This window comes from Patagioenas fasciata, chromosome 3, assembly GCF_037038585.1.
Source record: "Patagioenas fasciata isolate bPatFas1 chromosome 3, bPatFas1.hap1, whole genome shotgun sequence".
Classification (NCBI taxonomy): domain Eukaryota; kingdom Metazoa; phylum Chordata; class Aves; order Columbiformes; family Columbidae; genus Patagioenas; species Patagioenas fasciata.
The window spans coordinates 34,544,272-34,616,360 of NC_092522.1; the positions used below are offsets into that span (position 1 = coordinate 34,544,272).

The 72,089-nt window shown below is 41.5% G+C and overlaps 1 protein-coding gene across 3 annotated transcripts; it reads left to right on the top strand.

Annotated features, from left to right (window-relative positions):
- The first annotated feature begins 584 nt into the window (after positions 1–584).
- SOCS5 (suppressor of cytokine signaling 5) lies at positions 585–36,267 on the top strand. 3 transcript variants are annotated; one of them, XM_065833854.2, is made up of 2 exons: positions 585–1,027; positions 28,085–36,267. In XM_065833854.2, the coding sequence occupies exon 2, from the start codon at positions 28,097–28,099 to the stop codon at positions 29,705–29,707; it is 1,611 nt and encodes a 536-aa protein (XP_065689926.1). In that variant the 5' UTR covers positions 585–1,027; positions 28,085–28,096; the 3' UTR covers positions 29,708–36,267. The 3 variants fall into 3 exon arrangements, with proteins under 3 accessions (XP_065689926.1, XP_071662207.1, XP_071662206.1); XM_071806106.1 differs by lacking the exon at positions 585–1,027 and adding an exon at positions 14,604–14,621; XM_071806105.1 differs by lacking the exon at positions 585–1,027 and adding an exon at positions 25,483–25,580.
- The last annotated feature ends 35,822 nt before the right edge of the window (positions 36,268–72,089 follow it).

Consider the following 72,089-nt stretch of genomic DNA (forward strand, 5'->3'; position numbering starts at 1 on the left):
TGTTATTCCCTTCCAACAGTTTGTCTTCCAAGAGTCTCAATTTCTAAGCATCTAGCGTCCCTTCCGCTTACAAGGAACCGTTTCACTTCTCCAAATAGAATGCCAGGGCAGCAGCTGCAGGGGGCACCTACACGAGCAGGTCTGTCCCCCGGGCAGCCCTCTCTTCAGAGAGGACAAATCCCGGACTCAGACACGCTGGGGAGCAGCTCCGAGCCCCTCTGGACACCTGCTGAGCGGCGGGTGGGAGCAGAGTCGGGCCCGGGCTGGCTGGCATTCCGGAGGCCGGGCTCGGCCCTGTCTCCCTGCGGCTGTCCCTCCCGCAAGGCCAGGGCAGCCGCGCACGTCTGCACCGGCTCCCGCGGGGCGTCCCTCCACCTCCGCTGCACTGAGAAGCGCCGGGAACGGCCACCGCTGCTCCTGCTCTGACGCCAAGTGTCACGGCTGAACGTCGACCCGGCCTCTGCGTGCCGCCGGCAGCCCCAGCGAGGCGGGGTCGGTCCGAACGGAGCCCCCGCCCCCCGGCCCGGCCCAGCCCGGCCCAGCGGCCGCCGCTCTCCGCCGCTTCCTCCCGTCGGCCCCCGCCACGTGACCCAGCCCCGGCCCGGCGCCCCTCGCCCGAACCCAAAATGGCCGCCGGAGAGCCCCTTCCCAGATTGGGCATCGTGCCCGACTCCAAGATGGTCGTCAATGGACTCCAGTCGGAGACATCCTAGCGGGGCAGTGGGAACGCGGCGGGCCGGTAGGCTGGGAGATGCCCCGCCTCAGCCAGCCTGCCGCTCCCATTGGCGCTGCGGGGGGCCAGCCCTGCTCTCATTGGCCAGCGAGGTGTCGCTCGCGCTTTCTCCGTTCCAGGGCCCGGGGAACTATTTTCCATTCGGCGGAGGGGGGCCGGGGAGGGGGCTCCGCTGGTCGCTCCGTCCGCGCCGAGCGGCAGGCGGCGGGCCCGCGCGGGGCGGCGGAGGATGCTGCGGCCGGTGGGGCCGCCGGGACGGCGCTGAGGGGTCGCTGTCCCCGCCGCGGCGCAGCGGTAGGTGCCTCCCGGTCGGGGCTCGGGGTTGGCGGACGGGACCTAAGCCGCTCGCCCCCCGCCGCGGTCCCAGCCTCGCTGCTGCCCGCCGAGGCCGCGGCTCCGTGAGGGAGGCGGGGAGCTGCCGCAGGCAACTAGCGCCTGAGGGAGCTGGGGAAAGGGCCCGGCGAGCGGGCGGGGGAGGGCTCGGCCGGGCCGGGGCGCGGCGGGGTGCCCGCGGGGGAGAAGGCCGCCCCGGGGCGGGGGAGGGGGCCAGCGGGGGAGCAGCTCCGCTGGGTCCGGCCACCCTCCTGAGAGAGGCGGGGGAGCCAGGACTGGGTTAGCAGCGAAGCCCAGGGCTGGGGGTTGAAACTGCGTCGGCCCGGATCCGGTGTCAGCACCCGCAGGCAGCTGGTCGGGGCTACCCCGCGCCGGGTGCTGCGCCCTGGGGCTGCCGGAGGGGTCGTGCAGCCGGTGCGGGAGCGCGGGAGGTCGGCCGGCGGTCTCCGGGAGCGGAGTTCGCACGCGTATTTGTCCGTGTGGAAATCACCTTTGCAAAATTGCCATTAAACAACCTGCAGTTAACCCCTTCCGTGGAGGGTGCGTTGAACCCCAGACTGTGTCCCTCCTGAGCACTCATGAAAGTTTGGAAGCCCTCTCTATTTGCGTCTGGCTCAAAGTTATGAATGGTTTCTTGGAATTGTAGAAGCAGTAAATCGTGTTATTTCTGCCGTTGTTAACTTTGTAATTCTATACTTGCACTGTATCACAATAGCTTAATCCTGTAGAATACATTTCTGTCTCTGATATGTTTGTTTCATCAGGTTTGTATCATCTGATCATGTATTCTTATGAACACAGCATATACAATAGGTATGCTTTCATTCCCTGAATGCTTACAGAATACTACTCTTCTTTTTTTTTTTTTTTTTTTTTTTTTCCCCTCCTGTCCCCTCCAAAGCTTGTTGAAGCTTTCTGCAATATTTCTATGGCTGTAAGGTATACATTTTAGGCTAACCAGATAATCATCATATGGGGTACAGTATCCCATCATGTGAGGTGTGATCCCTGACCATGCCATGCAAATACTCTCTTACAACAAACAGCACTTTTCCACTGAAGCTAATTCCAGTGTGGTTTATGAGTTTGGTAAAGGTATGGCTTTTCTCACGTAAATTGCAACACCTTCAGGAGTGCTTTTGTGGGTGCAGTATACTCCTATAACAAAATATTTTGGGGATAGATGTGGCCCAAGTCAACTGTTTGCAGGGAGATTATATGAATGGAAAGTACTGCTAAAGTCTGCATTTTTATAGGCTTATTTAAAAATAAATGTTTCATAATTTGCACAAAGGTTGACTGGACTTAATTTTAAGTTGATCTGTCTCCTTTAGAAGACAGGTGAAATAATTATGTGCATTGGATATCAAGATGAGAGTGAAAATGTTAAGAGTTTTTTTCTGTCTCTAAAACATTGTGCAGAACTGTGTTTTTGTGGCTACATAAATACTTCAAATGATTCAAATACATTTGGGTGTTCTGTTTTCTGGAGTTTTTACTGTATTTTAATATCTTTTGTGTAATTATTTTTTAAACTTAAAATTCTATTAGAGATGAGCAGTTACACTATTTTTTTTTCCTTTTGGGTGAATGGCAAAAAAGACCCTTCTGTGGTTGCAAGTACTGGAGTAATATTTTACTAGGCTTCAAGTGTGTTAGAATGTAGCTTTAGAGTAGCTTCACTTTAGTAATCCTGTTAATACCGTATGAGTTAGGACCTAGTACTGGAAGGAGGATGTTCAGTTGCTGTAAATGTCTTTACAGAATTGGTGCCTTAATAAGCCTTTATAGAAGTGCTTTTATTTTTATTATGGGATTATACAATAAAGGTGTAATTTCTAATTGCCTTTTGTGTAAACCTGGTTAGCTTCAGTTTAGAGATGTTATGGCAAGATATGCTACTCTTACAAAAGAGACTTTTTAGTCTCATTCCTCTCCACAAAGTGTATTTGTGCAATATTGACATAGTAATTTATGGGTGCCAGAAGTTTTGAGTGTGATGAATTATTGAGGATGGAATGTCCTTTTGTAAGTCCATTTCAGGAAGGGAAGTTGGGGTTGTGTCACTAAGGTAGTGATCATGGAGCCATTTGTCTTACTTAGATCTCATAACTTTTGAGTTCAAATCCCTAATGGGCCATTGTGCACACAGATGACGTTAGGGCAATTTTGTAGTTAAATTGTGCTGCATCCATAGAAATCTTCAGGTGTGGTTCACATACCTCAGGAGGTCACTTTGTAAAGGTTTGTGCCATTAAAGGCTTCCTGCTGAAGATGACCTGCAGCCCTCAGTCTGAACATGACCCCCAATTACCTTAAATATCCCCAGCTGGTTGATGAGATTGCTACAGTGAGATACTGAAAGAAGGCGAGTTTCCAAGTTAACAACGTCCTAATACATTTCGGTTGTCAGTCTGTAAACCAAGATATTCAAATGGGCCTGGTATCAAAGGTACCTTAGAAGTAGGGTCTCTGTCAGACCAGATATAATTTTTGTGGGTTTTGTACACTATGGTAGAGGGAATTAGCTACACTCTTAGGGTGCACTCTTTGTCAGTCCAAAAGCAAATGACAAAAAAAGGGAAAACAAAACAATATTGAGACTAGGTGGACTGAGCTGCTCAAATCTGTTCTGATTTTCCAATTGATCTAAATGTCTCGCATCTACTCTGGTTTCAGAATTGCGTGGGCCATACAACCAGCAAGTGAACTCAGACAGCTGGGCAGCATGCAATAGCTTGACATGGCTTCATATGTCTAAGAGCAATGGAAAAATGGCTGGTCAGTCCTTGGAGGAATATCTAGACTTTCTCTTATGCTGGTCTTTTAATGATGGCAGATATATCTAAGAAAGAGAGAGCACATGGAAGGAATAAGAAATCACCTGTGTTCTATTAGAATGAGGTTTTTTTGGTTGATTTGTTTTAAGTCTTTGAAATATGTGAAACCTGTCACTCTGTGGCAAGGCTCTAGAGAGGTTAGTGTACGTCAAATTTGATGTGGCGATTCACGTGTTTCCCTAATGGACTAACAACCCAAGATGGTATAACATGCATTTTTTTGGTCTCATTCATCATGTTTAATGTTAAGTAAGAGAAATATTTTAGTCTAATCAAAGGATAGTGGTGATTGCTGTTAATAATTGCAAATTATCTTGTCCTGTGATAGCCTGTGCTGAATAGCTTGATTTTTATGGTAGACACTTCATGTAGATTCAGATGACTTCATGTAACTTTCATACGGTCATTTTATTTATTCTTAAGATTTATTTAAAGTGGTGATGTTTCATTTACTGCTACAACTAGGGAAAACAAATGTAATTTTCATGGAAATGTAGAATGAAAGCAAGAACTTTTGATGTAAAAACTTCACCATAATCTCCTAAAATATTGATTCCTATTCCAAAATATTAGAATAGGCTGGCTAGTTAAGTAATTCTTGAGTAGCTGTCTGTTTTCTGCTGATTGCCTTACCTCTTGTTTTCCCAAGAGATATGCTGGGTAGTTTCTTCAACCTGAAGGGGAAATTAGCACTTAGTGTTTATGTTGTGGTATTTATGCCTCAAGGCTTCATTAAGGCCACAAGGCTGGGTTGTGTTGAGCAATGTGTGGTTCCTCCCCTCCATCTGATCATGGCCTGCACTGTGTTGAGATGCCTGCTGTCTTCTGAAGGTGTCTACCTAGTTTAAAAAAGATGGATTTTGACTTACAGGGTTTGGGATTATCAGTTTTTCTTATACTATTACCCTATGCATTAGTTTGAAACAAGCATGCAATTGCTTCATTGAATAAGTGCTCTGAAACAATATGTATTTGTGTGGTTTGGTTGTTGGACAGCTTCTTTTAATCTTTGAGCTGTATCTAGTTAAAATGCTGTATTTAAAGTTTAGTAAATGTATGCTATACCTTCTGGAGCCCTTATACTTTGTCAGCTCTATAAATTATCTCTGACACACTGAATATTTTTCACCAGCTAACGTAGCTGTTAGTTAAGTTAAATAAAGGAGAAAAGCCCACATGCTCTCTCCGTGCATACAGCTGGACATCTCTGTTAAATTTTTCAACAAAAATGAAATTTTGATTGCTTTTTAAAGCTTCATGAATACACTAATTGGTGAATCATCTAATGTGCAGTTTAGTTTCAGGAAATATGAAATGGCTCACTAACTTCATGGTTATAAGATTATGCAGACCTTCTGAAAATCTCAGTAAGAAAATGTGTGCAGTGGTGGTGGTTGATATTTTTGGCTGTGAGAGAGGTTGGCTAAAGCTCAATGTAGTTAGACATAGTCTGCACTAGTTTATATGGTAGAAACTCATTTGAAGAATTATCTGAAAAGGAGAAAGAGTAATTTTATAAGTTTATTTGCTCTTGTAACCTTATCCAGGTTTTGTTAAAGATGTTGGAAGTCAGGAACCTCTTCAAGGTCTGTACATGGTCCTGAATTCCTGGGTAATGTGGTAGTTAATTTTCACCTGTGCTTTTACACAGCCACTGTTGTTGAATTTTTCAGCCTTAGTGTTGGACAGCTGCAAAACATTTAAAGCCTATCTTTGAAAGATTGGGATAAGAAGGAGGGGGAGATGGAGGCTGCCCAGATAAGTAATACTTCTTGAGGAGCCCGAAGAATTTTCTTTATGTAGCCATATACGGTGTGTTCCTGGTTGACTGTGTACTACTTGATTATGTACTGTGTTGTCAGCTGAAGTATCTTAACCAGTAGTCCTTTCTTGTGAAAGTTTAAGTCTCTACAGTAGTTGAAGAATCAAAGAGGTCAGGAATTTGCTTTTCGCCTTGGTGCAGCAGAATAAGAACAAATTCAGTGAGTGTATTAAATTCTCTTTGTAAACTCAAGGTTTTTATAGTAAATATTCTCCTTATTGTTGAAGATGCATGAAGCATTCTTACAATATCGTTGTATTGCAATACATGTTGCAATGCTTACGATGAACACCAGTTTCTTATAAGCAGCAGCTTTTCCAGTGTTTGGAAGTTTTTCAGCGATTTCTCGTTGGCGTATATTTACAGAGGTGGATTGTTTAAAATTTTTAGTACAGTAGAAGCAACCAAAAATAGTTTTCCGGCAATACTAAATCTGATAACATTTTTGCTCCTCCTCAGCAGAATGAATTTTAACAGTAATTCAAAAGTCAGCCTAGCACCCAGATGAAATAATTTGGGCCTCATTGCACAAGACCCAAGTGTCAATCGTAGGATTAAGAATTGTGATTCTGGGATAAAAAGCTCTGGCACTTGGCACTTTTTGCATATTTCCATGAAGCTAGTAGAGACTCAGGGACTGCAGTTGCATTAATTATGCTTGATCAAGACTGTGATAAAACTGATGAAGATAATATCTTAGAATATTTGGCCTTTAATAGCAGAAACTTAGGTTGTAGTGATTACTTATGCCAGTTTCTAGTTTGATGTAATTTTCTTTATGGAACTTTACTAGCTAAGGACGTACATGTTGAACAGGGCAGTCCTGCAAGTACCCTGTTTCTTGAAGAGAACTTGGACACCAGACTTCCATCTCCAAGATGTCTCTAACTTCTCATACCTTGAATTCTGTCTGCTAAGATACATCTGCTTTTATGTGTAACTATGTACTTGCCTCTGTTTTTTTGTTTTGCAGTGAGACTTGTGAAGCAGAGTCTAATTTATTGACTGTCTTGCTTAAGGAAAAAGTACCCATTACTAAAATTTGGTTTTGGAGAGCTTTTTTGTTTGGCCTTTGTGAAGAAGGAAGTATTTTAATCATTCCACTAGTGCAGTAAGAGGTCTCTTATTCTTTTGAAGTAGCGTATGGATAAAGTGAATGAATTTTAGACTACAAATTATCTTTAATCTTCAGTTGACTGGAGTCTTTGTGTGATAGTTTTGGTTAAACACTTATACTGCTTAGTTGATGCTTTGTTTTCTTAGATCTTGAATTTTCACATTTCTGTTGGGGAATGGTGAATTCCACACTTTTTTAAAAAACATATGTTAAACCTCACTTGGATAGCAAGTAGAATTCAAATATAAAATAACATTATAAAATCGGTTTGTAGTTTATTGCCTCAGATAAGCTGTATGAGTAGTAAACCCAGCATTTTTATCAAAAAACTTTTTTTTTTAATTTAAAATTTGCTCAATAAGTTAAAATTTCTATACACTTGTCTTGCAGTCTTTTAGACTTGGTAGATCTCATTTCTAATTCATAAGTCTTGTTCATGGCTTTGGAGAGGAAAATAACCATGTATTTTTAAGCTGCTAAACAGTTTGGTGGTAAAATTATTAATACTGAAGATTGAGATGTTTGGTTAAGAGGTTATCTTCATGAAAAGAACATTCCTTTCAACTAAAAGCTGGTGGTCTGTGATTGTTTCCAACTCTCCACTTTTGAGCTAGGATAACGTAATAGCAGGTGGTTGTGCCACTCCTATGGGCTCCACCAAGAGACATCTCTCCGTGCTGTCATGTTATTTTCTTCTTGGTCCTTTTTAGAATTGTGGCTGTTAGCAAGAGACTTCAGGAGTTGATCCCTCCCAGGGATGGGTACCTGGCTTTGTCAACATTTAAATTATTGCTTTTCATCACCTCTTTCTCAAATAGCGTTAATATATAGGCTGGGACTCTGATCACTTGGCAGAGAACCAGGAGATGTTCTGTCATTGTGATCCTAGTTAATAAAGCTTCTGTCTGACCTGTCCTAGATTGTACCTGTGATATTACGTACTTGGAGTCCTGGGATTCTCTGACACAGTTTCTCAATCTTTATTCATCCAGTTCATTTAATTGATGATGCTGCTTTGACCAAAGGGAGTTATTCATGCTCCTTTCTTTTTCTGGTTAGTTGGTGGTAGCTTGTTGTGGGAGGCCAACTCTGAGTGCTGGCTGGCCTGGGAGGGTGGTCTGGGGTGGGTAAGGGGGTGCAGGGGCACTATGGTGTTGTGTTGTCCATTTGACATTCTTTAAAACTTTGGCAACAAGCATGATCTGCTTTAATTTTGACTTATTTTTATTTATTTATTTATTGTAAGTCAAGGCATTAATGTGGATTGTCACAGTGCTGGGTAAATTTGGATATAAACTGAGTTTTAAGTTTCAATATCAGATCAGCTTTATCTTTAAAAGCATATATAGTTTTGTCTGCTAAATACGTTCCTTTTAATAATAATTGTCCGAAAGATCTGGTTGCCTTATTTATGGGAGCAAAAATTTGACAAGACCACCTCTGGTTCTTACCAATGTAAGACAAATTATACATAATAATTTAGATTGAGATTAAAATTTCTCTTAATGTAATTTTAGTGAATGCACAGGTACTAACTACTTCTGGGTTTAAGACCCTGAACTGCAAAGTACTGACACTGGGGGAGGATATCAGGTGTGTGTTCGTGTGTTCTTTGCTGAGCAGCACGTATTGGGTTGATGGGTTTTTTACTAGGTGTACTTTTTGATGGTCTGGGCTATTCTTGTGTTATATCCCATTACCATATTTCAGGAGTGCAACACTTGCCTGTTAGTATTTGCTGACTTTATTAGTTTGGTTTGGCTATTAGCAAAATTCTGTCCCTTCTTGGATTACGGTATTATGGTTGTTGGTTTCTTTTGATGACCTGGTTATCTTTAGAAGAGAATGTTTGAGATGGACTTTTGGAGAAAATCTACATTTATTTTTCGAAACTTAATTTATTGTGCCCTGGCGAAATCGCTAGAAATACTGAGTTTCTAGTTCCTATTCACTTTGAGGATGATTTTGTTGTTGTTGTTGTTCTTTATTACAAAGATAACCTAGCAATTAGTCCTCTAGTATGACAATTCCAAAGTAACTTCTCTTATGGTCTTCCATGGTACTTTCATGTCTCATTTAATTCTTTTGTGAATTCAGTAAATCGACACGGTAGTCCATATCCTAGAGGTATTTTTATTGGCCATTGAACTGTATTCTAACAACATTTATTTTAATAAATACAAGGGCTCTTTCAGATTGATCTGCTGATCTACTGTTTCCCTTTACTGGAACTAAAAAGAGAAAATCTGGGTTAGTTTTTACATTGCTGATACACTTGTGCTAGAAGAAGTGAGAAAACTGCTTTGCCTCAGGAGTCTGGATTGACCAGTGTCAATTCTCATGTGCAGATGATACGGTTTTGTTCTCTGAAATTCCTTGGGGTCTGAAGCATCTGTTAGAGGATTTAGCATTTTTGACAGTAGAACTGTTAATCGTTATATGCATATGACATGGTTTTGTTCTCTCAAACTCCTTTGGGAGTGAAGCATCTGTTGAAGGATTTTTATTGTTTTTGTCAGGAAGAATGTGACTAAAATTCAAAATATCAAGTAACCACACTCAAGTATAGCTCAGAGTTGCTTATGTGGATGACTGACCACCACTGTATTGAACAAGTTTTTAATTTTAATATTTGTCTAAGAGTTGTAAACAGAATAAATGAGATTAGGGGCCTTAAAGTCCAGAGCAGTAGAGTGATTTATGTCTGAAAAAGCACTGGTCATCTTCTTGTATTTTAAATTAAGGTTTGGACTTGGATTTAGTATGGCACATTGTTTTGGAAAAACATATTGTTCTTCTGTAGACTATAGAAATATATATAACTCAGGCAAAACTGGCTTCTTGTTAGTTAAGTATATACTTGTTTCCAGGACTAGGTCTGGAAGCCAGCTTCTAGGGGCTAACTCTTAAGTGGTTTGAAATCTTCCTACTTTTGTGCATTGTTTGGTTCATCCCTTTCCCACATCTATTGGTCACTGTTGTATTTTTCCATCAGTGCCGTTTGGCTTTTTTGTGACTAGTTTTGATCAGGATTCTAAGAATGGAAGAAAATGGCGTTGTAATGTAAGCTGTCTTTTTGAGGCTATATTTAACTGATATTTGGAAATACTTGTTGGTAGTGAGTTCCAGAGGAATTTTGCAGCCCTATTTTCACCAATACAGGTGGTTTATTTGGGTAGAAAATAGTCTCCCTGAGCATCATAGATGACAATAGATAAGGTGAAGATTTGTAGTTATACCTGTTTTGTAAATGGTTCAGGATATCAATGGCTTTGGTTTTAGTCCTGTGAATTCTTGCTCATAGGCTCAAAAATTATCATGTTTTGAAATCACGGGTTTTTTCAGTTATGCAAATAATTCCAATATTTTGACCATGCAGCAGTAGAAACAAAGACTGCAAAGGATCTGCATAGCCCATTAATTCTATATTATTTTTTTAGTTAAATGTGAGAGATTAATCAATTTTGTACCATAAGCCAATTATCTCAATGCTAGTAAAGTTAACATGGCATGCTAAGAGTATATCTATGCGTACTTGAGGAATACGTCATCCCTGTACTTGTTTTAAAGCCTGTAATAAGTGAAAAAGAATTTTGATTTGACAGTTTCATGATCACAGACGTATGATTTCACACAAGTTTCTTAATGGGACACCTGCTGTGACATTTTCCATTTTCCTGAAAAAGAGACACTAAGATTTTTTAAAATTTTAATTTCCCATGATCCCAGAGAGCAGTGAGTAAAGCAAACCTGAAAATTGTGGAGAAAATATAATATTGTTATGTAAGGAGATAAAACACCATACAACTGTGGTTTACAATTTGTTCATTACTGTGAAATTTGATAAAAAATTGTATTCCTCTTTTTGAATATTAATGCTTTGTTTGACAAAAGTTTGATAAAGCAAAGAAATAGATTTTTTCATTTTTTGTTGTGCAGTACAAATCTAGGAAAGACTAGTCTTGTTCAGGGTCTGTTCTCAGTTTTTTCCTGTAAATTCACCACTTGCATCTCATTTTCTCAGTGCTCACAAATGTTAGGCTTGGTTTCTTCTGTTACTTGCACACTTGCTTTTCTTTGTGCCATCAAGTTATAGCTCTAATGCCAAAAAATGTACTTTGCAATTTCATTTTGGCTGATTTGAAGCGGGTCAGTAATTATAGTTAGAGTTTCCAGCAAGTTGAGTTTTTCCAGCAGTCTTTCTATGAAGAATGTGACTGTGAATTAATTGAACATAAAAAAATGAGTCAAAAACTTTTTTTCTGCCAAAGGCAAACATAGGAGTAGGTGCTAGTAAGGTTTTCAAACTCTGTTACCTAGGTGATTTATAGATCTACTTAGAGCTGTTGCTCAAGGAAGTAAAAAACTGATTTAATTTAGTGAGAAAGTTATTGGGGTACATGTTACTTGTAAAATATACAGCAATTTTTTGGACTTTTTAAATTCTTTTACTCTTAGAAACAAGTTGATGTCGAGGCATTTTTATAAGCCTACTGCCTCCAAGCTTCCTGCCAACAGTGAGGTCGTCATCTCTAAAGCATGGTACCCTGTCTTTTTTCCAAGTTACTCTGAATTCAGAGAGGACAGTGAATTAACAGTTGTTGGTTTAAGAATATGCTGACATCATGGATGACATTCCTAATAGAACTTATTCTCGTTTGCCTCACTAGTTTATGCACATTCCTCTAGTGTCCTGGAGGGGCTGAGGGGGCAACAATGATGCTCTGTGGCTGATCGGGTGACGTGCTTTAGTTGTTGAATGGTGTGTGTGGTAGCATTCAGCTGATGCCTCTTCTGAAGGATATTTTAGTTCTGTGGTTTCATTAATCACTAAATTTTTGTAATGCTCAATATGCACTTTTTGTTCTATTCAAGCACCATAGTAGTGATATAAGGATCAATCTAGAGGTAAATACTTTGCAAATGTAGCTGAGCTTGTTATTAGCATGGAAAAGTAGTTTTGATCTTAGCTGTCATCACTGCACTGTCAGAAACCCTCATGGTTCACTTAAAGCAAGAATCGTAGTTTTACAGATACAGCTATGTTGGCAAAAATTCTGGCCTTTGATTTGGGACAGTAATGGAAGCCAGATCAAGACAAGAATATCTGTGTACAAAGCTACCTCTCTGTTACAAAATCTTACTAGGTAGGCCTACTGATACAGTACCGTTTGCAGCTCCCTTAAGCGTAGATGAATCCAGTGCTTCTGATCCTTGTTTCCTACTCACGTAGCTTTGCATGTCTATTTTATAATATTCTTACTATTCTTGGAATTGGACCATCAGTTTAGCTCTAATGGGAAGTGATTGTACTTCAACATTCAAGGCAGCATAGGCAGTTAAATGCCTCTATGCAGGAGCTACGCTTAGGGCTCAAATGCCTGTAGAAAATTGCTACTTAAAAAGCTTTGCAAGCATACCTATCCTATATGTGCAGGAATTAAGTAGATAAGAGTAAACTGTCTATTCTCGTGCTTTGTCATATGGGAGTGCAGAGAAAGAAGGTAGACTTGATCCTGCATGGTGAGGAGTAGCAGCACAGGAGCATGTCATAAAGTAAGGGATGAGAAGGACGTGAAATCAGGTTCTGTTCTGTGCAGAGCTGAAGCTTGTAGGATGTCAGTAAAGCATAACTGCTGGTGGTGGTGACACCAAACCTGTGTGTGATCCCTGGGCTGAAATGTGCCAGCACAACAGGTGTTGATGTTAAAAGAATTATTGCTGCTTTTGGATCTTTCTACCTTCTTGTCAGGTAGAAAGGACATGTGACCATGGAAATCTGTTGGGGGAACACCTCCAAAACAAACCAACCAACCTCCCAACAGCAAACAGCCAGTATTTGAACAAAGGTATGACTTTGGACCATGCGTTCCAACTTTCAGCTGGCTGTGTGTAGTGCTCCTCTTGTGGTACTTCACATAGCTTTAAATTGCCCATAGTGGAATGTGAGCAATGGTGACTGGAAGTAGAGAGTTAGTGGCTGTGTCTGTTTCTGTTTTTATTTATATATCTGAGGTAAAACAGGATGTCCAGGACTGTTTGGAAGAGTCAGAAAAGTGGAGAAAAATCTCTCCTGGTCATTGTGTTTTCTTACTGTTGAGGTTGGGTTTTTACCTTCTTCAGACTCTTTGAGGGCTCTTATTTGGTCCTTGTGGACTTTAGCTCCTGCTTACTCTGGGTTTAAAAGTCCTCCATTTTCTGTAGTAATTTAAGAGAATATTGTCCTGTGTATGCGTTCATGTTGTTTCACATTCTCGTTTGCTTCCTCCACTCAAGTGCTGTTAGGATGGAGTGTACCATTGTATGAGATCAAGCCTGCTGAGTCTTCCAGTTCAGCATATCTCTGAGGCTTGCAAAGGATGCTCCGATTTGCCTTTAATACAATATGTTCTGGAGAAAACAAGATGGCACAGAGTAGTAACGTAACCTGATCTCAATGAGTAGACAGACAGTTGGAATTTTAGAGGGGAAGATTGTTTTATGTTTTGTTTGTGTTTGCTGGATCATCCTGCTCTGTAGTTTCACTGACCCTGACATTGTTCATTACACAAATAACTCTTAATGGACAATTTGAATAGTTGTGATTCTGAATAATTGACAAAGTGTTCTATTTTGTTCTGCAGCTGTAAACTTCTGTAGTGAAGTGCATTGCTGCTGCATAAGTGAGAATGGAAGTTCACACGAGTCATTGTTCCTGCTGGTGGTGTTCTTTCATCTCTTACTTCTACAGATAATAGGAAGTGTTAGAAAACAACTGAATACAGCATCTCAAAAATTTATAACTTTGCTGAACGCTAGTCTTTTGGGCTGAAATACTTTGTGTTTTCTTTGCCTTGAGTTTAAATTTGTTTAAAGCTTTCAGCCAAAATTATTTGTCTGTTTTCAGAAACAAAACTAGAGTAATAGTGTGTGCCATTTTTTAAGACAGTCTCCTCTTTGAAATATTGTAGTGTTCCTCTGAACTCTGGAGTATCTACTTGAAATTTGTCAGTGGGTGACCTCTGGCTGAGATGTAGTGTTCTAATTTTATATGAAAATTTGCCAGAATTGGGTCAATTCTCTTTTTGAAAATTTGTAGTTTGGACATGGAAACATTTCTTTGTGGAATTCCACAGAGACTGCACTCTGTCTAGCAGGATTTTTCTTTCAAGTACATCTCTGGACTACAGTAAACTATGCAGAACCTGGGAACTAGAATTGTCCCAAGTTAATTAGGGACTTGAGGGGGTCTTACAGCACAAAGGCAGATGGGAAATCTCCATGAGACAGCCTTGGCACACGTCAGCTCCATGATCATGCACTCATTCCTCCTCCTTTCTTGTCCCATCAGCTCCCCAACACCTCCAGACTCCTACCAACACCTGTATTGTTGACTGCAACTTAAACTGTGTTAAGCCTTTCTTTTTAGAGAAGGTGAGGTATCCACAATGGGCTAAAGCTTGTCTTCTGTTTGCAAACAGATGTGTTACTTCTGAGCATGACAAGGATGCCACTTATGCTAATGCGTAACTGCGGGTTGTAGAGGCGTGTACTCAGTCACTTATATGAGTAGGATTATATGCATTTGGTCAGTACTGATTGGTGTGACTGTCATCCAAAAAAGCTCATTCTGATTCTTTACAGATCTTTATAGATAAAATCTGGGAAGACTTACTCAGACGATGAACTTAGTTTTTTTTTTTTCCTTCGGGAGTTCCAAACTGAACCAAGTTTGGCTGTACTTCTATAAAGATAGCAGAAGATGGTCCACACTTCCTGAATTTATAAGATGGGGAGGTGAGTTTTTTTAAGACAGCTGAAATGTAGCCTTTTTTGCCATTTTTCCCGCAACAACTTCAACTTTGAAGAACTGTATTAGGTAGCTACCCAACCTATAAAATTCAGGCCAAATCAGAAAGCTTCAGAAAGCCATTGAATGTGGTCTGATAATGGGAAGCATTGGCTGATAGTAATAAAAATATTATTAAAAAAAAAAGGCGGGGAAAAAAATGTTTTCAGACACATCTCCTTGTTGGGAAGAAGCCTTTAAGCCTACCAAGTAGGCTGGATTTCTCTGCTGCTCCTGAGGTGGCTAGCTGAAGCTTTAAGAACGATGGCCTTGCTTGTTGACACTGTACATCTATAATATCCTTTTTTTAATGCATTTCCCCTGCAGCAAAATCCATGTCACTTATGTAGACATTTGAAGTTGTGTGAGAGAACTTTCACTGAGTTTTGTTGCTGTCCTCAAACACAAGACAATGTTCTCTGCTTTTTCCTTCCTTCCTCCTTCCCTCCCAGCTGACTGGCAAACTCCTGCCAATCTATAGCAGTAGAGTTTGAGATCCCTGTGAAGTTGCATGGCTGGTTTTTGTTATTCAGACCCTCCAGCTTTATCTAACGATTTGGGAGGTGCTCAAACTGTGACTTATCTCAAGAAAATTTCTTAGTTTTCATCTACAAATGAGAATTTGGAATTCTAATTCTTGTGATCACCATGCATGTTTTCCATCAGGAACTTCTGGCCACTATGTGACAGTAGCTAGATGTGGAAACTACCACGTCTCCAATGATAAATTGAGGAAAACTTATATTTCTACGCCAAGAATCAAATTATTTTTTGTCATGGAGGGTACTTAAGGGTCATAGCTTCCTGAAATAATTTATTGAATAGGTTGTCCTTGCAAACGTTTATGTAGATGTATCTGAAGTTGAATCGTCTTTTTGAAAAAATGAAGAGGAATAATTCTTGTATTTTTATGTTAATAGTTTTTGCTGTTAAGTGTTATGGCTCCTGGATTTTCTGAAACGTACAGTGTTTTTCTAGATGAGTCAGTCTCAAGGCTTCATTTTGTCTTTTTGCTGCACAGTTATAACTTTTGTTTAATAAAATGGGTTTCCTGGTATAAGGAGAATCTGGTTTAACCTTAAGGAGTGGGATTTCACAGAAATGGCTGCTTCCATTAATTAGTGTATAGTGAAAACAGAGGTCAGATGAATGTTGGAACTCATGCAAAGGGATGGGACAGAAGCAGGAATATCCCTTTTAATAGCAGCAAAGCGATGATAGGTTAGTTATCTTGGATTATTACCCTTAGGGTGTCCTTGTTATGGCTACATTCTGTCAATGAGAAACAGCCCATAAAGACCTGTAGTCTTCACGCAGGGAATAGTAAATTGTCTCAAGTTGATACGGTGAAATAGCATCAATCACTCACTTTGTCTCCATTGTGTTTTGGGGTCTGTTTGCTTTTGTGGTGGTGTGGTTTTAGTGGTTTTGTTTGTTTTTTCAAATACCTGTTCTCTGACAAGTCCATCCTCCAGTAATCATTGTTGTCTGATTTAGGTTTGCCAAGTTTTAAGTGGTGTTGCAGACTTTTTCTTCATGAAATGCAGCCTCTTTAACCATTCATAAAACTGAATCTCTGCTTCCATAAATTTGATTAAGGGCAAAAGAAGATAAGTTTTATTAGTCTCATGCAGCTGACAGTGTTGTTGTAAAGATTATTTTTTCTAGTCTGTTCCTTTGCTGCATCTTCTGGGAGTTCCAGCAGCCTATAACTTAAGGGTAGCTGTATCAGGCAGGAGTCCATAGATACTTAGCAACTTTCCAATCCTGAATGAGCTGTTGTGTGTTTTGGGTATTAGAGTAGTATCACAGGTTAGTGATTTGCCTTTTTCAGATAAACCATTTTCCTATTGATTATAAAGAATGCACAGCAGCTAATCAGTGGGTTATTGGTCTATGACTAGGTCTTGGTGCAACAATCTGTAGAGAAAATTGGAGTGAGCTTTAGGATTAGATGAAATACATCAAAAGGCAAAGCGTTTATATCTTTTATTTTCAGAAGAATTTAGGAGCTTAGAAAATTCTCATTCTCACTTAAAATATCTGGGTGCTGCTTTGCTAGAATAAGAATTTTATTAAAATAATTTTGATGTAACACATTGCATTAAGGCCAAGAAGAGAGATATAGCCACATCTTGACAAAAAAAATCACTTCCTTTGTATCTCGCTATGCAATAGGATCCAGGTCCCTAAAGATAAGATAGTGATGTAATAATCTAATTAACATCTCAGTTGTAATGGATTGAGGCAATAGATGCTTTGAAGAGGACAGACAGACCTGACTTTATTAATGATTGCTTAGTCTCTCTGCTTATCCTGTGTGTACAGTGTTAGTCGTACATTTTTGGTAATGTGAAGAGGTAAATTTTTTTGCGTGGCACTTTTATGGTACATCCTGATTTTATGTTTTGAATTCTGGGCATTCCATTTAAAACCACAGAAATCTCCTTGCTTGTGAGTAGAGACCAAGAGAGCCTCTAAATTTATTCATTAGCCTTATTTGTGTAAAGGTGCAAAATATAAAAGGAGAGCAGGTTTTGCGAAGAGTTGACTTTGCTGTCACTCTGAGAATTTTGTTGTTATAACAGTAACTCTAAGCTTAGTAATTTATAATCTCATTACACTGAGCTTTTTCCATTTTAAAGATTGCTAATGGATCTTTGTAGTAGTACTGTTCAACATCTCTGTGAGATAAAGCAAAAGTGTGTTTTTTCTTTTAATAGAACCTGTTTAGTTAAAACCAGAGCAACACACTCCATGACTTAGGGTGGGTTTGTTCTAGTAATACTAGTGGTGTTACTACCATTGCAGCCTCCTGATTTCACAAACTCCATAGTTCTGCATTGACACTTATCGACTGAAACATCTTTCGTACAGAGGCTATATACAAGTACTGACTTTTCCTTTTAACAGTTCTGAATCTCCAGTTACTGAAGTTATGGAAATGTTCATGCTACTGTACATTGTTGGGATTCTTGACTAGCAAGCTAAAAGTAAAATGCCTAAAACGTGAAACTTGGCAGAGGCTCTCTGCTGAGCACTTTGCTTTAAAGAAATTTAGTTCTGATTTTTCAATATTTATACTTAAACCGTCTTGCACAAAAATGTTAAAATCTGAAAGGTATTGTTGTCTATATTTTATATATATGTAAATGTTTATAGTTTGCCTATATATATATATATAATTAGACACTTGTTGGTTCAATAATATAAAACTCTGCTAAGCTTACAAACTGATAGATTTCTTTCCTTACTCCTCAGAACAATCTCCCTGCCTTGGGCTGAACCTGCAAGGCTAATGCTTTATTTTTTTTTACTTGAATTTTAATATTGTGAAAAAACAAATGGCAGAATTTCAGAAAACTTCAAATTCACTGTAATTATGATTCCTTGTAGAGGTCAAAATATATTTTAAGTGTCTTTTCACACTTTTGGAAGTCTCATTTGAAGTAGTTCGTGCAGTCTACTTTTAGCTGCTTTCTAGAACACTGTTGCAGTGTTGTGAAGGTAGTTGTTTTGTGTTTGTATTGGGTTTTTTTTTTGGGGGGGAGAAGGGGGGACTGTTTGGTTTTTTTAATTTATTTATTCCTTTCCTTATAGAGGCTCTGTAATTTGCTATGTATCTCCAGCTGTCATGGCACATACTTTATATGTCCAATATGCAGAATATCTAAGACAGTCTTGGTTTTTGTTTGCTGGCATATTAGTCCATAATTTTAAAGTTACAATAACATCTTGTGTTAATTTTTGGTAGCGTTTGGAAACCTGTACAGCAAGGCTTGGTGGGTGCTGAGTGGCAGAGCTTGCAGGTACTGAACAATAAGGTACAAGTTCCTTTCAGCTGAAAAGTTGCGTAAAAAGGTTTCTGGTAGCTCTAACTGGGTATAGTCTAGGATAAATTTGGCTATGGATCAAAGTGAAAACATGGAACAGGCTAGACCTGTTGGCAGCTATCCAGCTGCTTCTTTGCAGGGTTTGTATTCTTTTACCTACCCTGGCCCAGCCTAGGGAACCAGGTGCTTGCTGCCAATTAGTCTTGTCAAGACAGCCCAGAGCTTCTCTTGACAAGCCTGACTGCTGACAGCAGCTGTGGGCAAGTCTTAGGCAGGATTTTAACTCCTTGCTTGCCACATACTTTGCAGGCTTAATCCCTCATACTGCAGTTACTCAAATATACTCCTGTTTTGTGAAAACATGTTTCATACAGAAACTGACCTAGGATTGCCAGTGGTGCTCTAGTGATAGTTTGCTTCTCAGGCTTCTGACACGAAAGAATGTAAGTTGGGAGTTAAGTCATTATGAAGGTCACTTTATAATTTGTGGATACTATCAGAACTGTCTATCCCAGGCCACCTTCTTCTTCTTGTAGAGCATAGCTGTAGCTGGATAAGACACCAGGCTGGTCCAGCAGTTTTCTCCCCAGTAGCCTGAAGCTGAATCTCTCTTCAATATTACAGTGGCACAAGGGAGTTTGACCAATTTACAGGTCATCTGTTAACATATACTATAAATTACAATTAGATGTTTCATATATTTAAGAATGTCAAGTTGTTTATGTTGCTGCAAAGAGCTCATTTTCAGTTGTGGAATTTTCCCGAGTTTTCTTGTCTTTTACATGTGTGTATGATGTTTCCACTATCAAGTGCTTTGTTCTAGTAATGTTAGCAGTGAACAAAAAATGCAGATGCTATCCATAAAACCTCAGTGGGTTTTTTATTTCATCAGAAATGACAAATTTATGAAGTGAGGAAATCACAGTGCAAGAGATTTTTTTTTAAGTGCATGTAGAAATATTTAGTCTTCAGATTAATGCTAACTTTAAAAATTGTAGTTCCTTAGAAATCACAGCTTAGGCTGTTTTTGTGGTTCTAGGAACTTTTGGGTCCATTTCACTCGTCTAGAAGAAGGGTGGCTTTTCTTAATATCTTGCAAATTGCATGAATAGCAATACTGCTTTTTCCTATATAGTCACCATTGTAGATATAACACATCAATGGAGAAAGGCAAGTAGAACTTTCTCAGTTTTAAGAAGTAGCAGCTAGCTAGTTTTTGTTAGAGAATACGATCTTTTGCTTGGTCAGAAGGGAAACATGGGAAGTAGCAGGATGCATGGAAAGAGTTCTGTGTGTAGAGGAGTTGCTTTTAAGCTGGGGGGGCGGGGCAAGGGTACTAGGGTGAGAGAGGCATTAGGCAGGCTGTTAAGGTTTAGAAAAATGTAGAGTGTCAAGTGAGAAGAAATTAGACTGTTAAAACAGTATAAATTGATGCCAGAACAGACGAACTAGCTGTTTGCAAAATAGCCAATTTGCAATTGAATGAAATGCTCTGTTTACAAACTATCTTAAATTGGATGTTTCTATTGAGCTAATCAAGGATGTGGGATATGTTTGACCCATCTTTTCAACTTTGCTTCCAATTTCCTTTTCTTTTAGTGAAGCATAGCTATTAAGATATGCTTTTCCTTAAACATAATGCCTTTCCTTCTTAACTCCCAAGAATTACATATGCATAACCATTAGATCACTCTTTATATCAATTTGAGACATATTGATATCTTAGAACTTGATAGAGAAGGATATGCTTCGTTAGTGTTCTTAAGTAGAAACAAGTTCTGCTCTGCTAGGGGAGACCTCCGTGACTTTTTTCTCAGAGTACTTATGACTTTTGTAGAGGTCACCAAGAGGGCTGCTGTATTTAACTTGAACACTGACTGGAACCATTTATTCTGCCCACATGAATTTAAAAAAGTATATTGGCAGCTTCTGTTTGAGGAGAGTTAAACATAGCAGTACAGGGAACATTATTTCAGCAAGTTGCCTAGAGTTCTCTTCCATAATGGGTAACCTTACTTAATGAACTTAATGCTTTTTCTGTTTCCTTTTTTAAATTATAAGGTGAAGTTCTGAGTTTCCTACTTAGGGTTTGCTTCAGTTTAATGTTGCTTGTATGGATTTACATGTTGTTATGAGTGACCATCAGGATGCCGCTTAACTGATTAGAAGGTGTTTACTTGGAATTAATGTGCATCCTTGTCTTGAATTTGCAGACCTTCTACCATCGACATCTATCAATATGTGGAGTTCTGAGTAGATTTGTATAGCATTATTTCTGTATTAATACCTGAAACTTATGCTTCCTGTGTGTAGTTCTGATTCTTATATAATTGGAAATACTAGCTTTGGTCATCATAGTCATACTATTATCCACTAGACTTGTGTAAGTACAGGGAAGAGAGTACCTCAGAAATAACTGTCTTTTTATATTTTTGGCTCAGTGTTGTTCATGTTCTGTTCTTCCATTGATGGTTTTCCTGTTTTAGGAATTCTAGATTTTTCTGGACAGAAATGGTTGGCAACTGTACAGTATTTTCTAATCTAACATGTGAGTATATGTAATCCTGACATTGTCCTTTTTCAACCCTAAAGCCTACTAAGGAGATGGAAGGATGTACCCCACTGTTCAAAGTATCTTGGAACAGTATTTTTGAACTGAAGGTAACCATGTGTAGCTGCTTGGAAAGAAGTTGGCAGAATGTCTGCTATCTGAGCTAAGGCTGCTTTTTGCCCATTGTGAATCTACACCAAGGAGAGGGAGAAGATTACTACTTAGTGTCAGGTTTGAACAATGGTGCAATATCATTATTTTTCTTTGACTTGACAGTCTGCCAGCTTAAGTCCTTGGAACTTGTAGCTTTCCCTGTGTTTTAGCAGGACACATCAAGCCAACTCAGCATTTTATTTTTGAAGTTAATGTTTTCAGTGGCTGAACTTCAACATGAATGTTCAAAGCAGCAGTTTAAATAGAGTCCTAATATCTGTCTTTGCAGCCACAACCCCACAGCTGATTAATACTTAGGCTTTAAACTGAGATTTCTCTTTGAAGTATCTGTCTAAGGTCTTGATATCGTGAGCAGAACAAATCAGTAATGCTGTGGAAGGAAGCAGTCTGCCCTGGCTGCTGTTTCCTCCCTCCTCATCCGCTCCTCCCTGTGTTAACGTGAATGTTTATACAGAAGTTGTAAACCAGATGGATTATCATTAGATTGCGACTTTTTCTAGAATTTATTGCAGTGTGGGTCAGTTCCTTGAGCTGGTTGACTGAGCAGCCATACAGTGTGCAGACCATGTCCTGCACCAGCACAGGTGGTCAGGAAGAGGCTGATGACATTTCTCTTGGTTGCAATGCTGACTGAGGCCAAGTTTGTGTGTTGTTGCAATTAGAGCTCTGTATCCTTTAGCTCTTCTTGACAGTTTCGAGTTTTTCATTTTTGGGATTTAGACCTCCAGATTCTTCTCTGTATGCAGCTGCACTTCCAAATTATCATAGCCTGCTAGGAAAAGCTGCTGGTACTTTGCTTTACTAAGGCTTTCATGAACACTTGAGACGCTTGACCCCTTTACCTTGTCTAGTTAAAAAAAATAACAGCCACCTCTTCCTTCCAGCCCTCCAAATCAGTTCTTCGAGCTGTCTGCAGTGACCACATCTTTGTCTGTGTGTGTAGAAGAATTCATGGTTCCACTTAAGCCAACATATTCCTTGTTTTTTAAGAAATATTGTCTCCAGCATTACAGTAGTTATTTGTTCTTTCTAGAACATATATTGGAAGAGAGGAAACTGCTTTGTAATCCTTAGTATTGCCCTTTCTTCCTACCTCAAGTGTGTTACTTTAAAGGGTAGGTGTTTGCCAACCGTATTCATTTTGACTGAATAAGGTTGAGGAGTGCTTATGTGAGCAGCTTGGTTAGTGCTTCCCTGGGAGCCGCAGCCTATAGCAGGCATTTGGCAATGTGCAACTAGGACATTAACATCTTCAGCAAGCGTACCCTAATGGCAACAAATGTCTTCAATAATGGAGTCTCTCATCACTGTGAAGTGAATAATTTTAAGGAACAATCCACCTAGAAGTGTAGTCCCTCTCCTTTTTAGTTCTGCCTCCACGGTCCGAGGTGATGTGCACCAGTGTCACAAAATGCGTTCACCCACTTGCCTGGGTGTGCTCGTGCTAGCATTGACCTAAACAGGGTACAAGGAACAGACAGACTGTGATTTTTATCCCTCCCCTCTTTTCCCTCCCATTGCAGGGCTGTGTTTTGTTCTGTGGTGTGTGTGTAGCGTTGTGTGTGCGTGTAGTGTTTTGGGGTGTGGTTTGGTGTTTGGTTTTTTTTTTTTAATATACGTAAGAATTGGCTGGTTTTGTTTTCTCTTAATGTTTGTCCATGTTATCAAATTATCATCATATCAAAATATCAAAACAAAGACTCTTGTAGATTCTTGTTTTTGAAATAAGCACGCTATACCTGTTTCATAAGGTGTCATACATTATGCATTTTCAGCTCTTGTGAAGATGGTACACTTCTAGGGGTTAATATTTTGAATGTAATTTACCGTATTGACACAGTGAAACAAGTGTATGATCTTCAGGACAGAGCACAACCTTGGCTTTGAATGTTCCTCTTAGGAAGTCACAGGTGGAAAGTTCTGGCTAGACTTTGTGACACTGCTGGAGAGAGTGGTCTGAGTTTTCATAGCAATCTAGTAATATGTGGTATTTCAGGATTACTAACAGGTTGTAACTGTTGTCTTTATTTAAATCACATCATATAAATGGTTTTCCTATCTCTCTTTGTAGTTTCGTCATTTGTACACTCAGAATACTTGAAGACTCCTCTCATGCAAACTTCATGGCTTTGAATATCTCTAAATTTATTGCAAATGGGAATATAGCATTGATACTACTGGTTATTACTTCTATAATCCCTGTAGAGTGCTAACTACCTGTTATTTTTTTAAGATAACTTATGCCAATTTAAAGTAGATAGAAGTTATTTTTAGTTGAAAAGAGGTTGTTTTAGGAACATTAGTAGAACTTTTGTTCTTCTTATAAAAGCTACAAATTGATGAATTTACTTTGTGGATTTTGGTGGAACTGAATTTATTTCCTGTTTAGGCTAAAATAACCACTGGCAGTGCTCCTTCCTGAAACCAGGATGGCTTTAGTGCCTGTTCAGAAGTGATTTGTATTTTGTCAACCTTAGCACCGCCACAAGAAGTCTGCGAAACCGCACATCTGTTGCATACTGATTAAACTAATTTAAAATCACCAGATTTAATATTAAACACTTGACCAATGACTCAAGTTTTATTCTAACTAAAAGTTGAGAGATTTAACTGAGAGGGTCAACCAAATTCAAGGAACTTCCCTTTGTGAAGCATGGTTCCCAAAACACCCACCCCATCCTGTGTCCACTGTCTAGCAAAGGTGATGTGACAGGCACATTGTTCATGTTTCTAAGCAGAACTGAGAAGTAATAATGGAGTATATATATTTAAGTACCATTAAGCATGAAATTTCAATATAAGCTTCCATATCCTTTTTAGATTTTTAATGAATTAGAGTGGTTAGTATGCAACCCCCTTTGCCATCTGTGCCCAGTAAAACAGCATTACTAGTTTTATTTGGAATGCAGGTGTGTCTTCAGAAGCCTGCATGACCTAATGTTTTAAGTAAGGCTTTTTTGAAAATTGTGTAGACCTTATTCTAGCAGCTATTCTACCAGCCTTACCATTCATTTGCTCTGTTAAGGCCTTGCTCTGAACTAATTATTGTAGATTTTACTGTCTTGTGTTTGTAGACTTGCAAGGAGCATAATGGGGAAAAAAAATGGTTGTAAATGTTAATATTGAAAAAGAACTCTACTTCTGATTTAATCTTTGTACTAACATTTAGTACTTGTAACTGTTGCTCTCTCTAAAGATTACTTTTACGGAATCTTTGAATAGTAATAGTATGGCCTAATGTTAAAAGCATTTCAGCAATTTCAGTGATTCCAGAGCTGAATGGGAACTAATAATGTTTAGTGCCTTTTTGACATTACTCTGGAGTTTCTGCCTAGAAATATTAACTTTTAATATTCATCTAGTGATTACTCAACTGCACAGTTTTTATTTCAGTAAATATGCATCATATTTGAATATTTTTCTTCCTCTTCTGCATGTAAAGTTTTAACATAAGTTCTTGATGTTTTTTTTTTTGTTGTTGTTGTTTACTCTTCTGTCCTGGGCTTGGTTCTAGTGCGGAACAGCAAATTATTCTCCTCTGTCCTGTTATTAGATTTCTGACAGCAATGTGAGTATACTAAATCCCTCAACTCCTCTTGGATCTCTGAAAAACAATGATTATTATTTTAGGGAAGTGCTGACTTACTTTTTTAATAAAGAACTTGTCTTGTATTCCACTTTCCCATTTTTAGAATCATGGTTCATATTCCTCTTGCTTCACAATCATATAACGTCCTTGTGGCAAGTACAGCAGTTGCTTACCTGGAAAAGTAATATTAGAAAAGTGTGTATTTTTAGCTGCCTTTTGATGTGATGTAGCAGCTGGAAACAAGGAGGAGAGGCAGCGTGAGGTGATCTGACAGCACTGCCAACCGCAGCTTGGGAACCACTGCTTTGGACTTGAAACCAAAATGTGGGGAGAAGAAATTTGAGCAGGCCTGAGTATGCCCATTGTGCCTGACACTGCAGTGATCCAGATGCGGTGGCTTTGCTCTTGGCTCTCAAAAGCTTCATTTGAGGGTCCTCCCCTGGAGTCTATGTGACAAAAGTTGTTGATGGATGAAAAAGAAAATTCTGTAAAGGTTTTGTATTTAAAAAAAAAAAAGTATATAGTGAACATGCACTTCCATGCACACATTTAAGATATCAAAGGAATATTTTACTAATTATATCAGAGGCTAATTGTAAATATTTAAACAGAAAGATTTTTCTAACAACTAACAAATACTGGTTTTCTCTTTGTAGTAATCATGTTGCCTACAACTCAGAGAAGGAATCTAGCGAGTTCATTTTGATGTATATTCTCCAGACAAGACACAGTGATTCATACACTTTTCTGGATAAGAAGGGTATCTATATTCTGTTAAATATGACAAAAAGTAGTTAACCTTGTAAATTTAACTTTTGGAAAGTACAGCATGTCAAGCCTGTGTGGTGGTGGGGGATGGGGCAAAATGTTTGCGTTTTTTTCTTTTTGAAGGCTTTTGGGCAAGCATAGGTAACTTCCCACCCATCTAACAGTCCAAAGACATTCTAGACTAATAGTGCAAAGGAAGAGCAAAAATGAGCAATTTTAGAATAAAAGATGCCACTAAATAGTATATGAGTGGTCAGAAAAATAATTCCAGTTCATGGTCAGAAAGATGCGTGCTGTTTCTAGCCTGATTTCCCAAGGGAATGGAGGTTATATACTCTCTCATCCTTTTCCCTTCCCAAAATTTTTAAATGTCTCTGACTAGTAAGATAAAGAAATTTATAGCTTGGCAGAAAAGTGGGTAGAAGTCAGCCTTTTATGTACAGATACAGTGATGACAGGCTGGCAGGCAGCAAGCGTATACTGCCTCCTGGTCAGTGTGGGTATTCTGAGACACTGCAAACAACTGTGGTTATTGCGATGGGATGATACGTGGTTGTATGGTTCCTACCAATCTGTACATGACCTGACTTAATTAGTTCTGCTGCTCTTAGAATTCTCCCAGTCCCTCAGCTTGGTCCAGACAACTCCAGGAAAAAAGAAATTTAGGAATATAGCTATATATATATATATATACATATATATATATATATATGTATAAATTTTGTTTTAAATCAGGAAGACATTCCTTGCTCATTTGCTTACACACTTTTAACTTTTTATGTATGCACAGAACTCTGTAGTATCTTCTATGTATAACATTTCTCTGCAAGTTTTTCTGAAGTGGCTCCCTCCTTAATAACTACTCAGGTGTTGTTCAGGGGTCATTAGCACAGAGTTCTAGGTGACTAGTGCCAATAATCTCCAGAGACTGTTAAGGCCTGTTTTGCCTTCCCCTTCCCCATACACACTAAATTCTTGAGGTCTTATTTGACGCAGTCAGATGTAGATACCTTACTTGCTGGTTTTGCTGAGGCATCTGAGGAGATGGGGTGGGTAGGAAAGCTTTTACTCCTTTTGCTTTCTCTTCCAAAAACAGTTAGGTGTTTTCCGTTCATTATCCTTTTGTGATTCTCACATAAGCTCTCCTCTGGCCTCTCCCCCAATCTCAGTGTATTCTGCTGTAAATTGTGGGCTTGCAGCTGTGCTTCTGTCTTAAGGGACTTCTTGACTGGCTCACTAAGAGTATTGCTTATTTGTTTATCATCTGCATTATTTCATGAGACCCAGTGCATTCAATTACTGCTTCAGATTCCTTTCTAGCTGTGAACAGAAAAGAACTGCAGCAACAGAGGAGTTGCTTCAAAATGTTGTGTTTCCAAAGAACAGAGCAGTTTTCATTAAGAGTTAAATTAGATAAGATGGCATCTTCTAGTCCTTTCAGTTTAGCACTTCTCTCAGAACTTAATTAGATCTAATTTAGCTTGGCACTGCCTGACTTTTTTTAGTGTGGAATTAGCCTGTTTCTCTCTGTCCTAGGGCAGTCCTGTGTTTTTGGCAGTCTTGCTCCAATTATCAAACTCTGTTTCTAAAGAAGCAGTTGCAGAATACATGCAACTAATGTTTTTATCTTTTCACTGTAGGTTCATGATCTACTGCCATCATGTTTCTATTGCAGAGCTGCTTTCTTTTAAAGTGCTTTTACTAAAGATATAAAATCTCCTTGGGCTCTTTCATTCTTTCGTATCTTAAGTAATAAAACCAGACAATGGGTTTTTTAAGATGTTTTGTATATGTGGCTTTCATTAATGTATCAGAGATTTTATAATTCTAAAGTTCTGCTGATATCTCACTGTCTTTCCTTGTCTTCTGATGATTGCCTCACCTAAGAATGGTTTTATTTTTTTTGCCCCCTAAATTTCTATTTTTGTACTATATTTTTTAATCTCTCCAGTTATAGCTTGGAATTTGCCTGGCCTAGGACTGGAGCTTTTGCTTTTAGATGGTGTATCTGGACATTCACAGTGCGTTTGTTGGATTTCACTGACGGCTCTCATAGTTTGGAGTGACTTGAATAATTCTTTTTCAGGTTTTGTTTTACTCCTCCTTATTGGAAGCTTATCAGGGAATCATACCTTACATACAGCTTCCGAATTTTTCCTAGAATGAAGAATTTTGGACTGCTAATTTCCTCTCCATTAAGAACAACTATGCAGTCCTACCTACGTTTTTAATGATGCTATAGAAAAATGGGATGGCCTGCTTGTAGATAGTGTTTGTTTGCAGTTTCCCACATAGTCACTTCATGGTGATTTTTCTAAATATCAAAATAGCATGATGTGTGTCACTTGCACATAACTGTACAAACAAATGCTAAGGCACTTTTTCAAAGGTAGTGTGTTCAATTAAGAAAGTGTTCTTGTGTCTGTAACTTGATAACTGAAGATGTATCTTTTTTTTTAAAACTATATTTAATATTTCTTTTCCTCTTGAATTTAGATAACATAATCCATGGATAAAGTGGGAAAGATGTGGAACAATTTCAAATACAGGTGCCAGAATCTCTTCAGTCATGAGGGTGGAACCCAAAATGAAAACGTAGTTGTGAACTCCAGTAGTTGCTCGTCTGCTAAAGAGAAAGCTGTCCAGGTAACCGATTTGGCTCAGCAACAACCCACCAGCCCTTTGAGAGAAAACATTGCTTTGCAATTAGGTTTAAGTCCTTCGAAGAATTCAGCAAGACGGAACCAAAACTGTGTCACAGAAATTCCTCAAATTGTTGAAATCAGCATTGAGAAAGAGAATGACTCGTGTGTGGCGGCAGGAGCTAGGCTTGCTCGAAGGGACTCTTATTCTCGGCATGCTCCATGGGGTGGGAAGAAGAAGCATTCCTGCTCTACCAAAACCCAGAGCTCCTTGGATACTGAAAAAAGATTTGGTAGAACGAGAAGTGGTTTGCCGAGGAGGGAGAGAAGGTACGGGGTGAGCTCTGTCCATGATATGGATACAGTATCTAACAGGACAGTAGGTAGCCGTTCTCTGCGACAGCGTCTACAAGATACTGTTGGGCTGTGTTTCCCCATGAGAACTTACAACAAACAGTCCAAACCTCTGTTTTCTAACAAAAGAAAGATCCATCTCTCTGAACTAATGCTTGAGAAATGCCCTTTTCCTGCAGGCTCAGATCTGGCTCAGAAGTGGCATCTGATTAAACAGCACACGGCACCTGTGAGTCCTCATTCAACTTTTTTTGACACATTTGATCCTTCCTTGGTTTCCACAGAAGATGAAGAGGACAGGCTTAGAGAGAGACGCAGACTTAGTATTGAAGAAGGGGTTGATCCCCCTCCAAATGCCCAAATACATACTTTTGAAGCTACAGCACAGGTTAATCCATTGTACAAACTGGGACCAAAGTTAGCCCCTGGTATGACTGAGCTGACCGGGGACAAAAACCTCACACCTCCAGGAAACTGTGACTCTGAAGAGGACACGACAACACTTTGTCTGCAGTCGCGCAGGCAGAAGCAACGTCAGATGTCTGGAGAGAGCCACGGCCATATCGGCAGGCAGGGGGCTTGGAAAGTGCACACTCAGATTGATTACATCCACTGCCTGGTGCCAGACTTGCTCCAGATCACAGGTAACCCCTGTTACTGGGGGGTGATGGACCGCTATGAAGCCGAGGCGCTTCTGGAGGGTAAACCCGAAGGCACTTTTTTGCTCAGGGATTCTGCGCAGGAGGACTACCTCTTCTCTGTGAGCTTCCGTCGTTACAACCGCTCGCTACACGCACGCATTGAGCAGTGGAATCACAACTTCAGTTTTGATGCCCACGATCCCTGTGTATTTCACTCCTCCACTGTCACGGGGCTCCTGGAACACTACAAAGACCCCAGCTCTTGCATGTTCTTTGAACCATTGCTGACTGTGTCTCTGAACAGGACTTTCCCCTTCAGCCTGCAGTATATCTGCCGGGCAGTCATCTGCAGGTGCACTACGTATGATGGAATCGATGACCTTCCTCTACCCTCAATGTTGCAAGACTTTCTAAAGGAGTATCACTATAAACAAAAAGTCAGGGTGCGATGGCTGGAGCGGGAACCTATAAAAACAAAGTAAACGCAAATCAGAATAAGCTTATAGAATATGCTTTTTTTGTGTGTGTGTGTGTGTTACAGTTTAACTGCAGCGAGCGCACCACCGATGTCTGGCTTTTCTGCAATATCCTATTTAAGCTGAGTGTTAGTATCCTGTCAGATGCTGCCTGCTGTAAATCAAACTAAGTTGTGATGCCTCTCGGAAACATTAAGCAGACACAATTCTGCACGTTTTTCATTAGGGCCTAATGAAAATATTTTTGCTAATTTCTGAATATTTTGTTTCCCTTTTATAGCTGTAGTAATTGGATGAAGAAACTATGAGGCATTTTCCATGGGGCATTCATGAAATGCTAATAAAGAAAGGCTTTATTAGAGGAGCATTTTTGCTGATATTTGAAGTATTTTTTTTAAATTATCTTCTTGAAAACTTTCCACTACTCAAATTACTGATTTAGCTCACAAATGAGTTTCCAAATACTAGTGAAGAAGGGTATTTTCTTTTAATGAAGAGAAGTTCATTAGAAGCGCAGTCCATTAAGAGTTAATGGTGTTTTGATGTTAACAGATGAATCGTGCTTTTCTCGGTGTATAATGTTTCCTAATCATTAAGACTTGAATATACCTGCTCAGTACTGTAATTCTATTTTAAACACCTGGAGATTTAAGTGGCATTGTTAGCAGAAGTAATACTGTCTTGGACAGTGAATTAGGGATTTCAGTGGCAGGGTGCAGGATTAGACTATTGCCATGAAACAAAAGGTTGCTTTTCTCCTAACCCAGGATTTGGTGGCTTGACTGCTAGTAACTTACAATGGAAAGTAACAGTGAAACGAAAAAGTTTCATTATTTTAATTATTTAAAGTCCTCTGACATTTTTATGGATAAAATTACAAGTGGTTTAATTATAATCAGAATACAAAATCTGGGATATCTGAAATAAATGTCAGGTTTCAAAGGTACTGTTAGACATTATTTGTAAATATCTTTTCATTTGCCCTTTTAAAAGTGTTTTAAAGTAATATGCACTGATTATAGTTTCAACAGATTACTTAGAAACAAAATTCTAAGTTCTGTTTGCTTATTTAATTGGAGATGGAACTTGAAATAGTTCTGTCTTAGGCATTTTTGCACTAAAACTTTGTTGGAATGCCCTAACCCCTGTTTAATGTTTTGTACCAATTATGAGTGCTCCCTAGTTTCTTTACCAGCTGCTACAGTATGTTGTTACTTAGTTCTCTATGGCAGTGACCTGTGCGAGGTAGGGAACATTTTGGCTGCAAGTACAATAAACGTTATTCTTGTATGCTACACTAACCCTTCAATTGATGTATTTTTCTGCTTGCTGTGCCTTGTTCTGGCTTTTTGTGCTAATAAAGTACAGTATGTTCAGTGTTATACTTGTATATCTGCTCTGTTTTTATATATTCCCATAACTTGTAGCAGTTAACTGAATTTTTAATAGGCTTTTCTTAGTACTTAGTATAGGTAATGCACAAATACTGTGCAGCTGAGTATTGGTTGGTCAGCACACCATATTCCTGGTTTTTGTTACATGCTTATCAGGACCCTAACAGTGTGTACACCATTGAGTAATGTTTCTGTAGTCACTGCAAAGTAATGGATTTGTCTGCAGGCATAGCGCATTTTACAGTTTTTGTAACATTAAGGACAACTGTTAAGCAGAGAATATTCTAAAACTTTATTGATCCCCTGTAATGGTTGCTGAAGGTGTTTCAGCTTGTTATATAGCCAGCTGCTAAGCTTAATGTTTTGATACTCCCCACTGAGTAAGGAATGGTTATTCCTGTAAATTGACAGTACAGCAGTGGCATTTGTTCACTTTTAGACTATTTTAATAAATAGATGTACATGCAAACTGGCCAAATGTCCTGTTTTTACCAAAGAATACTGTCAGATTATGTTGGGTTACTTTTTTAGTGGAAGGAACGTAGAGCGGAGAGGTGCGGTTTCTGTTCTATCAAATATTTATCCCAAGCTATGATAAACCAAAGTGTTTGACAGTTTCATCTGAACTTAAATAATGTATATGTTTCTGTTGGTAGAGCTTAAAACTTTTCCATCAGTGGTGTCATAATTTTTCTTGAACTCGCAGTGCACCTGAAGGAAATGATTTTAATAATTTTGTAATGACTGGAACAGCACTACAGGGAAGCTCGTACTGCAAGGAGTTAATCTGAAGCACCCAGAAAGCACTTTAAAACGTGTTTATATGCTTGTGGAAAATTTGTGATCCTGTTATACAGTCTTTGTAGTAACTTATCTTCTTTCATGTGTTATAAGACTTCAACTGTTAAAATGGAACTTTGTTCAGAATATGTAAATACTAAGTTTATGTAAGTATGTGTACAAATGTGCTAATGGTCACCTAAGTTTTGAATTGTATATGTCATTGGATATGCAACTCCTGGGTTAAAATCTGCTCTAAGCATAAAAAGAGGAAAAAAAAAGTCACCAGCATGAAATTGCACCTAAGTGTACCTTCACTGTGTCGTTCTCACTGTTCCCTCAATTGGATCTGAATTCCAGATGAGTTTACTTTAAATTTTGCTTTCAATATTGGTATCATAGAGTCAACTTACAGCCAAGCTTTGTCCCAAGGTAGGGACCTTTTTTATGTTTACACCCATTGCAGTTGCTTGTCATAAACTAGCTGATGAGATTCTAGCTGTGACATTATCAGTGTGGTCAGGAATACACATTCATTTAATTTTTTATCATGTGGTGGAATCTTTGGAAAAAAAAATAAAAACCCCAAACCCTGATCTCAGAAAGTTTGCTCTTGCATTTGTGTAAATAGTCTTTATGGAGAAGATTTATTGCTCCCTTAAAACACACAAAAAAGGATTATCTATTTCTCTATGACTTTTTTCAAGCTTTGCTTCACTGAAATATGCAGACTAACTTGCTAGTGTGGTTATGCTAAACATAATCACTTTTTAAATTATAGTAAACTTGAGCACTGACTACTCAAGTTGAAGTGCTTCTTAATGAACACATTTATTTTCAGTTCTAAAGGCACTAAAACGTTGGGATGTTACCACTGTGAGTAGTTGATTCCTTGCTTCTGTTTGAGGAGTGTGCTTTAACGTTCTGATTTTGTTTGAAAAGTCTTATGTGTGTCTTCAAAAGATTTGCACAATCCACTGATTTATATGTTTTTAACAACAGGATTTGAAGTTATCAGGTATGCTAATGTAATTCCAATCGAAGTTGGTTGCATGACAGATAAGTATTGAGCCTCAATCTTGTAAAGTGTTCTTTTGAGGTGATTCTCATTCCTGCAGAAAGGGCTATAGAAAGGGCTTACGTGGTGGGGTTATTTTGCAAAAAAAAATCTTACAATAGATCTTTGACCCTATTTGAAAAGAACAGGATGGTGGTGCTACGTGGGAATAAAGATCTTTGAATATTTGGCACAATTTTGCAGCTTTGTTGTGTGTAAATACACAATAGAAAGCAACAGTTCTACTTCACAAAGATATATGGAAATTACAAATTTTAATTTCCATCAGATTTTTTCTAACATTGGAAAAATCACTGTGTAACTAGAACAGTGTCACTAATTAAGTGAGATATAGTGGATGGAGGTTTTTTAACTGGGTCATCATAGAACAGAATTACAATTAAAAACGTTAGGGCATTAAATCCAAAACTTACAGAAATCTATATCCGCATGGAAATGGAGTAAACTAACTATAATATATTTTTACTATATAAGTGTCTATGGGTTGGGGTTTTTTACCAGTTTTAAAGACAGAATTCTTCTGAAAATTTTCTTAAGGACATGGAGACACTTACCCACATAGTTTGCATGTCAGAATGAGACTTCTCTTAAGAAAATAAGTTACAGAGCCATGGTTTGCATTTATGTACTTCAAACTTCATATGTATTTGAAAACTTCTTGCTTACAAAACAATAGCCTTTGAATTGGAAGTGGGCAATCTTTGAAAGGTCTGTGTATCCACAGTGTTTGATAAGATGAATTCAGGCCTTTGCTCAACGTCATCTTGGCAGTTACCCACATCCTTAAGTCCATATTCGACTCTAAGGCTCTGCACTATTTAGAAATAAGCAAAGGTTCTGCATTTCTGTGGTACAAAACCAGTTTGCTTTAGTTTCTCTGTGCAAGCCAAAATATTTGCAGAATGCTTTAAAGCTTTTCTCTGCTGCAAAGTTGCATGTAAGACTGAAACTGTCAAGTTAGGAGTTGCTGAGTACCAGAGAGATGGATTTGCAGGGACCGTGGTTCTTTTTCTTTGTTTTTTTTCCCAAACCTACCTTGAAATGCAATATTTAATGGAAAAACATGAACTGAATCTTCTGTGGTTCTTTCTAAAATAACAATATTTGTCTCGTTTTAAAGCCATTCATGCTTAAAATTATGGAAGTGCTTTTTGAGTCTCCTTTTTCCAGAAGTGCTGTTGTGAAACGATCATGTATGTGCCAAACCCTCTTCTGCAAGAATCTACGTAGCCCATATGTGTGTGTGTGTGTATCTATATATACATGTTAATAAGATGCCTCCAAGCATGTGTGCATTAATGGCCTGTTTTGAAGCCACCTGAAGTACACCAATATGGTGAGCATTAATGTATTGGAATTCTAAACATTCTCTAACTTTCTGTCTGTGCATGGCATGCATTGCAAATAAAAGGACTATTTTACTTGTATCTTCAGCTGTATTTACATATTATAGCCGGTTGATTGGTATGTGTTTTCCTGCTATTGCTGCGCTTGCCTAAACAGTTGTGTCCTGGACTGTTACTGAAGGAGATTTTCTTTTGTTCATAATTGCTTAAAAAAATATCTTACAATAGACAGCAATCAAATCAGCTGGCTTATAAAGTGTTAACTCTTAGCATGGTACAACATGGCTTATTGCTCTCCCTTTTTGCAATATTGATGTACAAAGAATCATTAAGCTTGACCAGGGGTTGTGTCTACCAAATGCACTTGACTTAAAGTCTGAATTTTAAGCTTTTTCAAAATGTATTTTCAATTAAAAATGTTACTGATGAGGGCTTTGAAAGAAAAAGCTTTGGTGTTTTCACTGCAAGATACATACAGTAAATGTCTTGCAGTGAGGTAAAGATATATCCAGTATGCTTTTTAAGAAGTTTTCCTCTTCTCACTATGTCTTAAATCTAGGCTCTTTAAAAGAAAAAAACCACCTGTTCATTACTTTAACCTTACAATCATTTAAAGACTGAAAAGAAATCTGGTGCTTTTACTTTGCTTGCATGTTGCCATACTGATTTGATAGTGGCTGTTTCAAGAAGCAAATTTTAAATCTGTTATTTCAATGAAGCATTGCCATTTTTTAAATAAAATATTCCATTTACAAAAACTGCGTATCAATAGGGTGTTAACCTGATAACCATCTTTAGTTCTGTTTTTATCAAGGTAACTATTGTGTATATGCTTTCCAAGCTGAATAAATGTTCACTTTGTAAATTTGCATTAAAGCTACAGCTGTTATCAGCTAGGTTTCTTAGGGCCAACACAATCTATTTATGAGCTGAAGCTCCTGGTGCTTGACCCTTTTTTTCTGTCTTGAGTAGGAAAAAAACCAACCAACCAAAACTATGTGTATGTGTGATGTAGCAAATGTGGCAAGTTTCCTTGTTAAGCACACAGCTGCACTGACAAGCAGAAATATATCACAACTTGCTTGTCTGGAGCAAAGCAACCTCTCTGATTTCTCCGCAGGAGTTGTAACTTGGTGGCATGTTGGTGAAGAGGAAGCAGAATTAGGTTTTGTTCTTCTCTGAGCAGCTGTAAAATTGAACATGCTGTGTGCTTCCTGTGTGATAAGGTAAACTAACTTTTTGGAGCCCTGAGAATTTAATAGCTTTTGGGAGGTACAGAAGTACTTGGCTGCTTTGTCATTTCTTGCTTTCATACTTGTAGTTTTATAAAAGCATGAAGAGATCTCTCTATTAAAATTGAATCTATGTAGTCATCAACTGTATAAGCACTACCTTATAATGTCTTTACAGAGACAGCAGATTCCTACATGATTATATTTAAACTGTTTGGGGAGAATGAATAATGACACTGTGGGCACAAATTAATTCAGATTGCACTATAAACTTTATTACCAGAAGCCTTCATTCTTATGAAAAACTATGCGATCCCTGCACAAAAGAAAAAAACACAACAAGCTGTAGATTTGGTGCTGTGCTCTTTGGGAGGTGTCCAAAAAAGCAGCACCCAGGCTGTCCCTGGACCTTTTCCCGACATTCCAGTTGAGGGGCCCTGGCAGGCCCGCCGGGCACTCGAGGAGTTGGCTGGCAAGGGAGCTGAGCCCTGCCCAGCATCGCCCGAGACCAGCGCCTTGTGTAACTGCACTGGCTTGGGTCTCCCTGGCTTTAGATGGCTTTTAACCTGCTGCAGCTTCAATGTTTCTCCAGCCCCTGCCTGATTTGTCTTTGTTATCTGGTTGCCAAACTGTCTTGCATCTTAATATATTAAGAAAATGATGTGATTTATGGCTACCCAGCCAGTGTATTAAGTAATAGATGGCTCTGTCTTAATAAAAGGGGTATAAACTACCATATTGTTTTCTTTTTATATTTGTTTGGGAGCAAAAAGTTGTGGTTTTAATGAGTGTAAGTCTATACTGTAAATACATGTTTTTACAAATATTTAGTTGTTGTACATGTCAAAGGGATGAGTAGTTTGATCAAAATAATCAGTAACTCATGTTTATTCCAGCCAATTTCTGTTGTGTCTAGAATACTTGGGTGGAGAGATCCAGAGACTGATAATTATTGTCTTCAGAAGTTTTATCACACTCGAATTCCAGCAAGCTCTTGATTTAGTGAGTTTTCAATTAAATCTCAAGGGTTTTTCTCGCCGCTTGTGGGCTGAGTACATGTGTTTGTGACATATATGTGTATTCTAGAGCACAGCCCCCATGAGCACAAACTAAAGAATAGATGTAGCTGTCGTCCTGTAAACTGAGAGAGTTTCTCCTTTGTGCCTGGTGGGAGCTGCTCCTAAAGCAAATTAGTGCAAACTCTGACAATGATGAAAACTGGGCAAAATGCTGCTGGGGAGGAGATAACAGCCGGGCACAACAGTGGCCATGTGATGAGCTGAACAAGTACCGTGGGCTGCTCTGTGGAACTATTTCATGCTTCTTCATTTGTTAATTATGTGTTTTCTAGAGCACTGCTCCTAAAATTACATTTAGTCTAGGCTCCTTTGGAGATTTTAATCTTTCATCACTAGTGAACTAACAGGATACCAAACCCCTCAACACAAAATTGTGGGGGTTTGGCTGTTTTATATGGAGATTGCCTTTGTAGTTTTAGCTTCATAGAAACATGCTGAAGGTTAACTGTCTTGACTAAAATAAATCCATAATTGATTAATAAATGAAAGTTATGGGAGTTAACTTACCTATTACAATGACATGTTTGAAATATCAAGCTCTAATTCTGTTAAACTTATGGAAGAGATGTTATATTTCCTAATACTATATGAGTAAGTATTTTGAGTGTTTAGGTAAGGAAAAAGCAGGCACAGTAATGTTTCCAAAGGGTTTCAGAACGTTGGGTGATCCGAAGCTGAGATTTCTACAGTCTCTTCTGTGTCATTCTCCCTAGTGGAAGGAATTTTGGGAGTTTATCTTGGAAAACCCTTTGTGTTCTGAGTTTGCAGGCTGTCAAAAGTACATGGGTATCTAGAACAGAATCTATAGGTATACAGAATAAATATAGGACAGGCCCCAGGATGAACACTGCTGGCACTAATGCAAGTTGTGCAGAAGAGAACATGTACCTGTAGTGGTTTTTCTTGGGCTTCTGAGTGTCTGCATAAGCATTTATTTGGTCACCCAGATCAAATGCTGAGAAGCAACGTGAGAGCTTTCCTCACCTGAGAGACTCCTGAAGCTTTTACTGGCACTGAACCCAGAGGACCTGGACAAATCAATCCATAAGGAAGGTTTGTGGTGTCACTTCACCTCTGAAGCAGATGGTGGTGTGAGGACTATTAGTGTGGTTCCGCATCTGGACTTCCCAACAGTCAATGGGGTAGCTCGGGTGGGGGTGAAATAGTGATGGCATCACCTGCTTGTGAGAGTGTCCTTGCTTCTCTCTCCCATCAGGTGTCCTGTGGCATCTGGGAAGTCAAGGTTGTAAACCTTCAGTGGGACTTTTGTAGTCTCTGCTTAAAACTTAGCAGATGAATAAAAATTGCTATTTATAGGGTCTCTTTATCTCCAGAATAGTGTTAGTTGTAGCTCTCATCTGTTACATTAGGAGGAATATGTTACTTCATCTCCATTTCACGAGTGGGACACAGACTTTGTATGAAGGTCGTGCAGAGCTGCTTGGAGTCGCACTTGCTGGGTGTGGGGTAAGTTGGACACGTTGCACTGCTCGCTAGCTTGGGTTTCCCTTTAGTGAAAGAAGAATGACGATCCTTGATCCGTTTGTGAAATACTTTGCGCTCTAGTGCTGAGCAGTATAATAGAACTAGTTTGTGTTATCTGGGACTGTCTGATGCACTTCCTTCACCTGAGGTAGGTATGTGTTCACTCTCGCTATTTGTAATTCAGTGTTTTTGCTCAAGTGATAAGTGAACATTAATATATATGACATAGATATGTAGGATACTAGGTGCCATACACCTTTTATTTCCTAATGCAGCCCTCTGCCAAGCCGTAGCTTGGGTTTTCCCCGTGTAAAGTGGCGTTTTCTCTTTGCGAGCTCCATTGTGGAGATGCTACTTTTGCCTCCTGGCTTCTGGAGTTCTATTTTTTGTATCCAAACTGATAAAGCTGGTAACCTGCAAGCAGTGTGCAAGTAAAATTTCCTGGCATGAGCCGATGAATTACTGAGACTCTTATCATTCTGTACTACAGAAGCACCCTCTTGTATTTGTACACCATATATCTCCAGTTTCCTTGTGTGCCAAGAAAAGAGCCAGACTTTTCCTTCAAGGAATTGCTTGTATAACCATTCATACCCTGGGCATGTGGGTGCCTGATACTTAAGCCAAATGCTTTCCTGCCCTAGCAGTGTTTGTAAGGGTGCTCCCCTTCTCCCAAGTCCAGTGCATGTGTTGCCTGCTTTTGTTTGGAGGATGCTTATGCCCTTGTTCTTCCAACTCCCCAGTTGGGCCACAGCTATTAAACTTGTCTTTTTAACTGAAAATTTGCTTTCTTGTCTTTGTGGGCATGTCTTTGCATAGAAGCTGTGGCTTTAAGCTGTTCCAGATGTGCCAGAGCCTCTGCTGACCATCAGATGAGTGCTGCCAGTGTTTGTGCTGTTCAGGAAAAAGCTGGTGGGAAGCATTCTATGAGCAGGGCTTTTAAGCCATGAGTTTGCAAGAAGCATCAACAGCTTCAACTATTTTTTTTTCTGGAAGATTTTAGCTTCAAGGACTCTTAATCCTTATGCTGGCTCACCTCAACTAGATAGTTTTACATTGGAGGGGAAAGGAAAGGAAGGCAGAAGATACTTGTAAATAACTCCGGCACAAACTTCGAAAGAGCCATTTCCAAGACTGGTATCTGTGTCGCTTTAAGACCTCCTGAATTTCTCAGATGTCTGGTACCTCTCACAGGAATTTGAGACTGGCACCAGCTCCAGAGATAGTTGCCCATAAAAGTTGGGTAGTGCCCTGAAACACTACTTGGCTGCAGCTCTTGGTGAATGCCTTGGAAGTCACTTTCCAGCAAGTCATCACTTACTGCACTATGTACTTCAGTAGACATTGGTGCCCTCCGGAGCTTGCCCTATATTCTGGTTTCTGGCAGTTTAGACATTTTAACAAAGGTCCCATTTCTAATCCTTGCGCTCCTCTCGGGACCAGTGCTACCTAAGGAAACAGCCTGAGGTGTCCTGAGGCTCTGAGTGTAGCTCAACCTTCCTTGGCTTATTGGGGAGACTTATTGTAGGTGGAAAGAGAGGGCCAGGCACAAGGATTGATCCCGATCCCAGACTGGACAGAGCAGCCACTCCTGCTTCCCAGCCCCTATAGTTAGAGAGCTTTTACTACCCTCCTACAGGCAGAAGTCTTGGGTTGACAGGAGTAAATCTGGCTTGGCTCCTGCCTGAGCCTGCAAACCAAATCCTTTTGTCCTAACAGGGCCAGTCTTGGCAACTTCCTTGTCATGTGCAAGGTAAGAGATTGTGCCCAGCTGCCTTGGTAATTGAACAGGGCTCTCCTCAGGCTGCCTTTTCTGGAGCACAGCGATAGCATCTCTACACCCGTATCATGAGCAATTTGCACTCTGAGCAGTGAGGTGCCTTCAGTTTTGCACAAGGAGAATTTCTGCAGCGTTACTTCCCCTTCAGATCACTTCAGAGGGCTCCTCTTGTTTTTCTCAAGGCAGTGTTTGGTCTCATCATGTCCATTGTAACTTAAGTCAGTGATAGCTTATAATGTCTTTGTTTTGCAAGTTTTGTCAAAAATAACTGAGCAATTTAATATTCACTAACATTGATCATGTAAGCATTGATCAATATCATGTTTCAGACCTCACAGATTTTTCACCTTCACCCAAAGCTCCATTTGTTGCCTTCAGTCTGTGAGTCACAAGGTCCTCTGTTAATTCAGGGCTTTGCTTTTCTGTTGGGAGACACCATAATTAACAGTAGAATGAATGCTAAAGCCAAGGAATTTGATTCTGTTCTTGAAGTTTAGTCATCTCTTTTCCCAGCGATGTGTTCCTCCCCTTTTCTTCTGGCATGCTCTTTGGTATCTGAGCTGCTTAGTTAAGAGTTTGTCTACAACCATCTTTGCTACTCAAACGCAACTTTTCTCCTTAATCCTGCAACAAATAGAAACCTTAAGGATTTAGAAACCCTTTACTTCATTCTCTTGTAATTTTCCTCTCCTTATGTTATTTAAAAATCCCTTTCCTTAGGGGATATTTAAACTGGTTTAGACATCTATGAAGATCAGATCACTGAGCCCGTGGCAAGCATTCCGATGGCTGTCAAATTGATGAAAAGAGTGAGTGAAACCTGTCCTTAGAGCTGGTCCTCCCTGTGCTGTCTCTGCCTTGTTGGAATTACCTTTTGCTCTTGCCTTACTTTTCTATCTGAGGTGAGTTTCATTTGTGCCAGTTCCACCTTTTTTTTTTTTCTTTTCAAAACTGCAGATGTTCATTTCTGCATCATCCAATTTTATCTTGGATATTGAGGAACCATTTGGTTTTCTGTTTGAACACCATGAAACTGGTTGGGAGGACCTTCCACAACAGGAGTCCAGGGCTCAGCTATTTTATCTAAAGGCTGTAGTACCAGAGAGCTGGTTGTGACACCATCCATAACAAAAGTGAGCAGGTGGAAATATTAAATGTGGTTGAAATACCACCCACCAAAGCCTGGACAAATCAGATGGACTGGGTGAGGAAAACAGCTACCTGGAACTGTGGGTGCATCTTCACTGAGGAGCGTGCTGATGCAGGGGCTTCCAGGTACAGTGTGGTTTCAGCAGACTGGTACCCTGCCCACTGCTTCCCTAAGGACTGGCAAAATACTTCACCACATCACTCACTCAGGTCCAGGGGGTAGCAGGCTTGTCTACTGGGTGGATAGTCTGTAGAAATGGACATTGCTCCTGCAAGAACAACACTCCAGTAACCTGTTCTGAAAATACATTCAATCAGAGTGACTTTAATGAGGGGGAAAATACGTACGTGACATCTGTTCCAGACACAAGGTAAGCAAAGCACATGCGGCTGGGTGTTGTGTATATGGTTGCAGGAGTACTCTGATAAATTTCAGCTGGGATGTAGCATGTAGGTGCCTTAACAGATAGTTTTATACTTTTTTTAAAATTAATTTTCTGAAAAATTTCAAGCTTATTGAACTCATACATGAGAGGATGCTTTTCTGTGCCAAATCAGTCTCTTTACATGGATGAGGAAAAGGCTGGAAAACTTCAAGAAAATGTCTTCATTTTTGAACTCATCAGTAAATACGCAAAAGGAGTTTAAATCTTTCTTACAGTATTTTTATGTGCAGAATGACTTGCCAAAGACGCATCTTCATTCTACAGCTTGCTTAACCTAATGCACTTCTGCATATATATAGATATATATGTATGTATGTCTCTGCCTTTCTCGTCTCACAACTTTGCAGTTGTTGGTCAGCATACATGTTAGGTGGAAGCCAGGCGGGCTCGGCATGTGTGTGATGGGTCAACAGGTATTGGAACCTGAGGGGAAAAATGACAGGACTGGGATTCCTTCTGAGTTGTATGAGATTCTGGAAGTGCCAGCCAGACCTGGAGCAGTGTGTCACCTGCAGTTTTCTGCAGGGTAGCTTTTAGATCTAGAAATACGGAATTAGAAGCTGCGGGTTTCAATTATTTTTGTATTATATGGTTTATTCTACAGTGATTAAATGCTGATGTTTAAGATGGGAAAATACTATGAGTTTACAATGAGGCCTAAAAGGAAAGCTTTGAGAGGATGTGTTGATTTATCTTGAATACTTGAGTAACTACTTCCAAGTAGACTTGGAAACTGTGGACCGGGGATACTACCTATCCCTGTGGGGATGTGAAATGTCCGTGGGCTATCTTCTGGGGTGCGCCACGCAGCCACCCAGTCTGTCAAATCATTGCAGCTTTTGGGCTCTGTGTTGCTATGTTGTTTGCATGGAAGCTGTGATGTGGGGAAGGTGTGTGCTCCTCTCTTCCCTCAAAATGTCACAGCACAGATGTGCTGTCCCAGACCTTCTTTGTGAGGCCACAGCCCTTCAGTAACACAGTTGTGCTTTGTTCCCTGTTAGCATTAGGTCACTCGTCCAAATAAGGGATTTCTTGTTGTGTGTTTGCTGGCGGAAAGCCTGAGCATTATTCCTCACTTACCACAACTGGCTTGGGAGCCAGTGCTATTTGGTGGCCTGTTACATGGCCTGTGTGCTCATCCTCTGTCGTGTTATCATGCCGTGGGCTGACCGCTCGCTCTTGGATCGTGCTCCGGCATTCCCTGTTACTCCCAGGTCTTCTATGAGTATTTACAGCCAAACAAACTTTTTTTGGGATGACGCACCTGGCCATCCTGGAACACGCTTGTCAGGAGCAGTCAGCTCCTATTGTGGAGCTGGGGTGGCCAAAGGTCCAGCCTGACGTCTTCCAACAGGAGAAATGGGCTTTGGGAGATGTCGTAGGTAACTGCTGTATAAATTTCTCCCATGGGACACACCCTGAAGAGTTTTGATCATGGTCCCAGCAATTGCTCATGCAATAGAAAGGGTCTTCAGCCTCCTAAGGATAATTAAAACAGGTCACAGGAATATGAAGTGTGGTAACTCGCCTACAGGTGTTGGATGAGGTCCTGTGTGTCTCTGTGCTTTGAGTGTATAATTATGACTAAAAATGTAGACATATTTAAAAATAAACTCAGATTATTTTTTAAGCTGGCATGGAGACAAAGAGTGGAAGTAATTCACAGCCTTTTCTTTCATATAGTGATTGTTGAAATTTAAACAGACTAGACCTGCTGTTCTGGTGATGATGGTTGCTGGGATTTTTCTTACATCAATCTTAACTAAATAGATGTTAAAATTTATTTATGCTAAAAGGGCATATAGGAGAAAACAATCAGAAATAGTGCTGCTTGTTGTTGTTTTTGTGCATGTGTGTGGGGGTGGTGTGGGGTTTTTGGTTTTGTGGTTGTTTTGTTGGTTTTTTTTAATTACAGATTAGTAGCTGTGACGTTAGAGCTTTGCACTGAAAAATGGGACATACCCACCTTTCCATTCATAATGGTACTGCTCATTTTGGGATAAAATCCTTCTGTTTGTAAATACTATTTATCACATGGCAACACCTAAGAAGTTCGGTTGTAAACAGACACATTAGAACTAGTGAAAGTACTAGAGAGACTACTGTCTTGTATTGTAAAAGGTAAATTAAAAAAAATATTAACCAAACAATTTTTCTGTCATCAGAGCTGGAGATAATAGTCTAAAGGTGTGTCATCTTTACACTGAATTTTGTTTGTGGTGATGAAGGAAGTCAGACTGATCTACCCTTGGTTACTTCTGAGTACTGAAAGCCGCAGTAGCATGGGTTTCAGGTTTGAGGATTTGAAAAAAACATTTTTAAGCAATCTGGATAATTTGCAGATTTTTTTTTTCTTCTCTCCTGAAGCCAGGGAGGCCTGTAAATGCTGAATTCATCACATAAAAATTATATTTGCCTCTAGGTTTGATAACTGAAGGAGCAGAATCTGGCTGGTTAAACTAGAAGACACTCTTAGAGATGTGCTGAATGGTTGGAGATAAAGGAGAAAATATTCTCCTAAGTGTGTGGAGAGAAGCAGAGATGTAGCGCTGTTGTATGAGCACTGTTGTCCTTATTGTGGTGGCTGAGTGCTGATAACGGCCTCAGAGCCTCTGGGGAAAACCCCTTGTGGCACCTCTGCACAGCCTGTCTCAAAGCTTCAAGTTTTCTTTGCCTGTCAGGTGTGTGATTCCAGCAAGGCAAAATCACATTCTGGACAAATAAGATGCGAACAAAAAGGCCCAGATCCATAGCTGTTGGCCTAGCCAGGTTTTTAAGCTCATAGAAGCAGTAGTAAGCCTTCCAAAAGAGACCCTTTTGCTGTCAGAGGCAGCTGGAGAGCATGGTACGCACACAACTGTTATTTCAGACTAGTCCTCCCTGCTCCACCTCAATTTAACTGTTTAAAACTGCTAAACCCCAAAGTGTTGAGGCAGTTACCAAGCAGAGAAGGAGCACTGCAACTCAGCTGGCCCAAGGACATTGGATATGGTTGTTCCTTGCTCTTTATCCTCTCCCTGAACATCCCCTCTGGACTGATGGTCCCATTGAACCTCTGGAGTAGGCACAGGACAGGTTCCATCTCTGCAGTGTGCTTGCTGGAGCCTCTGAGCGGTCATCCTGCCACGAAGATTTCATGCCAGCCCCATGCACGAAGGCTTCAGACACATGTTGGGAAAAGAGCCAGGTACAAGGCTGTTTGCTTCTCTCTATGGCTTGGGAGTTTGAACCCACAGTTGCTATGAAAGGTTCTGTGCTTCATTTGAGAGATTACTTCAGCAGTTATTTTCCTTGAATTCTTCACTGTCCCTAGCTTTTACAGATTTCTTTTGCACTTTAGAAAGCTGTAATTCTATCAATGAGTTTTATTCTCTCTGTAAATTAGGAAGAAGGGGACAGATGATGCCAGGGTGTGCTAAATGGTACTGCACCACAGGTATGGCATTGCTGGTCCAAAGCCTGTCCTGACAGTGAGGGACTGAAAGCTGCATCTGTTTCATGGCCGATGGGTCTCATACTGACCAGACTTCTAATATCAGAACCCAAATTTGTCAAAAAACGTTGTTTCCCTTTCGGTTGAACATGTAAGGCTGTTGCAAACACTGCTGCATGCTGGTACCAAAAAAAACCCACATTTTTCTTCTACAGTTTGAACGGGAAATAATTGTGGTTTTTCAGATCCCACTTTGAAGCAGCAGTTGTTTATAGCTGGCTGACTTTAATAACTGTAATTGTATGTGCAGTCCTGCTCCAGCTGTGCACTGGGCACCATGAATCACTGTCCAAAAGCATCCCTTAGGCTCAAACCCCTCTTAAAAGAGACGGTTCTGAAATACTGCTAACTATCCTCTGATTTGGTTGGGTTTAAAATACTTGTAACTATCCTCTGCTTTGTTATCTGGAAGTCCCCTTCTGGTTGGGCAGCTGTAGTGTGGCCGTTTTAGATGGTTCCCCAGAAGTTTCCATAGATATATCCTACATTGCATGCTCACAAGCCGGAGCTGGGGACAGAGGATCGGGCTGTCCCTGAGCAGCCACAGCTTGGCCAGCAATGAGGACGAGTGGCAATCTCACCCCCCAGGACAGTGGGCAAGTGCACAGGTCACATGTGGGCCATTGCACGAGCCACCAGTGTCACCCTGGACCCTGGGGATTCTCCTCAGCTCTGCTGCTCCCTGCTTCGTGCAGGGCCGCCCGCTGCTTCTGCCCCTTCGCTCTGTTCCTTGCTGCTGTTGCTCCAGTGTTTTTTCTGGTAGGTTATTATGCAATAAACACTAACCGAGAAATCCAGGAATTTGTTCACTTTGTCAGAAGAAGCCACAGTTTAAATACCCTTGTTATTATACTGCTATAAATCTCACCAAATCTTATAAATTTCTTTCCATCAGCAGAACTCAAGTCAGTTTATTAGACAGCTCAATATTGTCTGATGTGGCTGTAAAAGCAAAGGAACTGAGACAGAAAAATAGAGTTCACATCATATTGCCAAGTGGACAATAAGAATGCTGGGGAAAAAGAGTTTATTCACTTGCAGCGCTCTTCCCAGCAGCAATTGCTGTGCTGTAAATACAGTTGAAATACTTACATATTTTTAAAGTTCCTCTAAAATAATTATGGTAAATGCCTCCTTATTTCATATGTTTCTTGCCCACATAGCGTATTTACATATTACATATAGTTGGAAGGTATTATTAGAGATCCCTGTTCAGGCACCTGAGTCATAGCACCTTTAACTTGCCACCATAAATAGGCATATTTGACTGAGACTGCTTGTGACGTGATGCCTCAGCGGTGCTCTCTCCTACCGATAACAAGAGCAGACCACAGAAATCTGACTTCTTTTCTACAGTGAAATCCCATTTGCCTGATTCGTGGCAGATATTTGCACAGGCTTAGGACCTGAGCCTGACCCTCGGTCTGTTGCTGGCCTCTTCAGGTGGGATGAAGATCACCTTCAAGTTCAAACACCCATGGTTCATCTGTCACTGCAGCGCCAACACGACTGTCCAGCCTGCCTGTCCTTGTCAGCAATGCTGGAGGCCAACTGCTTGTACTCTGGGACATGCTCAATTGCTGAACAATACGTGGAGTAAGACTTTTCAAAAGTGTCGTAATACCCTGCATCCGCTGAGGATATGTGCACTATAGCGTATGTGTGCTTTGGATTCCCAGTTTTCTGTTGAGCTTGAGTGGATTTAGTGTATGGTGATTCCAACCGCTGCTGGACACACAGAAAATTCTGGGAAAACATGAACAATAGTTGTCCATCTGGAGAGAAACTCTGAGTGGGAAAGAGCTATATCTTTTTCCTAGGGGATGGTGAATATATTTGGCTCATCAGTGCACCCCTGCATCTGCTTTGGCTGAAAAGACCATCCTATACATTTTCCTGGGTGATGTGAATTTTTACAGCTCATCAGATCTGACCCAGTTTTTGGGACTGCAAATAAATGTCCACTGTGCACTCTCAAGAGGTGAGCAGCAGCCCTGGAAGGCTGCTGAACTTGGGCTCTCTTGATAGAGCACCATCCAACTACGTTGCAGAGCGGGATGTGGTTTCTCAAGCAGAATAGCCACATACTTGCAGGAGGCTCCAGGCAGAGGGAATCTCAATTTTAGCTATTGAACATGGAATCACTTATCTGCTTATGAGGCTTTTAAAAGGGAAAGGAGAGCATGGTCATTGTGTGCAGTCCTTTGTGGAAGCATTGTAATAGCTCAAGTTGTTCTTCAAACAGCCAAGTGGCACAGTATGTGTCACCTGGAAGAATGAAGTCCTGGAGAGATCTTACACTTGAAATTGGAGTGACCTCATGCCACTGTCTCCCAAGCTGCATGTGGAAACCATAGGACTTCTGTACTGTTAGCATGGTCTTTGCTGGGTCTGAAATGAAGTGGTGGGTGGTTGTTGTTGTTGTTTCCAGATTAGCAATCTATATGATGAATCATATCATAAAGTTCTGCCTAGTAAAAACCACTGCTAACATTTAAAAATATCTACCAAGTCCTCTTCCCATTAAAACAGTCTTGCAAAGTTGTCTTCTCCAAACAGAAAGACGTTTTACTGGCTTTGGTTATGTGGTTTTCCTCCTCAGATTTCTGTGAAAGCATGTGTTTCACAAGGCATATCAAAGTTGTCTCATGGGCAAAAACATGCAAACAAGAAGCATATAATTTTCTTGAAATCCCCCTGTAAAATAGCTAGCCATGTTGCCTTCACTGTGCAGATGGTTTTCAGAGGCATAAGAGGAAAGAAGGATTTTGCAGACACTCCAAGCCTGGGGCTGGGGGAGATCTGAGCTGTGCCTGTGGCTCTTCAGTTGCTTATCAGCAAGTTATCCAAATGTGCTTTCCATGGCTCAATTCCCCATTTGGGAGGGAATGACTGTGTAAAGGATCAGAGTTCTGCTTGTGAGAAATAGAATACAAGGTCCATGTGTTGCTGGGTTTACTGTTGTGATACACAAACCCCGTTTGTGCTCCTGGGAGGAGCTTACTTCACAGGGTATGAAGATTCTCTTGCATTGGCTCCACGTTGAGCTCTTTCTCCTTAATGCACCCAGTGCATGGAAGAAGAATAAGCCCTCTTATTCCTTGCCTCAATTATCTGCCTGTTGTTTAGGGTGAATCATTAACCAAGCACTTAAGTTTGGCAAAGCAAAAATGTTTGTTGAGTGTGTTTTGCAGCCTGCATGGAGCCTTGGCTCCTCTCTACTCACCACCATGCTTTAACAAGATGTTGTGCTTTCAGTACATATGTATACTGAAGTGTACATATATATTGAAGTTCAGGTGTTACACCTGCTTTGGGGCTGTGTCCCGTGGAAAGGAGTTAAGAGGCGTGTTAACTTTTCCTTCAATTAGTCCTTCTTAACCTGCTCATGAGTTTTTTGGTGAAAGGACAGGTAATCCTTTTCCTAGCAGCAGTTAATGAACTGAAACTGTTCTCCAGGGTGATGTTGACATGCCAGCTCTCTGTACATGGAAAATGACTTCTGAGGTCCCAAAGGAAGGGAATGCATGGTCTGCTGAAGATCACAGACAAGATACCCTTCAGTGAAAGGTGCAGTTGTTTTGTCCAATGGCTGCTTCACCTGTATTTCCTCTGCAGATCTTTCTGCTTGCCTTGAAACCACAGCCTTGATGTGCTGGGCTGTAAATCCCTGGGGGCAGTGATGGATGAACAGCATGGTCTAGATAAACTCTACTTAACACACTTATTCAGATGGAGGTTGATTGGCTTTGTCCTTTATCCATGAAAGAAAAGTGAAGAATTACTGAAATGCTGCAACATTATCAAGCGGGTGAGTGCTTTCATTATAAATCTGCAAATCCTCTTAACCCCTCTTTGTAAGAGCAGAATGGGATCCCTGCAAGCCCTCCTTCTCATAGGCCATCAGTCCTATTCATGCCACAGATACAATGCAAATACTAATTCATCCTTTTTAAATGCAAGAGCATTTATCTGTCAGTCCTCTGAACCGTATTTCCATGATATAAGAAGAGTTGTCTGGATAATTAACTAATACAGTTACAACAGCATCAGTTTGAACAGATGTTCTTGTCTGTGCTTTAAAGCAAATGGTCTTGATTTTGCAGCAGTCAATGAGATGCCCCCTGAATGAAAGAGTTTGGGTGCATGAAGTTGTTTGCAGAATGAGGGCCTGTATTTGCATTTCTTCTGGAAAGTCTCGCTATACTGCACACAAGCCCCATATAGAGAGTTTTACTGAGACTGCATATTCAAGCCTTCGTTCTTAGGAGATGTCAGCAATTATATTGTCTGTTCGACATTAATTCTTCCAGCTGTGCCTCAATCTATTCTAATTGCTCTGATTTATTGGGTCACAGTGTGCTTTTGGCAGCATCCCCTGGCCTGTTCAGTGCTCGTGTTGCTGAGGCTGAACCCGGGCTACATGGCAGACAGGGCTGCGGTGCATCAGACCCATGCTTGGGCTGCTGCAGGGACCAGCCGCCCAAGGACAGGCAGTGCCTGGCTGGTGGGCCAGAGGCTCTGGGTGTCCCCCAGCCATCCCTGGAAACCGCTGCTCCTCTTGGCTCTCTGAGGGTGGGCAAATGCAGTCATTTCATGAGGAGCAAGAGTTGTGTTTCCTCAACTCTTAGCTCAAAAATTGTCACACAAGTTTGGGCTTGTTTCACATTGAAGTTCAATCAGATTTGGAAAAACATGAAGATGTCATATGGAAATGCTGGTCTGTCCAGCTCACCCTTGGCTCCATACCTTCATCGTCCAGCCATGGATGGGCTATGCAGGTATAACCAAGGTTATGGGTGAGCACAAGGCGCCACTGGCTGGCAGAAAGCAAACCCCTTTCTCACCTGCCTCCCCTCCTGCTTCCACCTCTGCAGGTCTGGGTCTCCATCCCTCCCCAGTCCTATTCCCTGTCTCCTTCCATCTTCCCTCTGCCTCTGCTAGCTCCCAAGGGCAGGCCCATTTTGAAACAAACCTTTATCTCTTTCAGCCTCTGCCAGTCCTTCCCCTTGCCAGGGCTCCAGGCACTGTCTCTCCCTTGCTCCCGAGCTCCTTGGTTTTCAGTCGCACCTCTTGCTGCCATGGCTGTGTGTCCAACCTTTTCCTTCTCAGTGCAAAGCAAGCCCTGTTCCTGCAGCTCTGTGGAAGATAAGGGACTTCTTGCCCACAGCAGCAACAGCAGGTAACTGCTAGTCTCAAAAGCCTTTATTGAGCTAGTAACTGCAGGTTTTTTTGCCTTGTTCTGTAATCTGGCCAAAGTTGGGTAGATTTTAATAGGGGTAGACACATTTGTACCACAAAGGCTGCCTCTCCGCCAAATTTCAAAATTCCCCTTCTGAAGCTAAAAGTCTTCATATAAAAGTCTGTCTGGATTTATTTAATGCATGCCAAGCAATATATTTTTCCCTTAGTAATATTCCTGGAAATAGCTGAACTGTTTTGGCTGAAGCAGATGTTGAACTGCTTGGAATCAAATTCTCAGGGCTACAATTTGGCCAGGTTGAGTAATGTGCCATTTTCTGTCATCAGCATGAGGAAGGAGGAAGAGAAGGTGGCACTGCCAGTCAGAAAACCAACTCCAACCAACAAGTGTAGCTTTTAAGAAACTATCAGCTTGAAGCCAGTGAGGGACATCCCTGTGCTTGTGTGCCTGATGCACCGCACAGTTGTTACCTTCTTCTTAAATAGTGAACAGGGCAACTCACCAGCATCAGTGCTGCTGCCAGCTACCTCAAACTGCTTAAATCTGCCCTTTAAGCCATCCTGGCTCCTCCTCTCCACCTTTATCACTCCCGGGCTTAAGGCTGAGTCTGTACATGGCATCTGTAGGTGTGTACTGGAGTTTAACCTGAAGCCATCTGTATTGCCTCCTTGATGCTCATTTCCCACCCAGGAAGTATATCTGCAGAACCCCTCTGTGCCAAACAAGAATGTCCTCCATGGACATTTCGCCACACAGTTTTATATTTCAGATTAAAACTTTTTTGCAGGGTTGTGATACAAATGAGAACAAGGCTCCTTCCCTCTTCTCTCCTCTGTGCTCTGGCCCCTTCCTCTGTTTTTAGGACCTGAGGCACAGTGGCATACAGCTCCTGTTCTCCTTCCTGGGTATATACAATGCTTTGGTACACAAATGGTTTGTGAAATGCTCCGGAACCCTATACCAAATTGTCTTCGTCACAGAAAGTAGAGATTTGTTGATATTTCATGTTGAGTTCTAAAATTCCTTGGCATTTGATTTTAAAATGAATAAATAAATGACAGAATAAACAAATCCAGTTACGTTTTTTAGAATATGGCATGCCTCAGTACCCCAAGCTGGATTATCATCCCCTTCCCAAGCTTGTGCTGTGCAAGTCCTTTCCAGTACTTCTCTCGCTACTCAACAGTTTGCTCAAATGATACTGGTACCATAGCATGGGCCCAGCACCTTTATCAGCTGCAGAGCCGTGAACATCTCTTTTTATGTATACAGTGTTTGCATACTGTGGCTTTGGGCACAGGGTGCTTCAGTGCTAGTGTGGGGCTAAAAAATACCTCTAAAGGCAATTTCAGAAGTTGCTTACCTTTCCCCAGGGGACAGACCATGTCTTTGATTTTTCTGCCTTTAGATGCACAATATGGGCTTCACTGCATAGTGAATGCAGTGTGAGAGTTGTCCTTGCTTATATATTTATTTTTTCCTCCTTCATGTTCTGCTTTGCCCGCTGGTCATTTTCTACAGGTTTTCTCCAAGGCTAGTGATTTTGGTGCAATGGTTATTGCTCATAACCAAAGTAAGGTGGCTGCTGTGCTAGGTAGCCCAGACTGACCCTGCCAGTGCTTTGGTAGGAAGAAGAAGCTGTTTCAGAACAGCACAGCCATCCCAAGTGTGTCTCTGGACTTCCTGGGCACAAGGGCTGCTCCAAGGAGCCCCTTGACCCTGTGCCATCTCAAGGACTCTGACTGATAACAGTGAGTGCAGTTTGTGTTGAGGCTTTGTTCTCCACTCTACAGGGAGAAACATCAAACTGCAGAATGACTAAGTGCCTTTTCAAAGGCCACATAGTGAATCAGTGAATGAACAAACCCCAGCAGCTCCAGGCCCCCTTCTCTCTGCAGAACAATGCCTCTTTCCCTCTCTCAAGATGTGCACGTAGTATATATTGAATACAGAATTATGTATTTCAAAAGAAACTTGGATATTAATATTTATATTGTAGCGATGCCGCTGTCCTCTGGACTCTGTAAATAGCAGCACCACAATAATGTGCGTTATTTCTTTTATGCAAAACCCTGGCCAGTGAAATAGATTGTCTATGCAAAATAAAATCACTGCACAAAAGTTTGACAGCTACATTCATTATATATGTCAATCAAAGGATCCTAAAGGCTTTATTGTCACTGTACAATGTCTGAACAATCTGCTAGCCCAATATGCCGCAAAGTTATTTTCTCACTACTCCTTTCATTTAAAAAATAGCCACCAATAACTTTTGTCAGTCTGAAAAAAAATCCATGAACAGCAAAGAAATCTTAGATTTACTTGGGTGTCTGTGGGCTGGAGGTATTCCAGGCTTAGCTTGCTGCGCCATGCTAAGATACCACAGTGCTACAGTAGATGAGATCCGATCAGAAACACAGGACACACAAATTAAATTACTGCATAAAACCCAGAACAGGCTGAGGCTGTGAAGATGTTATGGTGCGTTAGAAGGAACGAGTTACACTAAAAGAAGTGAACTTAACTACTTAACCTGCTTTTTGCCATGTATCAGATATCGAGGCTCCTCTGTCCCAGGTCTCCCGCAAGGTTGGGATTGGCCTTTTAAATTGTCCTGAGTTATTTTCTGAAGCATGGGTTTTGATAACGTCTTGCTCTCAACAGATAAGCCTGATCCTTTCTGGCCAATTTTCTTTTTTCCAGCTTGTTCTCCTCACTGGACCTGCCAAAAACCAGCCATCGGTTATCACTTAATTTGTAGTAACTACGGGCAGGGGGACAGATGAGAGCGTGGCCTTTTCCCCGGGAGGCAAAGCCAGCCTGAGCAGCAGCAACGCTGCCCCCGGGCTGCCCCACTGCCCTGCCACAGGGAAGCCCCCGGGCCGGGCATCCCAGCTCTGCCCAGTTCGGAGGGTGCAGACACCAGGGCTCCGCGGGTCCCCACTCCCTTTCCAGCGCAGGAGCCGCCAGAGGGAGCAGCGGCAGCCCCGGCCGCGCATCCCCCGCCGGGGAGCGGCCCCGCTCCCGGCCCTCCTGGGCGACTCCCGCCCGGGGATGCCTTGCCTTGGCAGTGCTGTTGCAGCAAGCGGTAGGGAAGTTGTTGAGAGGAGTTCACCAGCCAGAGTCTTCCTCGCAGACGAAACGCAGCGTCGTGGTCTCGTATCGTGACAGACCCTATCAAATCTGGTTTGTGAGGTGTTCCTAACTTGGCCTGCTTTGATTAGCTCTGGGCTGGAGGCTAAATTGTTTTCCAATTCAAAATATTTTGGAGATTGGTTGTTGCCCCTAAGCGGTCAACTTGGTTCTTGGTGTGTGTTAGTGTGTGGCTTTGCTTTCAGACACCGGTCACAGCAGCAAAACCTCATGAATTTGCTTCCTGTACGTGCCTCTGGCTGCTCCTTTCTGGTGGCTGGTTTTGACATGAGATGCTGCTTCTGGCCTGGGCTAAATGGCACTTTTCACCTGCTGGGCTAGAAGTGTGAAGAATAATCCTGCACTCTTTTGTTTGCTCTGTGAGGATGCACCTAGTGGAGATGTTGCAACAGGAATGCTGATCGTGACAGCTACTGTTTCTGCTGAAAAAAGAAACACGGTGAAGAAATGGAAAGATGGAAACTTTTAAAGAATTGTGGTGTTAATTCATGTGCTGAGAGCGGTTTGCTGCCCACTCACCATCCCCAAAACTGTGTGACATTTCCCTGAGGTGCGCTGTTTGCTGCTGCATCCTGGGCATGTGTTTGATGGCAGGAAAAATTTAAACACTCTTTTGTAATCAACAGACTCCAAATGTAACTTTGTGGTACATGGGAGTAAAATACACAGACTAACACTTTCCACAGTGTTGAAATCTGTAGTTTTAGGTGTGTTCTCTTCCCATACAGCACTGCCATCTTTCTGAGGTACTGCACAGAGCCCTTTTATTAACGATTTAAATAATTACCACTGGCATGGCGATGACATAGAAGTCTTTCAGGGCAGTTGCTTTGTGGTGAGCACCAAATGCCATGCAACAGAGTATCTGTTACCTGTGACACAGCCGACAGCCAAAACAACAATCAACCGCGTATAATTAAGTGACGCTGGCATGACACAAAAGGCTTTCTGTGAGCAGAGTGGGCTGTGCTTTTCCACTAGTCCATCTTCAACCAAGAGCAGGCTTTGCAGTGTGTGGGTGCAATGTTGAAGACATTGCAAATCCTTTTCCTACTGTGGTAGGGCTAGGAGCTCCAGTCATAGAGTCACAGAATGGTTGGGGTTGGAAGGGACTTCTGGAGATCATCTCATCCAACCCACCTGCTAAAGCAGGTTCACCCAGAGCAGATGGCACAGGAATGTGTCTAGGCAGGTTTTGAATGTCTCCAGAGAAGGAGACTCCACAGCCTCTCTGGGCAGCCTGTTCAGTGCTGTCACTTTCAGAGTAAAGAAGTTTTTCCCCATATTCAGATAGAACCTCCTGTGTTTCAGCCGCTGCCTGTTGCCCCTTATTCTATTGCTGGGCACCACTGAAAAGAATCTGGTCCATCCTGTTGACACCCACCCTTGAGATATCTATAAACATTGATGAGATCTCTCTCAGCATTCTCCAGGCTGAACAGACTCAGCTCTCTCAGTGTTTCCACATAAGAAACATCTTCCAGACCCCTCATCATCTTTGTAGCCCTTCTGCTGGACTCCCTCCTAGTCACTATACTTGCTGCTGAACGCAAAAAATAAATCACAAACCTACCCAAGTCTGAAGCCTCAGCCGAGAGCATCACTGCTTCAGTTTGTTCATTATAACCCCAAAGGAAGCCGTCCTAAAGGACCTGGGGGATGCATTACAATGAGCAGTGACGGAGAGGAGTACCCAGCCTCTGCTTCTGTGAGCGCAGAAGTAGCAGCAACTCCCCAGGGGGACAAACCCACCTGTGCATGGTGCTTGGCTGTCTTGCTTCACTGCCTCGTGGGACAGCGTGAGAACTCCCTCTGCCTGGGTGACTGCTCACGCTTCTGAACCTGTGGACTTCATCCACTAACTCTTAGCAGAAAATGCGTGCCGATGCGGGGATGTCTTTTGCCAGCTAGGAGCTGTTTTTCAGTGTCACTCACTTTTAGTTGACATGTGGAACGAATTGTGGTATTTTCTCAATGTTTAATGTGACCTAATTGTGCACTTCCACTGTCTGGGAGGATCAGCTCTTCTGGTGTGACAGTTGCTATAAAATTGGTGGCATTCAGATGCCTCTCTGGCATTTACAGCTGGGTACAAGGCACAAGTTCCTTGATTTTGCTGTATCAGCCAAGCAAAATATTGTGTGGCTCTGTGTGCAGTCAACTGCTTTACATTATGCCCAGTAACGGCTTGTCAATGTTCAAAAGAAATGTAACCTCCAGCTGTCTAATTTGCTCTAGAGGGAAAAAAAAAAAGTTTTTTAATAATCTTCATATTTACTTGGCATGTTTGGTTTGAAGCAGATGGAGGTGATTGATCTACAGGATGAATGACAAAGCAAGAGGAGAAAAAGTGAGTGGCTGCACTGTTAGAGGAGAAGCAGGTGGTTTTGATGCTGAGGTCTCACTACTGGCCCTTTCTAGTGTGGTTTTTGGTTGGGGGGGGAAGTCAGCCTATTGAAACTGCAGCCCACCAGCTTGCTCTTTTGACCATGGCCAGCTGGTTTCCTTAAATGCCCATTGTTGGCTCTTGCTGTCACCTGCAAGGAATGGGAAGGTGCAGAGCCTTAATTAATGAGAGAGGCAGAGAGGGGTGAGGTGGTCAGCACCTTCAGCTCAGACATGCCATGTCTTCCTTGGCTACCCCAAACTTGGGATGTGGGAGCCTCTCTGTTGCACCACCCACCTCCTCACAGTGGCCAGGCCAGTGAGTCCCTGCGTACTTTTGGCTGAGCTGGGAAATGGTCCTTCCCAAGCCGTTGCTGCTGGCACTGAGCAGACCTGGACCCTTCAGGCAGGCTGGCACCAGGGCTCTGCCCTCCCTGCCCTGACAAGCAGCAGACAAGGTACGAAATATGGGTCAGCATAATTTTTTTTAATATATATTAACTTGTGAAGCTGTCCTGGAAAGGGTTAGAAATAATTTCTGGAAAAGGCTGCAGTAGTTGTTGGTGAAGAGTTCTGCTGTGGCCTTAATTATTTACAAGCATCAGGATATAAGGACATAGTGTTCACCCTCCAGTGATGAGAAACACTGCAAATAATCTAATAAATTAAGCATGCAAATTTAGGCTCTGAGTAGGTTCAGTTGCAAGTTCTGAGACTTAAAAGTGAAGAAATACCAGAAATAAGGCTGTTGCTTAATATTTTGTATGTCAGGCAGTTTGTTTGGTCAGGCAGTTGGACTAGATGTTTGTTGTTGCTCCGTTCCAACTGAAATATTCTATTCTGTTCTATGTTTCTGATGGCACAGCCTTCTCCTACAGGCTCATGGATTTGCATCCTACGCTGCCCTGGTTACTCCCACCATCTTTTGCTGCAGCAGGTGTTCCTTGGGGAATGGATCGGAGGCAGGCTGCTGCCCAGGGAGCCCCTGCCCGATGGCCTCAGGGCCAGGCAGGGCTGCAGGAGCACTGTGGAGCGGTCACTGGTTTTGGCAGCTGGATGGCGTCAGGAAGAGTAGGCTCTGGTCCTTGCCACGGGTTTCCAGGGGGCTGATGAATAAATTGGGGAAGCCAAACCAGGGCTCTCTCTTGGGCCCAAACCTCTGTCATATAAGATGTGCTAGAAGAAGCGTTTCCTGCCCAAAGGGGAATCTGAAGAGAGTTGCAGGACATGTCATTGCCACGTCCTTAAGGAAATGAGCCTTGTGGCAGTGTGGTGCTGCCAGGGTGGGAGTGTTGTCAGACCACCAGTGTGCATCATTCCCTGGGCAGGTTTGCTCAGTGCACTGAATCACTGACACATCTTTCGGGCTGCTATACTCCTCCACAACTTCAGCTACTGTGTGGCAGAAAAGCTTAGAGGCTTCAACAGGTTTTGGAAGTCCTGTTGTGTCCTGCATTGTATAAAAAAGATCTAATCCCCACCTCAAATTAACTTGATCTAAGCAAGCTGCTATTATACTGTATCAAAGGATACTTTGAGATGTTTGTGCATCATGAGCTGGAATATGGAGTGCCAGCATACAGAACTCACAGAGAATCACAGAATGTTAGGGATTGGAAGGGACCTCGAAAGATTATCCAGTCCAATACCCCCGCTGGAGCAGGAACACCCGGATGAGGTTACACAGGAATGTGTCCAGGCGGGTTTTGAATGTCTCCAGACTAGGAGACTCTACAACCTCCCTGGGCAGCCTGTTCCAGTGTTCTGTCACCCTCACTGAGTATTCTTCATTTTAACAGGTGTCTGAATGTTCATGATGTCAATGGTTTGACCTGTGGGTCTTGCAGTGCTCAAACCACTGCCTCCACCTTGGTACATGCAGGTTTAGAGCATTTCTGAGATGTGCTGGTGCAGTGAGAAGAGGACTCTGGAGGTCACAGCTGAAGAGAGGGAGATCCCAGAGGGACATCAACCCTGAGGGACATAGATCTCTGCTCTCCACCAGCTGCCAGCACTGCTGATCCACATGGGCTGGGCAGGACAGTGCCTCGGTCTTCACGCAAGTCAGAAGAGCAGGGAAAGCCAATTGCCGGGTAAGGTCATTAAGTGTTTCATTTCCAACTGAACCAAGAGGTATCAGCTCCAGACTTAGTGTGATGAAGTCATAAGCTTCAAAGCCAAAACTTTTTGTTTTGTAATACCCAGCAGAAGAAAAGGGGGGTTAAAACAGCAATTAGTCCACATCGTATCTTTGAAGCTGGATGCATGCCCATAGCTGTGGTTCTGGATTGCTTCTCAAGCTGGAAGGCATGTGGATGGGAAATCTTGCAAAATACCAGATCTCATAGGATTTTTGCCACTTGAAATAAGTCACGTTGCAAGATTTGGGCTCTGTCAAGACTTAGTCCTGCTGTAAAGTGGAGACTTACTTTTAAAACAAGCCTAATTTGAATTGGCTCTTTACATAGCACCTCTTTCAGCTGCTGCAATAACATCTGTTAGTGCAGCTATAAATAAATCATACAGAGTATTATTGAAAATGTGCAAAAGCGATTAATATCCATGGTACCGAGCCACAGTGTAGTCTCTTCTGGTACTGCTTATGCTTATGGGACCTACAGAAGTATCTCTGTAGTGGAGCAAGTGCCTGGTATGCAAGTGTGAGCTGTGGTCAACATGGACCGTCCTGGCATGTAGCTCTTTTGGCTGTTGAGGAAAAAAACCCTCATTTTTCTCTTTGTGGACTATTTCTTACCTTTATTTAATATGGATTTTAGATAAAATGCAAATATTCAGAGGACCATTTTGGTGATTGTTTATGGTAGCGTGGTGATTTTTTTTTTTTAAAGACTTCTGTGTGAAGGCTTCGTGGGTGCCTTGGTGTCCATCATGCCATGTCTAATATAATCTAAAGAACTTGAAGATCATGAAGTTAAGCACCCAGGCACTAAGGAATGTCAAAATGAAAAGAATCAGATTAAATTATGACCTGTGTAAATTTAATCCCATGTATTGTGCATTACAACAAAGCCTGTGGCTCTGCTGTACGCAGAGATGAGCTGTGCAGTGTGCCAGCGCAACTGGATGTCAGAAGATGTAGCCCTGCGTCATGAGGCAAGGGCCTTTTGGACCTGTGTGAACTGTGATTGCTTTTCACCAGGCTCATGACCTGATCAGGTTTGGGATGATGTTAGTGGGGGTGCCAAAAATGGCATTCCTTGCTGTGGTAGTCTGGTCCAAATCACAGTCCCGAGCTTTGATATTTTGGGAGCAATACGGCTTTTCAACAAAATGGGTAAAATTGCAGACAACTTCAACTGGGTAAAACACTGCATTCCAGAATCTTATCTTGGCGATGACTGAGAAGTCTTCGTTGATTGCAAAGAAATATCTAATTGCATCAGACATGGTGCCCAAAAGTTTGGCTATAACTTGATGAAGTTATAAACAGCTGAAAAGGGGAGAATATGATGGGACATACCAGGCAGCTTGTGATAACAGGTGGCCCTACCACCATCTACAATAATTCTTTGATACAATCAACTTCTTGAATGCTTAAAATATCATCTCTCAAACTCTATTAATATTTTAGTTCAGTGCTCAGAGGACTAAATATTAAGTGCATTTAGGGGTACAGATTTGGTGGCTACAGCCTGCTCCCATCAGTATTAAAAGTTTTGCAGAGCTTCAGCTTTGCATTGCTTTGACTAAAATTAATTCGCCCCATTCAAGAAATCTCTTAAAAAGAGACTTAAACACTCCTGGGTTTATTTGGGACCTGCCCCATTAAGCCTTTAAGTTAAATCTGTGTTTCCTTGCATTCTTCAAGATATTTTAGCATGTACTTACTGTTCACATGCTATAGTATTAGAATGAAATTTGGAGTTTTGCTGAACACGGACACAAGTTTGGTTGTTTTCTTATTTTAGATATTACAGCTTCTTGGGCTATTTTGAAATAGGTGTTGTAGGCAAAATTATGGTATTCTGTGTATTCTATTTCTGTAGGAAAAGGAACATATTTTCCTACCTAGAATGGAGTGTTCTGATGCAGAGGACAGTTTATTTCTAGTTGTATATTTTTCCAGCCTTTTTTTTAGTGCCATCAGTCTTGTCCTGTGTTACTAGGACAGTAGTTTTCTACACCACCCACTCTTAGCTGTAGAGCAATGAGATAATTTATTTTTTAATTTTGTCAGGATATTTGCAATTTTGAAGTTTTTCTTGATGCAAGATGGAAGAAACCCTGGAAAATTTCAGAAATCTTGCTAATCAATTGATGCATCATGGATTTTACTGTATTTCATAGAATTAAAATGTTTTCAAAATAGAAAATAGATAATTCCGTTGCTGAAAGGTTGAAATAGTGCATTTCAATCTTACTAAAGCTCTCTGTTGTTAACCTATAAACTGATCTTTTCCACAAAGCTGCCACATTTCGCTTTCAGCTGCTTGGCATTTTTCCAGCAACTTTTACCAACCCTAGTTGGGTGCCATACAAAGTTTCCTTGCAAATAAGCAAACCTTCACAGACAACAAACTGCAACTATTCTGTCTTCATCACTCATTTTCATCTCACTGTATTTTAGCTGATCTGTCTGTGTCCAAAACGTTGTTTCTCAACATGTCCTGGAACAGGTGATCTTTTCCTGTCCTTCTTTCCACTTAATGGGCTTTGCACGAAATCTTGCTGATACTTATGTTGTGCTTATGTGTTCTACACATCTGCCTTTTCAACAAGCAGTTATGTTTATGGAAATAAAGCCTTCTGGAACTGGAAATCTGGGATAACAGATTCAGGAGCCCTTACCAGGTAATACATAGTATGGGAGAGCACAGCTCTTGCATCTGTTTGGGTGCTGTGCTTACAACTTTGAAGCTGCACAGGAATAATTTATAGCATCCTCTCAAAGTTTGGATAATATAACTACTGATTCCCAGAAGGGACAAAATTGTATTTCTTCTGTGCTCTTACCTTATCTTTGAACAATTTTGTATAAATTCTTTACCCTGATACATGCGTACATATTTTAAGAGTGAGACAGAAAACCCAGAAATTAGCTGACTAAAGAAGAGATGCAGTTAAAACCAGTCAAGGCTGAACATGTCCTCAGTGACAGAGTATTATTTTTTCCTCATGCCTCTTTTTCAAGAACTTCTATCTTTTCCAGTCTTTGCACATTGAAGACAAAGAGGTCTTTGAATCATCAGAAGTATGTTTGCATCTAGTCTGAGGATGTTCCTGTAAAATTGGAGATCTAGGTTTTCTAGGGTTGTCTGGTTTTGACTTGGACTTACTGCAACAACCCAATACAATGTTCTCACTACAAAGCAAACCAAAAACTGTACCACAGATGCACACTCAACATTTTGACTTTATGAACTCTGTCATACCAACCGTATTTTCCAGAGACCTTGAGTCTAGCTCTTACCTGCATTTGTAGGATCCACGTGGGACATGTGGTGTTCCCAGATCCTCTCAAGAGACACACTCAGATAGGAGAAAACAGTCTGTCTAGCTCTGTAACCTTAACAAAGATTGCAGTATTTCTTTAGAGCAAAATATGCATGACATCTGGAAGCAATTATTCTTTGAAAAGTCACTCTGTGAGTCAACATTGAAAATACACTCAGCCTGAAAATGAAAACTAATAAACACTGAAGTTTCCAGTTATCCCACAGTCTGAGTGACCTGCACTGGAATCAAGTCATTTCTAGAAAGCCTGAGCAGGGTGGGCATAAAGCTGGTCTTGGATCTCAAAGCTGGCCAAGCCGTACTGAGACAAAGTAGTAACATTTGTATGAAATCAGATGGCCAAAGAGGTTTCCTTTCCGTTATATTTTGGAAATATGGGGGAGTACAAGGAACCAGGTCACACTAACAGACCTTGCCCATTAAAGAACTGAATACAGCATTTTTGGATTTAGAGCCAAATTGTACTTTTTGGTGATAAGACTCGTAGTTATCTGGCCCTATTAAAACAGTGTAAGGTAGGATTGTCATAGGGCTGGAAAACCCACATTGAGAAACCAGTGTGACTGGGGTGTATTGGGTTAGTGAGGGAGCACGGATGCTCTGCTGAGCTTTGCTGGCAGAGTGGCTCTCAGGATGCTTCTGGAAAGGGCAGATGCTGAAGCACATCCTGGCTCTTTTAGATCTCACCAGATGTTGCCTTCAACCTTTCCGTGGTAATGTGGAAGATGCATGAGACCTAGTTTCTCCTCCATCAGCAACATTAAGGTATGCTTTTATATAGCAGTTCTTAGATCAATTATTTTATTCAAAAGCCAGGGAAGACTATGGGTCCTTACCAGGCTGTAACTAGCCTGGTTTCCCAAGGAAACATAAGTTTGGTTATACTGTGTCAGTCTGTCTTTTGGCCACTCTTAAGAGAAAAATCTTCAGTTCCTTGAGTTTTGTGAAAACAGGCACTGCCTAATGAAATACCAGTTGAAGTCAAAGGCTTTTAAGTGCCTCACTTCCCATCTTGGAGTGCATCAGGGCAAAGGCCCTGATGTCACTGCATCAAGTGGTATGATAGATGATTAAACACCCTTTCCTGTTTTCTGCAAGACAGGAATAATATTTGCTATCGGGCTGCAGGAAATTCAACTCCTTAATGGTCCTGAAGATCCCTGGGTATCTACTGTTCTCCAGAAGGACTAGGTGGTAGTGCTGATGAACATATTTGTGCTGATAAACATTGTGCCCAATTTGCATGCCAGCTGGATCAGCTACTTACTTGCTATTCTTTTTGCAACCATAATCTTTATCATAAATATTCTCCAGACATACATCAGTAGCTCATATCGCTTGGCTGGCAAGTCGAAGACAAGCCTGTCTTAGTAAGCCAGACAGTTTGTACAAAACAAGCTGAGTCTGTACCCCTGAAAGTGGTCATTTCCTGATTCCTTTGAGTCTCTAAGCTCTTTCTCAATCTGCAGGCAGATTATGGCAAGAATGTTTTAACTCCATAGGCATTAATGGAGGAAATGGTGTTTTGCTAGCTTGCATCATACCTCTTTCCAGGGAAATACTTTTTAAAAAATAACTTCAGGTTTGGTGGGTGTTGGAGGAAGTGGTTTGGACCCCAGTTCTTAATCTTGAAACTGCAGTTTGCAGCTAGAGTGAAACATATTGCTGAAATGTGGATGTCACTCTGTGCTGCATTTTCATATGGAGAGGATCCAGCACCAAAGCGTGACTCCTGTGATTGCAGAACTGTGACACAGGCAGGCAAAGAGGGCAAAAATCAACAGGAGGTATGAGGAGGGAGATAAAGGAAAGACAGAGCTGCAAAGTGAGAAGTGCATGGTGGGAGGAATGGAGCTGGCGTGCAGGAAAAGGAGAGGGAGTAGAGGAGTGGAAGGATGTTAAACCAGCAGAAAAAGTGCAGGTTTGCGTTGCAGCTCTCCAAGAGGCCAGGGCCCTGCTGTGACAGGCACTGTTGAACGTATCCCAGGGATGGTCCAAGGCTCGAACTTCTACTACAGCAGGTGAGGCAAAGGGGTGGCACGGGGCAGTGCTGCTCCACGCCTTCAGGGAAGGCTGGGGACTGCGCAGGTAAGGGCAGGGGAGGTGTTTTGCCAACCTGTCAGATTGTCTTGCTCTCAGTGATGCTGGTAGTCAGATCAAGGGTCAGGACAGGTTTTCCTTCTCACCTCAGGGCAGCAGGCAGGTGTCGTCTTGTTTTCAGCACCCTGGAGCAAGACAAGTTTCTAAGGATCATCAGGGCATTTCCCCCTGAGATTTGTTAAGAGTGGTTAAAGAATGTATGGTGGGTTGTGATGAGAACAGAAGGCACAGGGTGGCGGTGAGAGGTAGAGCTTTTATTCTCCTGCATTTTCTGTCTGGTGGTTACCTGCGGTGGTCCCTGTGGCATCTGAAGGGCTGTGCTGGTGAGTCTGGAGCAGCTCCTGGTCTGCCATGTCTGTGTGGTGAGTGAGCAGGTAATTTCATGTCAGCCTTACTAAGCAGCTGGTTCACTGGCATATCTATGTCCCAAACTGCTAACTTAGGTTTTTTTCTTCCTCCTTTAAAACTTAAAAAAGTAGAAGAATGGAGAAGTAGGAAGTATACTGAAGTCCTTGCAGACTCCTGTCTGGTGGAGACTGGCCCAGATTTCATTGTGCTTCAGTGTTTTCTTACTACTTGTATAGGCTTGTTGAGAAGTCCCCTAAGGGACAGAGAATCTGCTGACACGAGTTCAGAGGGTGGTCCTTCCTCTCACTGCTGTACTATCAATAGGATGCAAATCCAAAAGACTCAGACTCTAGATTTTGATTGCAGTAGGTCTCAGATCCAAGCTCCATGGCCACTGAGTGAGGGGATGAAGAAGACAATGTAGTGCTAAGTACCTGTATTTTCATCTTGGCACTTTGAACCAGCTGTGCGAGCAGAGCTTCAACAGGTAAGCTGTAGTCCCTGCACGCAGCACAGGAGCTGCAGAGATCTTTGGTGACCATAGGACAGGCATCTTCTCTTCCTGCTGTAGCCCACAGCATCCAACTGGTGATACAAGGCATGTGGCAGACTGGGTGAGATTGGTAGGGTGACATAGAAGGTATGTTTGACTCAGCTGGTTGGAACATGCTGGACACTAATGCCTTCATCTTTGAATCACTTTTTTATGTAAATAGCTGATTAAAAAGAAATAAAACTACTTGCAATCAGATGTTGCATCAGTAGTTTGTTTCTGGTGGCTAAATGCACTTTTTTTTAGTGTTTCTAGCCAAGCAGTGAGGCATGGGATGACTTTTTTATTGCTCTAGCTGGAACTGCACAAACCCTAGTCTTCTCTGCAGATGCTACAGACCCTTCATGCTGCCAACACTCACTAAGGTTCCTGTTTTTGCATCAGCTCCATTCCTATTTCACCAGCTAAACAAAAGTCTGATTTTAAGCAGAGACCAGTCCCCACTCAGTTGTTCTCACTTTGCGTTGTGGCAAGGACAGCTATTTTAGAGGCAAGCTCTTACCAGTTGTTTGGTACCCAAAGAGGGGGCTATGCTCTTCTGCAAATGCTGGCAACCTGCTGCACAGTTGTGTGGTGAGGTGGCTGGGAAGTGGTACCTTTAAGAAGCTCTTCCTTCTTCCTGGCTCCCGCTCTGTCTCGGTGCAGCAGGAGAGTTCTCCTCCTCTGTTTACTGTCAGTGGCTCAGAGATCGTCACTTACATCACTTTCACATATGCTTTACTCTGGGTGGATAAGCAGTGATAAAAGAACTTGTTTTATTTTGGTACCTTGACCGGAGTGATTCACTCAAATAATCCGATGGCGCCTAGAAGGCACGATTGAATAGCTATGATTGATTAAACAGCAATGATGGCTCCAGCTCTACAATGCGCTTTTAAAATCCTGGTCTTGGTGGTAGCTGGTGTGTTATCTAAACTCTCTTTCACAGGGGTTTGCCAAAGCGCACTAGAGCCCATCTGAGAAATGCTGTACTTGGGTCATTTTTTTAGATCAGGGGTGCAGTGAAGAAACAGCTTGTCCAGTTCTAAATATACTGTCCTTGACAGACATGAAATAAGACCACTGATTAAAATAGCTGCCTAGTTCCCAGCGCAAGATCTTCCTGTATAACATCAGCGTTTGGCTGCCCTTCTCATAAACTTGGAGAAGGACCGATTTCCATTTTGCTCCTTTTGAAAGGAAAGAGGTTGGAGGGTTGTCATGCAGCAGGAATGCACCAATTCTAAGAATTTCTAAACAAGACCCACTGCAACGCGAATGGCAGCAGGAGCTGGGATTTATGGGGAGATTACTTGGTTAAACGTAGCCTGAAGGAATGAAAAATGAGCAGCCCAAAAAAGAAATTTGTTGAGTATCTTGGCAATGAAATGGAGTGGCCTGATTTATGAGCAATACTGAGTTATCTTTCTGCAAATGGATTTCTGAGAGTGATTTTATTTTTTTAAATTTTTTTTTTTCAACCCATGCCCTTTGGAGGGGCAGCTGTTGGAGACATGTACACTTGTACCTATTGCTCATTAAATGTAATGGGACAGGCTCTCTTTCTCTACACGACCAGGTGGAGTGCTTGGTAGACCATCAGCTGCCATAATAGGGGTGTTAGTGGTTTCTTGCCTGCAAGCCTCCTTTGGCTGACAGCTGGAAAGGGTGGGAAGGAGGGCTGGCTGTAGGTGTATAGAGCCCTGGGGTTGCCCACTGCAGAAGTGGGACAGTGAACCATGGCAGGGATGGAGATGCCAGAGCTCCCTACTGGGGCTGAACAGGTGTCTTGCAGGTTCAAAGACCAGGCTGGAGGGATCAAAATGCCTTTGCTATGGCATGCACTGCCAGAGGGACAGTCCACCCCCCATGACTCGCAAGGTGGCTCCCCCTCTAGGTGCCACCCCCAGTCACACAAACATGTGGTTGGAATAGCCTGGGACAAGTGACTATAAGACTACAGGAGTTATGGGTGAGGAGGCCCAGCCAACCTATGAAAATGTTGTGGATGAAACCATGGCTTTGTTGGGGTCTCTAAGACTTCTGCTATTGCCTTCAGTGGCATCCTTAATTTTCTGTGATGATTTTTGCATGTGTGTATGTGCCGACGTACATGTATACGTGAATCCAAGAGCCACACAAAACTACTTTCCATTGGCAAAACATCTCGTAGGTGCCAGTTCCTCTGAAATTTTTCCATTCAGCTATCTGCACAAATCTAATTCTGCGTCTGTCTCCAGGAGTCTTGTTTTTGCCCATGTGAAGCTGACTGTCTATAATGAAGTCATGAGTTATTTGACTAAAATAAGAACTCAGACTTCAAAATAAGAAACTCAAAACCAAACCCACAGCTATTTTTTTTTTGAAGTTCTAAAAAAAAATCGTATTTCCTTTTTAAATGAATCCCTCACCACTTAGTATGAACTTGCAGTTCTGCAAGACACAGAGAGCTTTTTTCAGCAGATGCTAAACCTGAAGTCAGTGGAAGATCTAAGCAAGGGGTTGAAGGTGTGCTGAGGCACTTGCTGAATTGGGACAGAGCATTCAGGGTTTTCCTAAGATGTATCTTGCATTTCAAAGAAAGGACCTCTGTTTTGCTAAATGGTTCGTTTCTATTTTGCTATGTGCTGAGAGCTCAGGATAATCCTGTTTGGAGAGGAGCAGGGAGGAGGGAAGGCTACACTTGGGAAAAGCCATTTTCAGTAGCTGAGTTTTCTCTAACCCCATTTTCCTAATTATGATTAACAAATGATGACAGACTGGTTCACAGAAATTAAACTCCATTATACAGCACAAACAAGTCAATGAGGCCTGGAGCTGGACCCTACTTTAACATCAGTAAAATAAAGATCCCCCATGGCTTTTAATTCCTTTTTATTTAGTTACTTAATTGAACCTGTGCTGTTCTTCATCTGTAATTGATTACTGCACAGAAAAGGTAATGAAACAGAAAACTTTATTTTCTCTCAAGTGATTTTTATGGTTATCATGGAAATGTTTTTATTGCTTCCTTTTGGGACATAAAAATTCTCAATATAAACAAAAGGAAATCAGTATTAGTTAATTGAAGAGATTTACATGATTGGGAGATTTTTTTTTTTTTTCATTGTAGATCATCTCAGATTTTTCAGCATGAGCATTAATCTGGCATTTTGTTGTCCTTTTCTTTTTTCAAAGCTGAATCTACAAAGTTTGGGAACCTGGTCCAAAATGCACTGAAGCCAAATGGGAGTTGTTCCATCTAATTCAGTGACTTTGGATTATGTTCTAGAAGCATACATTTGAGACATATTTATGTATGTATACACACAAAAAGATGCCTATCTGCTCCATGTGGCATTTGTCATAACTGGGATTAATCTCTGACCAAGATAAGGAAGGAATTTTTTTCCCTAGATTTTAAAGAAAAGTTGATATTAATTCCCCAGTTCTATTATTTCCTTCAAATCTTATTCTTCTCATGCTTCTCTCTGTTTCTTTGAGTTGTGAAGTTTGTTTTTCTTCATTTTGCACATGTTCCTTCTTGTCATCTTCTCCCTTTTTATTTGGGGGTCTTGGCAGCCTTCGGCAGGGCAAGGATCTCATGGACACAGTTCACCCTGTCCCCAGCGCTGTCCCCAGCTTCCCTACCCTTGGTGAAGCTCTGGGTACTTCTCCATGATGCAGAGAGCTGGCTGAGAGTTCAAGGACTCAACTGGGAAAAGCTAAAGTAGTTGCCAGTTTTCCCCACCCTTTGCCTTTGTGCATGCAGCTTTTTGCCTTGAAGCAGTTTCAATAAGGACTATGTCACAACCTGATGTTGGCATAGCATGAGCAACATTATTCCATCTGTTTCTAGAGAATATGTAAAAAGATGTGTTAGTATAACATTTAAGGTTCCAATTTTCAGCAGTTAAAAATCAGATGGCACTGAAGTTGCAGAAGAGCTTTGAGCACCCATCCTTGGAAACGAAGGCTCTGTTAGCTATTTCAGTTTGGGCAGTGTTGAGGGTTAAGATTGCGGGGTGACAATCAAACCCTGGTAGATGTATTGTTAACCTCCTCTCCCCCCAGCTTCCCCCTTTTGCCCCTCCCTCTCCCCCCCTTCCCACTCAGGACAGGCGATCGGGAGGGAAAGAAGGACAGAGAGAAGAGAGTTGGAAAAGTTAAAGATGTTTTACTAATGCTACTAATAAGAATAGAGAAAATAATACAAAATATACAAAACCAATCTTGTAAGTCTCAGCAACTGCAGAGCCAGCACCCAAAGTCCTGGATTAGACTCTGTAGCCAACCAGAGCTGGATTCAGTCTGTTACTAGGCCTCAGTTCGCAGGGACGACCAGCAAGGTCCTCTCCTAATGTTGGCCATAAGCAGAAGAAGGAAAAAAGGGACGAGATCCTCGTGATCTCCCACTTTTATATGAAGTATTCACGTGAATGGAATGTTATACACCATTGGTCAGTCTCTCGATCACCAGTTTCTCGTTGCCCCTCTTGCGAGATGTCCATCCGTGCTTATCAATAAGTTTGCATTCCATTGCTAGGTTTAACCAAAACATGTGTCTGGTTCTCCAGGAAAATGCAGCTAATATGAAGGCTTTAGCTGACAGGCAAAAATTCACTAAAAGAGAAACTTGTTTTTTAACAAAACCAGGACAGGCAGCCAAATTCGTTGCTTTCTGTTGATAGTGTTGCAGAGCTGATATTTTCAAGAGTATTCAGTCTCTTACTGTAGACATGAATGAGGGCTGTAAAATTGTGTTTGCAAACATTCATCTTAACTTCCATGAGAATTAACCTTACATTAGGCAGAGGGCTTGGACATGCTAGCTTTAATATTTTGCCAAACTCAGATTGGTGTAAAAAAAGAGCTTTAAAAGGAATATTCAGTGCCTTAACACCTATTTCTTTTGTGTGTGTCAATAATCATAAAGATGCAAAAGGAAGAGTTTTTACTAAACATCACATTTAAACAGTGATTATAGAGTATCCTGTCAGTGCAATTGTGGTTATTTGTGCCAAAAGTCTCATTTTAAGAGTTATGTTGGTACAGCCAGGAAACAAAACGATGCAGCATGTGGCTTCCTGGCATTCGTACCTAGTGAGAACAGCTTTCTCTCAGTGCTGCAAACTCAAAACAATGTTTGCAGGGAGATATCCATCAACACAGAACAGTGTTAAGCCAAGGTATGAACCTGTACAAACAAGTGATTGAGGAGCGAACAAGAAAAGGTGCTTTGTGGGACCCGATACTATGAACAAGGAAGAGCTGGTTGGAGACATGAAAGTTGGAGGCAGTCTGGGCTACAGTGGCCATGAGATTGTGGAGCTGAAGACCCTAAGAGGAGGGAGTGGTTCAAAAAAGTAGGACTACAGTCCTGGATTTCAGGAGAGCAAAATGCATTCTCTTTAGAGATCTGCTTGGAAGTATCCAATGGAATATGGTCCCAGAGAGAAGAGGGGTCCAGGAGAGATGAGTGCTCAGGAAAGGACCATCCCAAAGAGTAGGAAGTGAAGCAAAAGTGGCAGGAGGCCTGTACAGATGAGCAAGGAGTGCCAAACTGAATGCAGACATACAAAGGAAGTGTATGACATTGAAGCAAGAGCAGGTGACTCAGGAGGAAGGTAGAGATGCTGCCCAGTCTTGCAGGGATGCAGTTCAGGAAAACCAAGGCTGACCTGGAGTTGAATCTGGTAAGGCATGTGAAGGGCAACAAGAAAGGAATTCTGCAAGTACCCAAGTAGCAAAACGGAGGAGTAGGGAACAAGTGGGCCTGCTACTGAATGACACAAGGGAACTGGTGACAAATTACACGGAAAAGGCCAAGGTGTACTCAATGCCTGCCTTCCTTATTCTTTACTAGGAAAATCACCCTTCAGGAATCTGAGACCTCTGAGACAAAAGGGAAAATCTGGAACAAGGAAGACCTGCCCTCAGTGAAGGAGGACCAGGTTAGGGAGCACTTGAATAAACTGGACATACATGAGTCTGTGGGACCTGACACAATGCACCTGTGAGGGCTGAGGAAGCTAGTTGATGTCTCTGAGAGGCCACTCTGTGATCTTCAAATGGTCATGGTGACTGGGACAGATTCCTGGTGACTGGAGTAGAGCAAATATCCCTCAGTCTTCAAGAATGGCAAGAAGGAAAATCTGAGGAACTACAGGCTGATTGACCTCACCTTAGTCCCTAGGAAGCTGATGGAGAAAATTGTCCTGGAAAGCATTTCCAAATGCATGAAGGATAAGAATGTGATTTGGAAATATCAGCATGGGTCTATGAAGGGGAAGTCTTGTTTGACCAATGTAATAGCCTTCTACAATGACATGACTAGTGGTGTGGATGAAAGGAAGGCAGTGGCTGTTGCTCACCTCAACAACAGTAAAGCCTTGGATGTTTCCCCCTGTAACATTGTCAGAGACCAGCTGACAAGATAGGGACTAGATAAGTGGACAATGAGGTGAACTGGAAACGACCAAATGACCAGGCCCAGAGGGTTGTGATCAGCGGCACAAACTCCATCTGCAGGTAACTAACTAGTAGTGTACCCTGAGAGTCAGCAGGGGAAACAATACTGTTTAATGTCTTTATTTATGACCTGAATGGTGGGACAGAGTGCACCCTCGGCAAGTTCACAGATGACACTGAACTGGAAGGGGTGGCTGATATACTGGAGGACCTCAACAGGCTGGAGAAATGGGCAGAAAAGAGTTTCATGAAGTTCAGCAAAAGAAAATGTGCACATGAGGAGCAACAGTCCATGGCACGAGTGCATGCTGGGGTCCAACTCGCTGGAAAGCGGTTTTGCAGAGAGGGACCTAGGAATCCTGGTGAACAACAACCTGACTATGAGCCAGTAGAGCGTCCTCATGACAATAAAAGGCTAACAGCATCTGGGGCTGCATTTAGGAGGAGTGTAGCCAGCATGCTGGTGGAGGTGATCCTTCCCCTCTACTCAGCATAGGTGAGGCCACACCTCGAGTGCTGTGTCCAGTTCTGGGTTCTCAAGTTTGAGAGAGATCTGGAAATACTGGAGTAATTCCAGTGGAGAGCTGCAAGGATGATTATGGGACTGAAGTATCTCTCCTATGAGGGAAGTCTAAGAGAGCTGGGTATGTTAAACTTGAAGAGAAGGCTCAGAGGGGATCCTATCAATGTGTGTACATACGTGGTAGTGGGGAATGAAAAAGGAACCAGACTCTTCTCAGTAGTGCCCACTTGGGGGATAAGAGGCAATGGACACAGGTTAAAAAGAAGAGGTATAATACCATTTGAACAGGAGGAAACACATTTTCACTGTGAAGGTGGTCAAACACTGGCACAGGTTGCCCAGAAATTTTGTGGAATCTGCATCCATAGAGATATTCAAATCCTAGCTGGGCGCAGCCCTCGGCAACCTGTGCTAGGTGACTGTGCTTGAGCAGGGAGGCTGGACAAGATGACTTCCAGAGGTCCCTTCCAACCTCAACCGTTCTGTGATTTGCTAGTTTCCCATTTAAATAATCATCAGTTCATAGAGCAGAAATGATACTGTACAACAGGTGAGTCACCACACATCATGGTTATTAAATTTTTAACAGAAGAGTAGGAAATTCAGAACAAGAGTAATTTGAAGGTGTGTTTGGTTGTGTTTTTTTTTTTTTTTTTGTGGAAGCTCTTTAGTCAACATTTCTAAAGAACAAACTCATATTGTGAATGATCCATTAACAAAACTTAGATTAAATGTGTAATACCTATGATTAATGATTCATCAACTCTGCTGCTGCTGATGTTGCATGACTCTGTACTAGCATCTATAGCCTTTGGTTTGATCCCCAGTGACCAGCAGAAATTGGATGGATTCAAGCAGCTGTTGCGGTTGAGACAGACAAACGACATAGACCAAGTTCTTAAGTACAAACAGCAGTCTCCATTTATTGACACAAGTGCTTTTTTATATAGTCTTTAC

What these genes read in the sequence shown, in the direction of transcription:
- SOCS5 (XM_065833854.2), top strand. Translation starts at nt 28,097, where the DNA reads ATGGATAAAGTGGGAAAGATGTGGAACAATTTCAAATACAGGTGCCAG.